Source organism: Ranitomeya imitator, chromosome 3 (genome assembly GCF_032444005.1).
Source record: "Ranitomeya imitator isolate aRanImi1 chromosome 3, aRanImi1.pri, whole genome shotgun sequence".
NCBI classification, from domain to species: domain Eukaryota; kingdom Metazoa; phylum Chordata; class Amphibia; order Anura; family Dendrobatidae; genus Ranitomeya; species Ranitomeya imitator.
In genome coordinates this window covers 55,861,875-55,933,963 of record NC_091284.1, presented here as the reverse complement: position 1 = coordinate 55,933,963, position 72,089 = coordinate 55,861,875, and positions in this window count along the sequence as shown.

The following is a 72,089-nucleotide window of genomic DNA, read 5'->3' as shown; positions in this document are numbered from 1 at the left end:
AGTGTGAACAGGTGCTGAACCCAGAGTCGCCAACTCGTATATAGTTAAATAAATAGGGCAGCACACTGCAGCGCCAAAACATGCAAACTTGAAAAAACGAAATTTGAACTGGATTACTGCACTAGAAATATGAAAAATGAGAGCTTTTAGCGCACAAAAATGGCCAATTTTATGTGTACCTCGTAGCCACGTTAAGGCATCTCTCTTATACGAGGTCCTACGTTTGACCTACCTCACTGAGAATAAACGTCTCCATCTGAATGGGTACATGTAAAAACCTCTTCTTGGACTCAAATTCTCTCTCTATGTGGAGGGGTATTGGACCTACTATAATTAAAACACCTGAAGCTAGGAGGCGGGGAGTGCACGATCAGAAGGCTAGAGAATACATTTCAAAAAACCTGATCTGCACATCCAAACATAGACTGAGTGTGAACAGGTGCTGAACCCAGAGTCGCCAACTCGTATATAGTTAAATAAATAGGGCAGCACACTGCAGCGCCAAAACATGCAAACTTGAAAAAACGAAATTTGAACTGCATTACTGCACTAGAAATATGAAAAATGAGAGCTTTTAGCGCACAAAAATGGCCAATTTTATGTGTACCTCGTAGCCACGTTAAGGCATCTCTCTTATACGAGGTCCTACGTTTGACCTACCTCACTGAGAATAAACGTCTCCATCTGAATGGGTACATGTAAAAACCTCTTCTTGGACTCAAATTCTCTCTCTATGTGGAGGGGTATTGGACCTACTATAATTAAAACACCTGAAGCTAGGAGGCGGGGAGTTCACGATCAGAAGGCTAGAGAATACATTTCAAAAAACCTGATCTGCACATCCAAACATAGACTGAGTGTGAACAGGTGCTGAACCCAGAGTCGCCAACTCGTATATAGTTAAATAAATAGGGCAGCACACTGCAGCGCCAAAACATGCAAACTTGAAAAAACGAAATTTGAACTGGATTACTGCACTAGAAATATGAAAAATGAGAGCTTTTAGCGCACAAAAATGGCCAATTTTATGTGTACCTCGTAGCCACGTTAAGGCATCTCTCTTATACGAGGTCCTACGTTTGACCTACCTCACTGAGAATAAACGTCTCCATCTGAATGGGTACATGTAAAAACCTCTTCTTGGACTCAAATTCTCTCTCTATGTGGAGGGGTATTGGACCTACTATAATTAAAACACCTGAAGCTAGGAGGCGGGGAGTGCACGATCAGAAGGCTAGAGAATACATTTCAAAAAACCTGATCTGCACATCCAAACATAGACTGAGTGTGAACAGGTGCTGAACCCAGAGTCGCCAACTCGTATATAGTTAAATAAATAGGGCAGCACACTGCAGCGCCAAAACATGCAAACTTGAAAAAACGAAATTTGAACTGCATTACTGCACTAGAAATATGAAAAATGAGAGCTTTTAGCGCACAAAAATGGCCAATTTTATGTGTACCTCGTAGCCACGTTAAGGCATCTCTCTTATACGAGGTCCTACGTTTGACCTACCTCACTGAGAATAAACGTCTCCATCTGAATGGGTACATGTAAAAACCTCTTCTTGGACTCAAATTCTCTCTCTATGTGGAGGGGTATTGGACCTACTATAATTAAAACACCTGAAGCTAGGAGGCGGGGAGTTCACGATCAGAAGGCTAGAGAATACATTTCAAAAAACCTGATCTGCACATCCAAACATAGACTGAGTGTGAACAGGTGCTGAACCCAGAGTCGCCAACTCGTATATAGTTAAATAAATAGGGCAGCACACTGCAGCGCCAAAACATGCAAACTTGAAAAAACGAAATTTGAACTGCATTACTGCACTAGAAATATGAAAAATGAGAGCTTTTAGCGCACAAAAATGGCCAATTTTATGTGTACCTCGTAGCCACGTTAAGGCATCTCTCTTATACGAGGTCCTACGTTTGACCTACCTCACTGAGAATAAACGTCTCCATCTGAATGGGTACATGTAAAAACCTCTTCTTGGACTCAAATTCTCTCTCTATGTGGAGGGGTATTGGACCTACTATAATTAAAACACCTGAAGCTAGGAGGCGGGGAGTGCACGATCAGAAGGCTAGAGAATACATTTAAAAAAACCTGATCTGCACATCCAAACATAGACTGAGTGTGAACAGGTGCTGAACCCAGAGTCGCCAACTCGTATATAGTTAAATAAATAGGGCAGCACACTGCAGCGCCAAAACATGCAAACTTGAAAAAACGAAATTTGAACTGCATTACTGCACTAGAAATATGAAAAATGAGAGCTTTTAGCGCACAAAAATGGCCAATTTTATGTGTACCTCGTAGCCACGTTAAGGCATCTCTGCTATACGAGGTCCTACGTTTGACCTACCTCACTGAGAATAAACGTCTCCATCTGAATGGGTACATGTAAAAACCTCTTCTTGGACTCAAATTCTCTCTCTATGTGGAGGGGTATTGGACCTACTATAATTAAAACACCTGAAGCTAGGAGGCGGGGAGTGCACGATCAGAAGGCTAGAGAATACATTTCAAAAAACCTGATCTGCACATCCAAACATAGACTGAGTGTGAACAGGTGCTGAACCCAGAGTCGCCAACTCGTATATAGTTAAATAAATAGGGCAGCAGAGATGCCTTAACGTGGCTACGAGGTACACATAAAATTGGCCATTTTTGTGCGCTAAAAGCTCTCATTTTTCATATTTCTAGTGCAGTAATGCAGTTCAAATTTCGTTTTTTCAAGTTTGCATGTTTTGGCGCTGCAGTGTGCTGCCCTATTTATTTAACTATATACGAGTTGGCGACTCTGGGTTCAGCACCTGTTCACACTCAGTCTATGTTTGGATGTGCAGATCAGGTTTTTTGAAATGTATTCTCTAGCCTTCTGATCGTGCACTCCCCGCCTCCTAGCTTCAGGTGTTTTAATTATAGTAGGTCCAATACCCCTCCACATAGAGAGAGAATTTGAGTCCAAGAAGAGGTTTTTACATGTACCCATTCAGATGGAGACGTTTATTCTCAGTGAGGTAGGTCAAACGTAGGACCTCGTATAAGAGAGATGCCTTAACGTGGCTACGAGGTACACATAAAATTGGCCATTTTTGTGCGCTAAAAGCTCTCATTTTTCATATTTCTAGTGCAGTAATGCAGTTCAAATTTCGTTTTTTCAAGTTTGCATGTTTTGGCGCTGCAGTGTGCTGCCCTATTTATTTAACTATATACGAGTTGGCGACTCTGGGTTCAGCACCTGTTCACACTCAGTCTATGTTTGGATGTGCAGATCAGGTTTTTTGAAATGTATTCTCTAGCCTTCTGATCGTGCACTCCCCGCCTCCTAGCTTCAGGTGTTTTAATTATAGTAGGTCCAATACCCCTCCACATAGAGAGAGAATTTGAGTCCAAGAAGAGGTTTTTACATGTACCCATTCAGATGGAGACGTTTATTCTCAGTGAGGTAGGTCAAACGTAGGACCTCGTATAAGAGAGATGCCTTAACGTGGCTACGAGGTACACATAAAATTGGCCATTTTTGTGCGCTAAAAGCTCTCATTTTTCATATTTCTAGTGCAGTAATGCAGTTCAAATTTCGTTTTTTCAAGTTTGCATGTTTTGGCGCTGCAGTGTGCTGCCCTATTTATTTAACTATATACGAGTTGGCGACTCTGGGTTCAGCACCTGTTCACACTCAGTCTATGTTTGGATGTGCAGATCAGGTTTTTTGAAATGTATTCTCTAGCCTTCTGATCGTGCACTCCCCGCCTCCTAGCTTCAGGTGTTTTAATTATAGTAGGTCCAATACCCCTCCACATAGAGAGAGAATTTGAGTCCAAGAAGAGGTTTTTACATGTACCCATTCAGATGGAGACGTTTATTCTCAGTGAGGTAGGTCAAACGTAGGACCTCGTATAAGAGAGATGCCTTAACGTGGCTACGAGGTACACATAAAATTGGCCATTTTTGTGCGCTAATAGCTCTCATTTTTCATATTTCTAGTGCAGTAATGCAGTTCAAATTTCGTTTTTTCAAGTTTGCATGTTTTGGCGCTGCAGTGTGCTGCCCTATTTATTTAACTATATACGAGTTGGCGACTCTGGGTTCAGCACCTGTTCACACTCAGTCTATGTTTGGATGTGCAGATCAGGTTTTTTGAAATGTATTCTCTAGCCTTCTGATCGTGCACTCCCCGCCTCCTAGCTTCAGGTGTTTTAATTATAGTAGGTCCAATACCCCTCCACATAGAGAGAGAATTTGAGTCCAAGAAGAGGTTTTTACATGTACCCATTCAGATGGAGACGTTTATTCTCAGTGAGGTAGGTCAAACGTAGGACCTCGTATAAGAGAGATGCCTTAACGTGGCTACGAGGTACACATAAAATTGGCCATTTTTGTGCGCTAAAAGCTCTCATTTTTCATATTTCTAGTGCAGTAATGCAGTTCAAATTTCGTTTTTTCAAGTTTGCATGTTTTGGCGCTGCAGTGTGCTGCCCTATTTATTCACTGCTTACTCATGGCCTAAGTGTATTATTTGCATAGTTGCTTTCTCAAGGGGAAGTACATACAATGAATACCGGAGGTAGGGTGGAGTCAGGTTTTATTAGGGTGTGGATGTGATCTAAGCCAACAGATTGCATCGGATGACAAAATAGATGTTGTCAGTGTTTTTCATATGTAAAATAAATTATTTTGCATACGCTTGTCTTACCCCAGATTTACTATGGTGATATTATAGATAAACTTGGCACACACGAGGTAAGATGCAAATGAGAATTTAATAGGAGAGTACATACGGTATTGACGTTTCGGTCACAGATTAGACCTTCATCAATGTACCTCTCATAAAGCATTTCATAGTTATTTGGATCAACAGGGGATTAATCCCACTTCAGGCCAGGGTCAGTTCAAGAAAAAGGCCATATATGGCGCAAGTGCAGCGATTGTCGGACACGGTATCCACCGCTCGTCCTGACGGTGGATACCGCGTCCGATAATCGCTGCACTTGCGCCTTTTATGGCCTTTTTCTTGAACTGACCCTGACCTGAAGTGGGATTAATCCCCTGTTGACCCAAATAACTATGAAATGCTTTATGAGAGGTACATTGATGAAGGTCTAATCTGTGACCGAAATGTCAATACTGTATGTACTCTCCTTCTATTAAATTATCATTTGCATCTTACCACGTGTGTGCCAAGTTTATCTATAATATCACCATAGTAAGTCTGGGGTAAGACAAGCGTATGCAAAATAATTTATTTTACATATGAAAAACACTGACAACATCTATTTTGTCATCCGATGCAATCTGTTGGCTTAGATCACATCCACACCCTAATAAAACCTGACTCCACCCTACCTCCGGTATTCATTGTATGTACTTCCCCTTGAGAAAGCAACTATGCAAATAATACACTTAGGCCATGAGTAAGCAGTGAATAAATAGGGCAGCACACTGCAGCGCCAAAACATGCAAACTTGAAAAAACGAAATTTGAACTGCATTACTGCACTAGAAATATGAAAAATGAGAGCTTTTAGCGCACAAAAATGGCCAATTTTATGTGTACCTCGTAGCCACGTTAAGGCATCTCTCTTATACGAGGTCCTACGTTTGACCTACCTCACTGAGAATAAACGTCTCCATCTGAATGGGTACATGTAAAAACCTCTTCTTGGACTCAAATTCTCTCTCTATGTGGAGGGGTATTGGACCTACTATAATTAAAACACCTGAAGCTAGGAGGCGGGGAGTGCACGATCAGAAGGCTAGAGAATACATTTCAAAAAACCTGATCTGCACATCCAAACATAGACTGAGTGTGAACAGGTGCTGAACCCAGAGTCGCCAACTCGTATATAGTTAAATAAATAGGGCAGCACACTGCAGCGCCAAAACATGCAAACTTGAAAAAACGAAATTTGAACTGCATTACTGCACTAGAAATATGAAAAATGAGAGCTATTAGCGCACAAAAATGGCCAATTTTATGTGTACCTCGTAGCCACGTTAAGGCATCTCTCTTATACGAGGTCCTACGTTTGACCTACCTCACTGAGAATAAACGTCTCCATCTGAATGGGTACATGTAAAAACCTCTTCTTGGACTCAAATTCTCTCTCTATGTGGAGGGGTATTGGACCTACTATAATTAAAACACCTGAAGCTAGGAGGCGGGGAGTGCACGATCAGAAGGCTAGAGAATACATTTCAAAAAACCTGATCTGCACATCCAAACATAGACTGAGTGTGAACAGGTGCTGAACCCAGAGTCGCCAACTCGTATATAGTTAAATAAATAGGGCAGCACACTGCAGCGCCAAAACATGCAAACTTGAAAAAACGAAATTTGAACTGCATTACTGCACTAGAAATATGAAAAATGAGAGCTTTTAGCGCACAAAAATGGCCAATTTTATGTGTACCTCGTAGCCACGTTAAGGCATCTCTCTTATACGAGGTCCTACGTTTGACCTACCTCACTGAGAATAAACGTCTCCATCTGAATGGGTACATGTAAAAACCTCTTCTTGGACTCAAATTCTCTCTCTATGTGGAGGGGTATTGGACCTACTATAATTAAAACACCTGAAGCTAGGAGGCGGGGAGTGCACGATCAGAAGGCTAGAGAATACATTTCAAAAAACCTGATCTGCACATCCAAACATAGACTGAGTGTGAACAGGTGCTGAACCCAGAGTCGCCAACTCGTATATAGTTAAATAAATAGGGCAGCACACTGCAGCGCCAAAACATGCAAACTTGAAAAAACAAAATTTGAACTGCATTACTGCACTAGAAATATGAAAAATGAGAGCTTTTAGCGCACAAAAATGGCCAATTTTATGTGTACCTCGTAGCCACGTTAAGGCATCTCTCTTATACGAGGTCCTACGTTTGACCTACCTCACTGAGAATAAACGTCTCCATCTGAATGGGTACATGTAAAAACCTCTTCTTGGACTCAAATTCTCTCTCTATGTGGAGGGGTATTGGACCTACTATAATTAAAACACCTGAAGCTAGGAGGCGGGGAGTGCACGATCAGAAGGCTAGAGAATACATTTCAAAAACCTGACCTGCACATCCAAACATAGACTGAGTGTGAACAGGTGCTGAACCCAGAGTCGCCAACTCGTATATAGTTAAATAAATAGGGCAGCACACTGCAGCGCCAAAACATGCAAACTTGAAAAAACGAAATTTGAACTGCATTACTGCACTAGAAATATGAAAAATAAGAGCTTTTAGCGCACAAAAATGGCCAATTTTATGTGTACCTCGTAGCCACGTTAAGGCATCTCTCTTATACGAGGTCCTACGTTTGACCTACCTCACTGAGAATAAACGTCTCCATCTGAATGGGTACATGTAAAAACCTCTTCTTGGACTCAAATTCTCTCTCTATGTGGAGGGGTATTGGACCTACTATAATTAAAACACCTGAAGCTAGGAGGCGGGGAGTGCACGATCAGAAGGCTAGAGAATACATTTCAAAAAACCTGATCTGCACATCCAAACATAGACTGAGTGTGAACAGGTGCTGAACCCAGAGTCGCCAACTCGTATATAGTTAAATAAATAGGGCAGCACACTGCAGCGCCAAAACATGCAAACTTGAAAAAACGAAATTTGAACTGCATTACTGCACTAGAAATATGAAAAATGAGAGCTTTTAGCGCACAAAAATGGCCAATTTTATGTGTACCTCGTAGCCACGTTAAGGCATCTCTCTTATACGAGGTCCTACGTTTGACCTACCTCACTGAGAATAAACGTCTCCATCTGAATGGGTACATGTAAAAACCTCTTCTTGGACTCAAATTCTCTCTCTATGTGGAGGGGTATTGGACCTACTATAATTAAAACACCTGAAGCTAGGAGGCGGGGAGTGCACGATCAGAAGGCTAGAGAATACATTTCAAAAAACCTGATCTGCACATCCAAACATAGACTGAGTGTGAACAGGTGCTGAACCCAGAGTCGCCAACTCGTATATAGTTAAATAAATAGGGCAGCAGAGATGCCTTAACGTGGCTACGAGGTACACTTAAAATTGACCATTTTTGTGCGCTAAAAGCTCTCATTTTTCATATTTCTAGTGCAGTAATGCAGTTCAAATTTCGTTTTTTCAAGTTTGCATGTTTTGGCGCTGCAGTGTGCTGCCCTATTTATTTAACTATATACGAGTTGGCGACTCTGGGTTCAGCACCTGTTCACACTCAGTCTATGTTTGGATGTGCAGATCAGGTTTTTTGAAATGTATTCTCTAGCCTTCTGATCGTGCACTCCCCGCCTCCTAGCTTCAGGTGTTTTAATTATAGTAGGTCCAATACCCCTCCACATAGAGAGAGAATTTGAGTCCAAGAAGAGGTTTTTACATGTACTCATTCAGATGGAGACGTTTATTCTCAGTGAGGTAGGTCAAACGTAGGACCTCGTATAAGAGAGATGCCTTAACGTGGCTACGAGGTACACATAAAATTGGCCATTTTTGTGCGCTAAAAGCTCTCATTTTTCATATTTCTAGTGCAGTAATGCAGTTCAAATTTCGTTTTTTCAAGTTTGCATGTTTTGGCGCTGCAGTGTGCTGCCCTATTTATTTAACTATATACGAGTTGGCGACTCTGGGTTCAGCACCTGTTCACACTCAGTCTATGTTTGGATGTGCAGATCAGGTTTTTTGAAATGAGTAAGCAGTGCACTTGGCATTAACTTATACATCTTCCTCTGTTATGTGTACATATAAACATTTATATGTGATATTATTTTCTACATGTCCTATTGGATTTCTGGTATTTGTTGACCATATAATTCTAAAGAGAATTCCATGTAATCATGCTTTATCTGTGTGTGTTATAGGACATTGACGCTCTTCCATCACTTTTTTCTCTTTATTAGACTACTATATTTTACAAGTATTATAACCATGTTTCGTAAAATGCATTTTCAATATTTTAGGTGGTTTGTGGCTACTCCAGCAGTGGTGTCTGTGGGGTAAACGATCCTTTGTGGTAGAATGCCCAATCACCTTCTGGTGCTAAATAAATTGTTACAATCTTTTTTTCTGTATACATATTTGTTTTACTTTGGTTAATAATATCTGTGTCTCCATATACATTCTTTATTCTTAAGATTAAACAATGGTTGACCTTGGCCGGGTGGAGGACTTTAGTTGTACTAAACCTCCCTTTTCTAAGAATTTATGGGAAAGTGCATGAGTTCTCAATTTCAGCTAAGGACAAACTGTTTAAAGGTGATTTTTTAGATATTCCAGGTGTCTTAATGGTGCATCAATTATAACCCATCATATCAAAAGTCATTATCTCGCCAAATAATTGTTTTCACCAATATTTCTGAAAAACATGCCTGTAACAATTGGGAAATGCTTTAGATAATCAGAGCTTCTGCATAAAAGATTGCCTCATCGAATAATAAATTAGATTTTGAGAAAGGCAACCCTGGTGTGTAACTTACTGTCTACTCTTCAACAAGCTTTGGTAGCTAGGCCTATCTATTCTACTTGAGAGTGAGAACATCCCATCTTTGACACTGAAAGTTTGAGAAAAGTATATGGTTGCAGTGGTCATCTTCCAGTGGATGGAGTAATTTTAATTAGTATAGAATCCCAGTGTCAAATGCCTGAAGATGTCAGGTTGGAGACTAGATATCAATCTTAAGGTACTGTCACACTAGACGATATCGCTAGCGATCCGTGACATTGCAGCGTCCTCGCTAGCGATATCGTCCAGTGTGACAGGCAGCAGCGATCAGGCCCCTGCTGGGAGATCGCTGGTCGGGGAAGAAAGTCCAGAACTTTATTTCGTCGCTGGACTCCCCGTAGACATCGCTGAATCGGCGTGTGTGACACCGATTCAGCGATGTCTTCGCTGGTAACCAGGGTAAACATCGGGTAACTAAGCGCAGGGCCGCGCTTAGTAACCCGATGTTTACCCTGGTTACCATCCTAAAAGTAAAAAAACAAACACTACATACTTACCTACCGCTGTCTGTCCTCCAGCGCTGTGCTCTGCTCTCCTCCTGCTCTGGCTGTGAGCGTCGGTCAGCCGGAAAGCAGAGCGGTGACGTCACCGCTCTGCTTTCTGGCTGCCCGGCGCTCACAGCCAGACCAGAGAAGCAGAGCGCCGAGGACAGACAGCGGTAGGTAAGTATGTAGCGTTTGTTTTTTTACTTTTTAGGATGGTAACCAGGGTAAACATCGGGTTACTAAGCGCGGCCCTGCGCTTAGTTACCCGATGTTTACCCTGATTACCGGGGACCTCGGGATCGTTGGTCGCTGGAGAGCTGTCTGTGTGACAGCTCTCCAGCGACCAAACAGCGACGCTGCAGCGATCCGGATCGTTGTCGGTATCGCTGCAGCGTCGCTATGTGTGACGGTACCTTTAGGAACAATGATTTGTAATCCAAACACAACGGGGGATGTGTGCGTGCAGATGTACTTTCCAAGAGGCAAGAGACAGGATGTTCATCTCACATGTAGGTGCACTCTCTATTCTATCAACAGAACAAGGGGAAATATACCTTATATGATGACAAGGGAGCATTCTCTGCATCCGAAGGAGAGAAGGTTTTTCACCAACATAGTAGAGGGATTCTTTACTGTTAGGGCAATGGGAGGCATCACACATGGACCAGATGATAAGGGGACAGGATAGTTCCATGGTCATGTATGGCAAAATCGATACTCTGGTGGGCGAACCGAGGGAATAAGCCGGTGACCCAGATGAGTATAAATAGATTTTTGATACATATGATCTGGTATGACCACCGTATGAACGTATGCCGATAAGCACAGTTCTAATGAGCAGCATAGATGCATTCAATGAAACATACTGTAAGATTATATATATTAAGGGACCTAATTATTAGATTCCTTCTTTTTGATCAGCCTTTTGTTGTTGTATTTCATATACATATGTTCGGAGGTCAGGAATTTGATCTGGTTTATATACAGGACAATGTTATAAGGACGAACTAGTACCCTCGTGCAGGACAAATGAGGATATTTGTAGACAATAAGGTTTTAAGGGATATTATGCTTGCTTATTAATGATGCAGCAAGCATCCTCTCTATACCTACGGTGATAATTCAGATACATATAACCTATAAAAATATTTCCGTGGCCAAAACGGAATTTGACCACTTAGGCCAATCATATGTACCAAAAAGTGCTCAAAGAAAGCAAAACTAATTTGGGTCCATGTAATAATTATACTGTACAGTGGAAATAGTAAGCCCTGTAATATAAGACGTCTATACCAAGGATCCCAAGAAGACAGCCCATTGGAAATATGGGAGCCATGGAGCAGGTTTGAGTAAAACCCGAACATTGTATATACTGGGGTAAAAGGATCATCTCTGATTGAGAGAATATTGTATGACCTGACCCCGATACTTCTTGGCGTACATATTTCTTCTTTTCTATTGGTTTGTTAGCACAAGCACATTTTATGCACATATGTTTTTGAACCTGTATATGTATTTTAAAGAGGTCTGCAGTAAAAGTTAAGTTTTAATTCAAGATTTCCAAGCTGCTGTTAGAGTGTTTGATTAGGCTTTGTATTTACACCCTTGCTTAAATATTAAGTTATAAAAATGTCTTAAAACATTCTCTCTCCCTTTCATTATTCTGGCATTTGACAAATATTAATAATTATGGTAATCCAAATTTACCTAAAATGGGAAAGGTTTATTATGATTTCATGTCAGATATTGAGAGAAACATGCATATATGTATTTTTATATAGTGTATGGAAACTTCTGGTTTCAACTGTAGGTCTTTGACATTATCCAGGGTTTATGAATCCAATTTTGAGATCAGTGGTTCCTAAGATGCATACAATGTCCATTTTGGTTTCCAAGACCATTCGTGTGTCCATTTTTTGTATCTATAGGCAATCCATATGTACATAAAGGTCATATGTAATAAAGGTTCAATGCAGTTTTTATCGTTATAATTATAATGTATCACGTTATCTGTATGTGCTCCATTTTTGACTTATAATTGGCAAGTCTGATCCGGAATATGGATCAAAGTAGTGCATTCCATGATTTATTACACACAGACTATCAGTCTATGTGTAAATACGCTCACATTGACTAGCATTAGTCATTGTGCTGCCCATATGCTATAAGTTTTGCATAAGGATAGCACATTAAAGAGTATAGCTCTTAGTGAGACACAGGTGCTCAGGTGACCGTTTCGCTGCCATCACCTATACTCTAAATGAGTATATTCTGATATAAATTCAACCAGAAGCAGACAAATGGGGAAAAGCAGAGGTTCGGAAGCCACTTACATTTTATATTTTTCTTTTTTTACAGGAATGAAGTAAAATCCCCTAATAAAAAGATATGCAAAAGTTTCACAAAATTCCATGCTGAAAACAAAATGTTACTCTTGAAGAATTTCATAATTATGCATAATTTTATTCTCTATTTTTGGTTTTGATTTTTTCAATCTATAGCAGTTTTTTATTTCTTTTAGTCTGAACTGCAAAGTATGGCAATCTGTACTTTTTCAATCTATAGCAGTTTTTTATTTCTTTTAGTCTGAACTGCAAAGTATGGCAATCTGTACTGGAGAAATAATGTAGGATTTACTTTTTTATTCAGTTTTGATGAGAACCTGTCTGCATGATTTTATAATGTAAAGTACAGACATGGCTGATTAAATGAATAACTTTGGTGAAGGATTACACTTTGTGGTTATTTTTTAATCATCAGTTCAATCATTGTGCTAGTTAGCGTTTGGTGCACAGGGGATGGACTGTCACAGGGCCTTCTACTCCCTTTCGGGGATTCCCTAGCCCCTCTGCTGCCTCCGGTCTGTGAATGACAGGTCACTGATGAAAGTTAAAACAAAGGAGGCAGATCACTAAAAGACTGGAGGCAGGTGGATGGGCTGAAATTCACAGACAAGGATGCGAAGACCCAGTGCACAGTCCGGCCCCTGTGCACCAAAATCTAATAAGCAGAACATTTCAAATGGTGATTAATGAAGAACAACAAAGTGGATTCTTTTACCAAAGTTATCAATGCAATAAGTATTACGGTGCCAATACAGTCATGTGTTTACTGCATATTACAAAACCATTCTGACTGGTCCTCTTTAAGAGCGAATAGGTTTGTAGATTTTTTATTTGTCACATTCAGAATGTAGTTAAATAAAAATATATGCAGTTATATTGATAGACAAATATTGTATTGATTACTTTATCATTATTCCTACAAGAATTTTCATTAAAAAAAAGAAGTATAGAAAGCAGAAAAATTTTTTTTATCATTGAAACGATTTGCTTTCACTTGATAAAAAATGACAATAGTAGAGCAAATGATTTATTATAATTTGTGCTGTATGAAACATAAGATAAAGATAAAAAGCACTTTCAGGATAAAATCTGCACTTAAAGAAGAAAGTAATATATTCAAAAGCTTTGAAAACTTTTATTGAATAAAAATTATTTGTATCTACGTCTGGCAAGAAAATAAATGCGAAAAAAACAATAAAGCAAACAAATTCAACAAATATGTTTCAGTTTTTTTGCTTCCGCCAATTTAGAGTTTTTTTTTTCCAGAATTGCTTTTTTCTTTTTTTTATCTGCAAATATATTTTTCTATATTTCTTATCTTAGATTTGCTTCAGTTGGTTGCATTTTATTGTCTTAGTAATTTGTAACATATAGCGTACTGATGAGCTCTAACAACTAGGGTGAGCCTTTTAGTTTGATAAGTTTTGTTCTTCACTCCGATATTCTCCTGGAAATTTTCTTGATGTAGAGTTATGTTTTATCAATACAATATTTTCCATGATCTATTAAAATTTGTTTGCATTTCACAATAGGACAGTGACTCCTATTTGGCATGTTTCACATTTTGGGAAGAACTCATTGACTGTTCTGACTGATCTGAAGAGATCAGTGTCATGTGGACACATGGAAAGATGTTGGCACTATAAGGCCCTTTGCGCTCTCTGTCACAATGGATGGATCAATCCTTTCTCCTCACAGCTTATTCACATGTTCAACCTTTACTCTTACCTACATGTGATGCAGAAGGTCGATTATTTTGTGAGTCTTATTGAAAAATGTCTGCAAGGAGTCAGTGCCCTGAGGTGAGAGGAGAATAACACTGACAGTGATATCAAGAAAATGAGATGCAAAAGCATCATTATCAGTGATGGACAAACCCGAACCATAAATTTTGGTTTCCATACCAAACACCTAGTGTCCATGCATGGACACCGCACATGGACTTCTTGGACTCTACAGCTCAGGTTCAGCACCCCGAACATCAGCTGTTTACCGCACTGTCATATGTAGGGTTGAGCAAAAAGGGTCGGCCATTTTCAGAAGTTGCCGACTTTTGGCAAGGTCGGGTTTCAGGGCGCGTCCGAGGGTGAGTATATTCTTATTAGGTATATACTCACCCTCGGACGCGCCCTGCTTCTTTCCGGCAGCCTTCCTTCCTAAGAATCAGCGCTTGAAGGACCTTCGGTGACGTCGTGGCTTGTGATTGGTCGCGTGAGCGGTCACATGGGCGGTCGCGCGACCAATCAGAAGCCACGACGTCACCGAAGTTCCTTCAAGCGCTGATTCTAAGGAAGGAAGACTGCCGGTTAGTACCAGGGTGCGTCAGAGGGTGAGTATAGCACTATTTTTTATTTTAATTCTTTCTTTTACACTTAAATATGGATCCCAGGGCCTGAAGGAGAGTTTCCTCTCTTTCAGACCTTGGGAACCATAGTAACCTATTGCAATGCATTGGGTTTCGATTTCGGCCGACCTTGACTTTTTAATAGGATCGGCCGATTTCACTCGACCCGACTTTTGAGAAAGTGAAACCCGACCCGATCCTATAAAAGTAAAGGTCGCTCAACCCTAGTCATATGTATCACATATGGCGGCTCTGATAGGTGGTAAGTTAGCAAAAATGTTACTTCCGATCACTCTCATCAGTTTAGACTTTCTGTTGCTGATAGCAGTGAGAGTAAGTGAGGCTGATGAGAGTATTCATCAACTGGCACCTGTGCCATAAATTTAAAAAAAAATGATGGTGGATCTCTTCTATTCTTGGTACCCAGTGCAGGCAATCCCCAGCTGTCAGCTTTATTTTGGCTGTTTATCAAGTATAGCGGGGTTCCACTCTTTTTTTAAATGCTTTAATTAAATAATTTTTTAAAATTTTGTGGGGTCCCCCCTATTTTTGACAACCAGCCAAGCTAAAGAAGACAGCTGGGGGCTGGTATTTTGAGACTGGGAAAGGGGATATGGATATTGGTCCTGCCCAGCCTAAATATAGCAGCCCACAGCTGCCCCAGAAAAGGTGCATATATCAGATGTACCAATTCTGGTGCTTTTCCAGCTCTTTTCACTTGTCCTGGTGCAGTGACAAGTGGACTAATAGGTTTAGGGTTAATATTAGCTGCTTTCTGTCCACTGACACCAAGCCAGGGGTTATTAATGGAAAGGCATCTATAAGACACCCTTATTACTAACCCCATTGAAATATTGTAAAAAAAAAACAACCCAGCAACAATAATAAAGTCTTTGATTAAAATAAAGACCCTGACTCCTTTATTTGAAAAAACAAAAAACAAAGCTATACTCACTTTTAGGCCTAATCCACTGATGCCCAAGTAATCCACTGAAGCCCATATCCTCTGAAAAATACAGAATATAATAAATAATAATATGATACCATTATTAAGACGTGTATTGTGCTGTTATGTGCCAGATGTACATTCCGTGGAACACATTTTGGTGATGCCTTCTTTTAAAAAGGTTAAATAAAAGCTATATTTTACTACAAAGGTCGCAGTTCCTTTGCTGGATCCACCCTCATTTTCTCCTGTTCCTACTCCGGCTGCTCAGCATAAATCCATGTGAGCCTTGGACCTCAGGGATCATTCAATTACCAAGGTGTATTGACTTTTTTTTACCTTTTTCTGCCAGAAAATAATAAACAACCATATTCCTTACCTGTCTGATGTGAAGATAATCCTCTGATGTCAATGTCCCCTGTAAAAGGCAAAAAATAATAAACAAGCATATTACTAATGTTTACGACAAGAAGTTTATCCAGTTATCCTGCGATAAGTCTAGCTATGCTACATCAACATGCCATGCTGAATGTTGGCATGATGCGAGCGTTCAGCCTGGTAGCCAGTAGAGACACTGAGCTGAGTGTCTTGCGGTGATGTAAATAAGGTGAGCGGAGTTCATAGCTGATGAACTCCATTTAAATCGCTGACATGTCGCTAGCGTGAGAAAGTTTGTATGCCCTAGTGGTGACGTGACTGAGGTGAACGGAGTTCATGGTCTTTGAACTAATTTTGTGTAAAATTATGTCAAATTTGCCTTTTATTCTCAGTTTTTTTGTTCTTTCAATACACATAAAAGAAATAAACATATGTATAACAAAATATGTGTAATTGCAATAATATTCTGGGAAAAATACTTCATTTTCTGAAGCAATTTCAGGGGTGCGAACAATTTAGTCCATGACTGTAAATATTTCTATCCATTCATTAAATGCTGTAGGATTTAGAAAATGCATTTCTCGAAAAAAAACATAAATAGGAAATTAAATAACGCAATATATACAGTATACGGTATTTTTTCAGAGAGTAGACAATTAATATGTAGAATACAGTTGTATAAAATCTTTATTCTAAACGCAATTTTTGTAAGTATTAGACTTCAGAATTGTAGCTTCAAAATGAACCGTCAAGTGTGGATGAACTAGTGCATTAAAAGGAATGAGGAGCAGTGTTGAGAGAGTGATGCCTTTTGGAAAAAAAATCAATTTGCATTTTGGTTCTATTAGAAACATTCCAGTTTGCTAATTGCAGATTGAGCTAAAAATGTGTTGTATAGTTTATTATGAGTTTGAATCTTTTCTTACACTCCTTTGTGCTGATTTATGAAAAAGTTGGTCTAAACTGTTTGTTCATGACTGAGTTGATGCTCAGATAAAAACAAATACAAGAGTCATAAAGTCTCCAACGGAAGAGCCAAAAGTCTGATTCTTAATTTCCATACTCAAAAACAAGAATAAAAAATTGTCCCAAAGGTTTCCATATCCATAAGGCATCATGAATAAGTGCAAACAAGCAAAATTCCAAGGGAATAAAACTGGCACATCTATCCTTGAAATGTAACTAAAGGTTTTTGAGTTGATGGAAAGACATGCTGTTTTTCCTTTGGTCTTTTGCTTGTTATGTACCGTGCTTCAATGGATGGATTTGGCACTCTTCCTTCAAGAATGCAGTGCATCCTTTGCAATAAGCCTAAAAATAGCAGCCCACAGCCACCCCAGAAAAGGGGAATCTATTAGATTTGCCAATCTTGGTGCTTTGACTGGCTATTCCCACTTTCCTAGGTGTGGGTTGCAAGTGGGTTAACAGTTTTGGGGTTGATGTCAGCTGTTTTAAGGCCGCCGACTTCAAGCCCACAGGTTAGTAATGGAGAGGTTTCTATAAGACGCTTCCATTACTAACCCCATAGTTATATTGTACAAAAAGACACATACTCCATTATTTGAAATAAAAATAAAAAGACCAGTTATGCTCACCTTATGCCTATTCCATTGAAGCCCATGTCACCTATAAAAAACGCTCACCTTACGCCTTATTCGCCAATGATTATGTTCCTTATTAAAAAGAAAGTTAATAAACAAATACATCCCTCACCTGTCTAACGTGAAGATAATCCACACCGTTACAATACGATCTGGATAATTTGGATTGCGGTCACATCAATGATGCGACCGCTATCCCTACCAGCCGAAACACACTGATAGAAGCATAAACATTTCTGCTGTGTCAAGTGCTGAGCTGCTATGAGAAAGCTTATCGGAGTTCAAACCTGATGAACCCCAGTAACCTCACTTTAGGCAGTGGTAGGGTCCTTACCAGCAAAGGCTAAACAGACAACTGTGGACTGATATTGCTAGGGCACTTCTCCTATGCTAGGAAAATCAACGCTCAGCCGCCCAAGAAATGGCACATCAATAAGATGTGCCAAATCTAGCGCTTAGCCTCGCTCTTCCCACTTGCCCTGTGATTGTGACAAGTGGGGTAATATTTGTGGGGTTGATGTCAGCTTTTTCAGTTGACATCAAATGCAGAAGTATGTAATTGAGAGGCATCTATTAGACACCCCCATTACTAACCCCATAGTAAGTTTGGAAATAAACACAGCATGAAAAAAATCATTTATTTAAAACAAAAATCACATCCTGTTTTATATATTATTTAAAAATAAAAACAAAGTTATCCTCACCTTACACCTATTCCTTTGAAGCCCTTGTTCCATGTAAAAGACAGAAAATAATAAGCATCCATTATACTCACCTTATGCCTAATCGATTGACACATGTAAAAAAACAAAAATAATATATGCTCCAATACAAGCAAAGGAAATAAACATGTGTATAGCAAAACACGTGTAACTGCAATAATTTTCTGACATAAATATTTCATTTTCTTGAATATTTTCAAGTGTGTCGACACTTTTGTCCATGACTGTTTATCATTTTGATTAAAAAATTAGGTAAGTTTTGTTTATACATTGTTAATTGTCAAATAAAGATGAGCGGATACGTTGACATTCAAATTCACAGGCTTTGCCAAATTTTCCAAAACAATTTGATTTGTGGTAACTTGATTTGTACAAATCACAAAATAAAAAACAAAAAATTTTTTTTTACTTGCCTGGAAAATGTGTGAGCATTGTGGAGTCTTGGAGTCAATTGAACACAGCATTTTTAATTTCCAAATAACTTCAACCTTTTTAGAAAGGGCAAAATGGAAGTTAATCCAGTGGTAACCAACTTTGTTATTAGATACTGCAGAGATACCTTCTTTAGAAATTACAATATGCAGTTTTCAGCAAATATTTCTCAAAAATGTATTTTGTGATGAAAAGTTTGCTTGAATTTCAATTACAGGGAGAGAGAACCCTGCTGGCCATAAGAGCTTACATTATAAAGGAAAGAGAGGACCCCGCAGGCCATATTAGCTTACACTTTACAGAATAAAGAATCTTATCTAATGACTCTGAAGATGCAGAATTACTTTTCCATACAAACTGTGCTCCCTTGGGAACTGCTGATTTTTGATGGCAAAGGTAGTGAATACCATTGTACAAGTTATGATAATCCACTAGATGTCATAGCTGCAAGGTATTATGGGATGCCACCACATAAAATAAAAAATGAGATATGTGAAACTTCGAATTTCAGAAAATTTTAATTGAACTCCAAGAGTTGATCAGCTCATCTCTAGTATCAAAATGGAAAGAAATCCCAACACTCACATGTAGAATAATTGCTTATTTAATCCATTAAACTTTATTAAATAAGAAATTATTTTATATGTGAATGTCATGATTTCTTTTAATTTTGCTGTTTGTCTTCACGTGCACCATGATCACACGGAGTGCCTACCAGCTTCTCAATATTTTAATTTCTAGTATCAGATGTTGTAGGATACTTAACCCCTTCAAGTTGCGGCCCTTTTTCGTTTTTGCGTTTTCATTTTTTACTTCCCTCCTTCCCAGAGCCATAACTTTTTTATTTTTCCGTCAATATGGTCATGTGAGGGCTTTTTTTTTTTTTTGCGAGACGAGTTGTACTTTTGAACGACACCATTGGTTTTACCATGTCTTTTACTAGAAAACGGAAAAAAATTCCAAGTGCAGTGAAATTGCAAAAAAGTGCAATACCACTCTTGTTTTTTGTTTGGCTTTTTTCCTAGGTTCATTAACCCCTTAGTGACAGAGCCAATTTGGTACTTAATGACCGAGCCAATTTTTGCAATTCTGACCACTGTCACTTTATGAGGTTATAACTCTGGAACGCTTTAACGGATCCTGCTGATTCTGAGATTGTTTTTTTGTGACATATTGTACTTCATGACAGTGGTAACATTTCTTCGATATTACTTGCGATTATCTATGAAAAAAAAACAGAAATATGGCGAAAATTTTTAAAATTTTGCAATTTTCAAATTTTGTATTTATATGCCCTTAAATCAGAGAGATATGTCACAAAAAATAGTTAATAAATAACATTTCCCACATGTCTACTTTACATCAGAACAATTTTGGAAACAACATTTTTTTTGTTAGGGAGTTATAAGGGTTAAAAGTTGACCAGCAATTTCTCATTTTTACAACACCTTTTTTTTAGGGACCACATCACATTTTGAGGGGTCTATATGATAGAAAATAACAAAGTGTGACACCATTCTAAAAACTACACCCCTCAAGGTTCTCAAAACCACATTCAAGAAGTTTATTAACCCTTTACGTGCTTCACAGGAATTGAAACGATGTGGAAGGAAAAAATAAACATTTAACTTTTTTTTTTGCAAACATTTTAATTCAGAACCATTTTTTTTATTTTTACAAGTGTAAAAACAGAAATGTAACCATAAATTTTGTTATGCAATTTCTCCTGAATATGCCAATACCCAATATGTAGGGGTAAACCACTGTTTGGGCGCACCGCAGAGCTTGGAAGTGAAGGAGCAGCGTTTGACTTTTTCAATGCAGAATTGGCTGGAATTGAGATCGGACGCCATGTCACGTTTAGAGAGCCCCTGATGTGCCTAAACAGTGAAAAACCCCCACAAGTGACACGATTTTGTAAACTAGACCCCTTAAGAAACTTATCTAGATGTGTGGTGAGCACTTTGAACCCCCAAGAGCTTCACAGAAGTTTATAACGTAGAGCCGTGAAAATAAAAAATTGCATTTGTTTACACAAAAATTATATTTTCGCCCACAAATTCTTATTTTCACAAGGGTAACAGGAGAAATTAGACCACAAAATTTGTTGTGTGATTTCTCCTGAATACGTCAATACCCCATATGTGAGGGTAAACCACTGTTTGGGTGCACCGCAGAGCTTGGAAGTGAAGGAGCGCCGTTTTACTTTTTCAATGTAGAATTGGCAGGAATTGAGATTGGACACCATGTCGCGTTTGGAGAGCCTAAACAGTGGAAACCCCCCACAAGTGACACCATTTTGGAAACTTGACCCCTTAAGGAACTTATCTAGATGTGTGGTGAGCACTTTGAACCCCCATGTGCTTCACAGAAGTTTATAACGTTGAGCCGTGAAAATAAAAAATCGCATTTTTTCTACAAAAATGATCTTTTTGCCCCAAAATTTTTATTTTCACAAGGGTAACAGGAGAAATTAGACCACAAAATTTGTAGTGCAATTTCTCCTGAGTACGTCGATACCCAATATGTGGGGGTAAACCACTGTTTGGGCGCACGGCAGAGCTCGGAAGGGAAGGAGCGCTGTTTTGGAATGCAGACTTTGATAGAATGGTCTGTGGGCGTTATGTTGCAATTGCAGAGACCCTGATGTACCTAAACAGTAGTAACCCCCCACAAGTGACCCCATTTTGGAAACTAGACCCCCCAAGGAACTTATCTAGATGTGTGGTGAGAACTTTGAATGCCCAAGTGCTTCACAGAAGTTTAGAATGCAGAGTGGTGAATATAAAAAATATTTTTTTTTCCATGAAAAAGATATTGTAGCCCCCAAGTTTTTATTTTCACAAGGGTAACAGGAGAAATTGGACCACAATAGTTGTTGTCCAATTTATCCCAAGTACACTGATGTGCCATATGTGGGGTAAACCACTGTTTGGGCGCACGGCAGAGCTCGGAAGGGAAGGAGCGCTGTTTTGGAATGCAGACTTTGATAGAATGGTCTGTGGGCATTATGTTGCGGTTGCAGAGCCCCTGATGTACCTAAACAGTAGTAACCCCGCACAAGTGACCCCATTTTGGAAACTAGACCCCCAAAGGAACTTATCTAGATGTGTGGTGAGAACTTTGAATGCCCAAGTGCTTCACAGAAGTTTAGAATGCAGAGTTGTGAAAATAAAAAAATATTTTTTTTCCACAAAAAAGATTTTGTAGCCCCCAAGTTTTTATTTTCACAAGGGTAACAGGAGAAAATGTACCCCAAAAGTTGTTGTCCAATTGATCCCGAGTATGCTGATGCCCCATATGTGGGGGTAAACCACCGATTGGGCGCACGGCAGAGCTCAGAAGGGAGAGAGCACCATTTGACTTTTTGAGCGCAAAATTGGCTGTCGTGTTTGGAGACCCTCTGATGTAACTAAACAGTGGAAACCCCCCGATTCTAGCTCCAACCCTAACCCCAACACACCCCTAACCCTAAACCTAACCCGATCCATAATCGTAATCACTAACCCTAACGATAATCACAACCCTTACCCCAAAACAACCCTAATGTCAACCCTAACCATAACCCTAATCAAAACCCTAAATCTAACACACCCCTAATCCTAATCTCAACCCTAACCTCAAACCTAACCCTAATCCCAATACACCCCTAATCACAACCCTAATATCAAACCTAACCCTAATCCCAAGCGTAACCCTAATGCCAACCCTAACCCTAATACAACCCTAATCCAAACCCTAACCCCAAATCTAACCCTAACTTTAGCCCCAACCCTAGCCATAAATTTAGCCCCGACCTTAACCCTAGCCCTAAGGCTACTTTCACACTTGCGTCGTTTGGCATCCGTCGCAATCCATCGTTTTGGACAAAAAACGGATCCTCCAAATGTGCCCGCAGGATGCATTTTTTTGCCCATAGACTTGTATTGCAGATGGATCGTGACGGATGGACACACGTCGCGTCCGCCGTGCACTGGATCAGTTGTGTTTTGGCGGACCGTCGGCACAAAAAACGTTCAATGTAACGTTTTTTTGTCCGTCGCGTCCGCCATTTCTGACAGCGCATGCGTGGCCGTAACTCCGCCCCCTCCTCCCCAGGACATAGATCGGGCAGCGGATGGATTGAAAAACTACATCGGCTGCCCATGTTGTGCACAATTTTCACAACGTCCGTGGGTATGTCGGGCCGACGCATTGCGACGGCCCCGTACCGACGTAAGTGTGAAAGAACCCTAACCCTGAATTTAGCCCCAACCCTAACCATAAATTTAGCCCCAACCCTAACCCTAGCCCTAACTCTAGCCCTAACCCTAACCCTAGCCCTAACCCTAACTCTAGCCCTAACCCTAACCCTAGCCCTAACCCTAGCCCTAACCCTAGCCCTAACCCTAACCCTAACCCTAACCCTAGCCCTAACCCTAGCCCTAACCCTAACCCTAGCCCTAACCCTAGCCCTAACCCTAGCCCTAACCCTAACCCTAGCCCTAGCCCTAACCCTAACCCTAGCCCTAACCCTAGCCCTAACCCTAACCCTAGCCCTAACCCTAGCCCTAACCCTAACCCTAATTTTAGCCCCAACTGCTCTTCTCCTGTCGGCCGGCAGATGGCGATAGATGGCGGGCGAACTGTGCATGCGTCCGTCATTTTCTTTTCCCCGGCAGCCAGGAGGAGCAGCAGGAGGATCCAGGGACGCCGGTAAGTATAATAGGGTCCCCGAATCCCCCTATTTCTCTGTCCTCTGTGCGATCACATCAGAGGACAGAGAATTACACTTTGATTTTTTTTTTTTTTTGCGGTCGCCGGTAAACAGTTAATTACCGGCGATCGCAAAACAGGGGTCGGTAAAACTGACCCCGATCATGTTCTTTGGGGTCTCGGCTACCCCCAGCAGCCGAGACCCCAAAGATACTCCTAGTGCTGGCCGGCGGGTGCACTGCGCATGTGCCCGCCATTTTGAAGATGGCGGCGCCCACCGGAAGCCACGAGGAGCACCGGGGGAGATAGGTGAGTATGGGGGGGCTATCTGGGACCCCTTTTCTCTGTCCTCTGATGTGCGATCACATCGGAGGACAGAGAAATTTAAAAGAGATCGCCTTTTTTTTGCGATCGCCGGTAAACGGTTAATTACCGGCGATCGCAAATGCTGGGTCGGTTAAAAACCCCTCGAATCATGTTCTCTGGGGTCTCGGCTACCCCCGGCAGCCGAGACCCCGGAGAAAATCTGACTCTGGGGGGCGCTATTTACTTTTTCCACAGCGCCGTTAATTAACGGCGCTGTGGTTTAAGTACCCTTAGCGGCCGCCGTTAAAAGGCATATCGGCAGTCGCATTTTCCGATACCTGAAGCGTCTCCATTTTTCGTGATCTGGGGTCGGCTGAGGGCTTATTTTTTGCATGCCGAGCTGACTTTTTTAATGATACCATTTTGGTGCAGATACTTTTGTTTGATCGCCCGTTATTGCATTTTAATGTAATGTCACGGCGACCAAAAAAACGTAATTCTGGCGTTTTGGATTTTTTTCTCGCTTTGCTGTTTAACGATCAGGTTAATGCTTTTTTTTATTGATAGATCCGGCGATTCTGAACGTGGCGATACCAAATACGTGTAGGGTTTTTTTAAAATTGTTTTATTTAGGATGGGGCGAAAGGGGGATGATTTAAACTTTTATATATTTTTTTTTTTTCATATTTTTAAAAACATTTTTTTTTTACTTGTGCCATGCTTCAATAGCCTCCATGGGAGGCTAGAAGCTGGCATAGCCTGATCGGCTCTGCTACATAGCAGCGATCATCAGATCGCTGCTATGTAGCTGAAATGCAGGTGTGCTGTGAGCGCCGACCACAGGGGGGCGCTCACAGCAGGCTGGCATCAGTAACCATAGAGGTCTCAAGGACCTCTATGGTTACCTTCCTGATGCATCGCTGACCCCCGATCATGTGACGGGGGTCGGCGATGACGTCATTTCTGGCCGCCCGGCCGGAAGCGCCGGTTAAATGCCGCTGTCTGCGTTTGACAGCGGCATTTAACAGGTTAATAGCAGCGGGTGAATAGCGATTTCCCCCGCCGCTATTGCGTGCACATGTCAGCTGTACAAAACAGCTGACATGTCGCGACTTTGATGTGGGCTCACCGCCGGAGCCCACATCAAAGGGGGTGACACGGCATGCGCAGTAATAGTAAGGCGCATGTTGTGAAAGGGTTAACTCTAAACAGTATAAACAATATAAACTGTCTAAAAATTATCTTTTTTGGGGAACAGATACATGCAATGCTGTTGTGTATAGGTAGAGGGTGCAAATGGAAGAAGACATAGTATTTTCACACAGTTGGGTGTAACAATTATCCCTATTCAGAGAGCATATAGAGCTTTGAAGTGAAAAAGTTAAATTTTGTCATAAGTCTTCCGAAATGTATCTCTTTCAATTAGGAATATATGAGGAAGAAATGACCTCTCAACTAGAATTTAAAAAAAGACCCTCTTTTTGGGGGTCTGCAGCTGCTTTTCTAATCATAAACTGATTAGGAAATTACAAAGATTTTTTTTTCCAAGCTGTCCAAAAATTGTCCTCCTGTTTCTGTAGACAAAACTGTAGGACTGTTTTGAACCTAAAGACGTTTTGGCTTGTTGTCATCAATCCTTCACAAAAATTTGCCCCATCTTCTGAGCTGTTTCTTGAGGGTTCCAAATCATGAAACTATGTTTCCCTGTATTAGTAGTGCTGCCAATCACTATAAAACACAGAAATAGAAAACATGTCAGTTCCACACCATACAAGAAATGCAGGAAATATGCGAAACACAGTGTCTTCAGACTGCTTCATCGAGTGATAGCAAGATATAAAAGGGTACTGTAATAGTGCGATAAGTGATTTTCAGGTCTAGGCAAGTGATCTCACACATACAATTAAGGCCAGGGGTTATACACATACAATTATTGCTAAGATTTTTCAATGCTCAATGAAGAATAACACTGGTCAACAGCATTTTTGGTGCCAAAGATATTTCATCGAATTTAGGGTATTTTTGGGGTGCTGATTCTGAATATGTCATCAGTTTTGCCAGATTGGCTCAAGTTTTTGAGATTTTTGGTATCTTATTTATAGCACTTGTTGGTAAATGCGACGCATCATCTCATTAATTTCTTTGGATTAGTACTTGAACTGAGCAGTTCTCAATATAGTTTTGTGTTAATTAGTGTTCTAAAAGTTTGTTCATAGCTTGATTTTTGCACTAACTTTATGTTGTTGTCTGTTTTCCAGTGAAAAGCATGAACTCATCAAGAAGTTGTCTTAACGATCCAGACTCATTCTGTTACATTTGTGGTGAATACACACTGCCAAAACATAGAAGAAACATAACAGACTTACCTATTTTGGGGTTATGCTTGGGGACCAAGACAAGTTTTGGGCACCACACATAGTGTGCAAAGCATGTATCGAATTATTACGAAAATGGAGCAAAGGACAAAGAAAAAGCTTCAAATTTGGTGTTCCAATGGTGTGGAGAGAGCAAAAAAATCATCATGATGACTGTTATTTCTGTGCAGTGCAAGTGCAAGGATTCAATAAGCATAAGAAACGAAAATGGGAGTATCCTAACATGGAATCTGCAAGAAGGCCTGTCCCTCATTGTGAAGATGTGCCTGTACCTGTGGTTACCATGTTACCTGACCTTCCCCCACCTGATGATGATGAAGTGTGTATTGGCAGGGTGTATTCACCACAAATGTAACAGAATGAGTCTGGATCGTTAAGACAACTTCTTCTTGATGAGTTCATGCTTTTCACTGGAAAACAGACAACAAAATAAAGTTAGTGCAAAAATCAAGCTATGAACAAACTTTTAGAACACTAATTAACACAAAACTATATTGAGAACTGCTCAGTTCAAGTACTAATCCAAAGAAATTAATGAGATGATGCGTCGCATTTACCAACAAGTGCTATAAATAAGATACCAAAAATCTCAAAAACTTGAGCCAATCTGGCAAAACTGATAGCATATTCAGAATCAGCACCCCAAAAATACCCCAAATTCATTAAAATATTTTGGACACCAGAAAAAAATTTTTTTTTGTTGACCTGTGTAATAGACGGGAGTTATTCAGAGTTATTGAAACCAGGAATTATAGAAGATCTGACTGATGTTAAACCTAATATCATTTTTAATAATGAATTGAACAATATCCATTGCATTATGTTAAATAATTTAAATATTCATTTAAGTGAAAGTAGGCTTGATAGGTTCATTATTGATTATTTTGGAGTAGTGACATGATGAGCAGGAAACTTTAAGCATTTTTTGTCCTTTAACCATTTTTGACAATCAACTATTACTAACAAGAAAAGTAATTATTGGCAGGGGCAGCCTCATTCTCCTGTGGCAATTGTATAGTGTTTTCATCACTGTTTTCTACAGATGAGCGCATCCTTTGAAATTCAAATTTGATGGCATTGCTGAATTTTCCCCAAAAAATTAGATTTGTGGCAAATATATTTGAATTAATCTCAAATCGCAAAGTGTTCAACTGCGAATTTCAGAAATTTGGCTCAAATTTGATCCTTCTCTGATCAATTCACTCATCTTCGGTTGTTTCACTCCAAATTCTTGATATTTCCAAACTCCTTACATGAGTTGGGACATCAGGCTATATCAATTACAGAACCCGTAATGTCATCTACACTCTTGCCTCTAACTGTCTCAAAATCTATGTGGATAAAACTACACAGGAATTTTGCAGAAGAATCTAACAGCATCTAGCCAATATAGCCAATAAAGTAAAAAACAAGGAATGGTTTAAAAGTAAAAATACTTAACTTGCTAGCTTACCATTTTTACATATGCATAATGGTAAGTCCATTGGTTTAAATGTGATAGGACTGGAGACTGGCCAAATCAATATTAGGGGAGGCAATGTGATTCCTAAGATTCCAAAGCTTTTAAAGCATAAATCCAAATGGATATGCATCTTAGATTATCTTAAAGGGAACCTGTCATATAAAATAATGTTATTAACTTGCAGATATTGGGTTAATCTGCAGGTTGATATCGTTCTGAAGGCGCCCAACACCCTCACTGAGAACTTTCAGTCAAGGAGTGCAGCCGGCGTGGCTTTAGCCATTGTTTAATGCATAGTGAGTGGCGGCTGTAACCACGCACCCCTCACTTACTGACAGCTGACCCTATTGCTGAATAAAGTCAATTTCCTCCAGGCAGTGGGTCTCTCAGTTTTGCACCGGGCAGTTTCAGAACCCCATATCTGTATGGTTAATATCAGTTTCTGTTTACATGATAAGTTCCCTTAAATGTGCTAAATGAAGATATTTAAATACAGGTTTTCATAAACATTGGTAAGTAGTCTTTCATTAATCTTTTTCTTTCCTTTTAAAGTTCTTTATCAGGTACTGACTTGTTGACGCTGTTTCCTGTTCATGGTTAACTCTGACTATTTGAGATTCCACATCATCATAGTTCATATTCATTATTTGCACTATTTTATTGCACACATCGATTTATATAGTTGTATCTCAGTTCTTAAATTTATTTAACTGCCACATGATCACTCTTTTTTATATTCTTTCAATCTCTGAAAGAGAATCAAAACAAAATAATTAAACAAGAATATTTGGATATTTTTTCTTCAAACGAAAAAAGATAGTCTATGTCGCCTGCCGATAAGTGGAAAAAGATGAAATCAGTCTTGTATTTTAGTCAGTGAGGTGATAATCAGGTGTGAGAGGGCAATTTTTGCATTTAACCCATTATCTACGAAAGGCCTTTTTTTGGGACGCCTAATCTTTTGCTTCTAGCAACTAAGATTTTATAATTTTTATAATTAGGTCCAATTTTTTGTGTTGTGTTTGTAAAATGAATGTTTTCAAAATAGGAAATCATGTCATTGTCATTTTCAATTGAATATTGGGAAGCCCTTTTCTGAAAAATCCGTAAAAATGAAAATTTCTAATTTGGCAGGTAATGGGTTAAAGAACATGGATCTATCAAAATCTAATTTTTAATTCTAAAGAAATATTTCGGAAGGACCTTAAGAGAGGAATTCATAGGAGAAAACCAACCAACATTTGTAGGGGGAATGCGCTAAAATTTCTCTAAGCCAATGTACATAGTTAATTAATTACCAAAAATGTTTAAATGTAGTTAATGCAGCACAACGGTGAGACACAAGATACAGAAAGCAGAGGTCCACATTTTTTGCTACTCCTAGACATGTGATATTGTATCATTTTCCTCAGTTTTTTCAATTTGTTTTCTGTATCTACTTTTACAACTTGTGTGAAAATCTGATGCAGTTTATGGTCAAATTTATACATAATAATTTAAATATTTGAAGGGTTCATAAACTTTTTAATACCACTGGACACCAAACTTTTACTAGATCTTTCTACATTCCAATTCCTAAATAAGTGCTAAGCCTTTTTAACTATGCCAAGAGTGGTTTAAAACCACAAGTCGCATGTTGTGTAAAATCAACATGCAATATTGTGTAGAAACAGAAGCAAATTGCTTGACATCTCTGAGACATAGATGTCAGCTACAATATATGCCCCTATATAATGTATGACATTATGGTAAACTTGTAGAATAGTGATTGGTCACAGCCCCTTTTCTTTGATGCACTGTATAGAGATTCATGGTAGTAGACAAGAGGCAAAAAAAAACTAAACCAAATAAAAGTACCGTATATACTCGAGTATAAGCCGAGCCGAGTATAAGCCGAGGTCCCTAATTTTGCCACAAAAAGCTGGGAAAACTTATTGACTCGAGTATAAGCCTAGGGTTGGGAAATGCAGCAGCTACTGATAAATTTAAAAAGTAAAAATAGATATCAATAAAAGTAAAATTAATTGAGACATCAGTAGGTTAAATGTTTTTGAATATTCATATTGAATTAGGACCCCAATAAGATGCTCCATACAAAATACACCCCATATAATGCTCCATAAAGTTCATGATGGGCCCCTTAAGATGCTCCATGCAAAAATATGCCCCATATAATGCTGCATAAAAGGTTAATGACGGCCCCATAAGATTGTTCATACAAAAATATGCCCCACATAATGCTCCATAAAGGTTAATTATGACCCCATAAGATGCTCCATAGAAAAATATGCCCCATATAATGCTGCACAAAGAATAATGATGCCCCATAAGACGCTCCATACAAAAATATGCCCTATATAATGCTGCATAAATGATAATGATGGCCCCATAAGATGTTCCATATTAAAATATGCCTCATATAATGCTGCACAAAGGATAATTATGGCCGCATAAGATGCTCCACACAAAAATATGCCCCATACAATGTTGCACAAAGGATAATGATGGCACCATAAGATGCTCCATATTAAAATATACCCCAAATAGTGCTGCATTAAGGTTAATGATGGCCTCATAAGATGCTCCATATTAAAATATACGACACATAATGCTGCTGCTGCGGTTAAAAAAAAAATTTGACATACTCACCTCTCGTTGCTGCCCACTGTTTCTCAACATTGCCGGCTCTCTGCAGTGACTGTTCAGGCAGAGGGCACACACTAACTGCGTCATCGTGCCCTCTGACCTGTACATCACAGCCAGAGGACCCGGAAGGCACAGCACGGTGGTGGAACTGGGAAAGGTGAATATCGCATGGCTCGCCCTCCCCCAATCCTACTCACCCTGTGCTGGTGCTGAGCGGTGAGTGATACCACTCATAAAAGTAATGAATATGCGCTCCATGCCTATGCTAGTGGAGACACGTACACATTTATTACTTTAATGAGCGGTACCACGTGACCACTCAGCACAGGAAGGAAGACAGGAAGAGAGATGCCGGCGCCTGAGATGCAGGGACTGATATGCAGCGATGACACCAGAAGGGTGAGTATGATATCTTCTGCTCCCCACCTTCCCTCCCCCACTAGAAATAACTCGTGTATAAGCCGAGATGACAAAAAATGTGTGGAAAATCTCTGATTATACACGAGTATATATACGGTAAATCTGTAAAAGAGAATAACTGAGAGACTTACTAATCAAAAAAGGATTCTGAATTAATTTTTTTTTAAATATTTGGATTACATGCCATGCACCAAATGTATTTATTGCTTTAAACAATTTCTATGACTAAGGGCGTACACAGAGCCAGAAACGTGTTACAGTGTTTTTTCTATCACCAGCATGTGAATTTTAATTGTTTGATACATCTGGAATAAAATGTGAAGATTTTATCTATTTTTTGGATGTGCTGATCAACTTTACTTTTTTTTTTTACTAATTTCCTGATGGTCAGCAAAATTTGAAATGGCACCCATTGTATACAAAGGACAAATTTGGACATTCACTGTAAGGTGAGAGATTTACTCATTACTTTTTTAAGTATTGCCTTAGACATTTGTCACTCCCCACCAGTTAATTTAGAGATATGTCTACAAAAGGGTCATTGATAGGGATGAGCGGACCCGTGGATGTTCAGGTTCATCAGCTTTGGCCAAACTTTAGAAAAAAGTTTGGCTCGGGTAACAGAGTGGTACACAAACTTGATCCTGAGTCCCATACAAATCAATGGGGGCCTAAACAGGCGGCGGTTCCCATTCGGTCCTCTATGTCACAGCATGGGAAACAGAGTTTCTGACAGGCAGTAAGCTTACTGAAGTCACCGCCGGTTACACATGCTGGGTTGCGGATTGCTGCTTTATCACACACTGTCACACAGAGGACAGCATGGGAACTAGCGACTGTGACTGGTGGTGATTAGGGTTGAGCGACTTTTACTTTTTTGGGGTCGAGTCGGGTTTCGCGAAACCCGATTTTTTCAAAAGTCGGGTCGGGTGAAATCGTCTGATTATCACGAAAAGTCGGGGATCGACCGAAACACGAAACTCAATGCAAAGTCAATGAGAAATCTCTCTCTCTCTCTCCTCCGTCCCTGCACAGAAAAGCTGGTGTTAGACATTGCAAATCGCTACAGCGCACAAGTGAGAAGATGGCGATAGTATAAGTTTTGATTTAATAATGTAGGTCACAGAAATTCAAAAATTGACTTTCTGTTTGCACATAACAGAATGTACTGGACTGGAGATCACATAACCCAACTTCATATAAAGAAGAGGGAAAAATGTATAGATGTAATTGAGCTGTCATGAAACAATTTGTATAGTTATTGGTGATGAGTTAGAATTGCATGTGAAAAAAAAATATGGCACTGTTTTTTTTATTTGAAATGCATAGGAAGCAATATACATATAAAAAATAAAATAATAATAATAATAATAAGTCAACGCCACAGTTTTTTTGCTAGGGTCATCGATTGATGAGCTATCAGGTGAAAAACAGGACCTAGAAAGTTGAATCCTGAGAAAGAAGTGAATCACAGTAAAAACAGTTTTTGACAATAGGTTCTCCAACATCAAAGGCCTGATTAACTTCTTTTATCCTCTAATGTTTTTGCATAATTTTTTATGAAATCCTGTAAAAATAAAATTATTATTTTTTTAATTTAAAAATAAAGAATGCATTTTATTTCAGTGATAGTTTTCTGCAAACTGCCCTATAAGATTAAAGAGAACTTGTCACCAGGTTTGGCGAATACGAGTTATGGCCACCGCCTTTCAGGGCTTATATACTGTACATCAATCTATATTGCTGTATATAAACCCCCAACCAAACCTGTAAGAGAAGAAAAATTATTTTCATTATACTCAAATGCGGTCCGGTCCAGTCTGGGAGGTGTTGCTCTTCTTGGTCAAGCGCCTCCCATCTTCTTGTGATGCCGACCTCCTGCTTGCTTCATGTGTATAATGCATCCTTGCATCACCCACGCAGTCTGCTTGGCATTGTGCTCTTGCACAGGTGTACCTATCTATCCTGTTGAAGGCAGGGCAAAATCCTGCAGTGCGCAGGCGCTGGGCCTCTCTTACCTTTCCTGGCGCCTGCGCGCTCAATGCAGAACTTTGCTATGCCTTCAACAGGACAGAGAAGTATGCCTGTGCAGGAGTGCAATGCCATGCAGACTGTGTGGATGATTCAGGGACACGTCATCCACATGAAGCAAGCAGGAGGACGGCATCACAAGAAGATGGGAGGCACCGGTAGCAGGTGAGTACAATAAAAGTTATTTTTCTTTTCTTACAGGTCGGGATGGAGGCAAATATGCAGCATTATAGAATGATGTATATAAGCCCTGAAAGGGGGTGACAATAACTTGTATCGGCCAAACCTGGTGACAGGTTCCCTTTAACCTGTTGAGAGTGGAGACATGCCTTTAGTTTTGCGTTGAATTCATATGCAACTTGACAAATTTTCATATGAAGTAATATTTAGGCATGATGAAATGTTGTTGAATTATTTAACATTTTCATCATGTAAATGACATCTTCACTTGGCCTCTAGTCAAATTCTAATAAGTAAAGATTTAATAACATTTATCACTCCAATTATGATTTCATTCTTGCTAAAGAAAAAAACAAGACAGAATGTTCCTTCCTATGATAATAAAGGCTGGAATTTACCAAAATGAGAATTTTCTAGCAACAGATATCACTTGCACGCGAAAAAAGTATCGAGGTTTAAGTGGAGCACTTATTAAAAGCACATACTAAGAATTGTCGGAAAAAAACTGAAGTATATATTCCAACTATTATACCTGGTTAATGGAGCATTCACATAGCCCTTTTACAGCTAATATATTTCTTAGACACATCATAAATCAGAAGGTGACAAATGACCTTACCTGTCTCTCAGAGAAAGTTTAATTGCAAAAGGTGCTGTTAACCATCTTTTGCTGCTGTGGAGTTTTCCAGTGTTTAGAATACTTTTGGATCAGTATAAAGTAAAAGGGTTGTTCAGGATTAGAATTTTTTCCTCACTAGAATGTCTCTAGTTTTCATAGTCATCTTTTATACCCTTAATGTGAGATTGTTGCAATACCTTTATCGACCAAAGAACAAGAGAGGAGCACTGTTGGGAAATAACAACATGTGACATATGTAACAGATAAAACACCCCATGTGGAGGAGTTGACTTTTTTGGTGCTGCCTTTCTTTGCCTCAAAATTATTTTCACTGAATGAATATGTCAATGAAAAATATATTACTTTGTGTTTCAATAACCTTACCTCGGCTTAGTGGGCCCACCATCTAAGCCAGAGGTGAGGAATCTTTTTTTCTCCCAAGGGTCATTTGGATATTTATACCATCCTTCGGGGGCCATATAAACTCCGCTCACAAAGTGCATCCTGACTCTGGCACTGGTGTCAGGACGTAATCTTCCATTGCATGCCCTACAGTGATCAGAAGTGTACACTGTGTGTGTGCTAACAGAGCATGAAGAAATTAATGAGCTGGTGGCAATCAAAATACAGGTGCCTGCCCAAGAATGCAGTCCCTGAGAATCTGCCCGGGGTCTGATAAAATGTCATCAAGGGCCGCAAGTGGCCGGGCGCCTGAGGTTCCTCACCCCTGTTCTAAGCAAGGTAGCTGTCATGGACACACACAATACATCTTATAAGAGCCTAGAAGAAAACAATGCAGGAATTCAACACCCAATGAAAAATCAGGACAGCAAAGCTCCTCCCATGAAGAGAACAAATCTTTTGAAAATTGAATTCGCCGAAGTTTGATTTGCGTGAATAAATTTGCATGAATCTCAATAATGATATTTTCACTTCAGACGATGAGTGGTGCTATATCTTTTTCATAATGACTATTTTGCTTTATATTTGATGGACTTAGTAGCTGAGCACCACTATTAGAATTACGCTTCACACCCTGGTTTAATAGATGGTGGCGCATATACTTATAAAGTTGGTAAAATAAGTACTAAACACATCACAATTTTGCTGTGAAATACCGTAAGAATGTAGTCTATTCAGATGAGATCAAAATTGAACTCTTTTTACACTCTATGTTTGTAGACCAAAGGGCGCTGCACATCACCCCAAAAACAACATGCCAAAAGGGAAGTTCGAGGTGGAAAAATCATGGTGTGGCTCTTTTTCAGCATACAGTAGAGACCAAAGTTTGGACACACCTTCTCATTTAAAGATTTTTCTGTATTTTCATGACTATGAAACTTGTACATTCACACTGAAGACATCCAAACTATGAATTAACGCATGTGGAATTATATACTTAACAAATAAAGTGTGAAATAACTGAAATTATGTCTAATATTCTAGGTTCTTCAAAGTAGCCACCTTTTGCTTTGATGACTGCTTTGCACACTCTTGGCATTCTCTTGAAGAGCTTCAAGAGGTAGTCACCAGGAATGGTCTTCCAACAATCTTGAAGGAGTTCCCAGAGATACTTAGCACTTGTTGGCCTTTTGCCTTCACTCTGCGGTCCAGCTCACCCCAAACCATCTCGATTGGGTTCAGGTCTGGTGACTATGGAGGCCAGGTCATCTGCCGTAGCACGCATCACTCTCCTTCTTGGTCAAATAGCCCTTTCACAGTCTGGAGGTGTGTTTGGGGTCATTGTCCTGTTGAAAAATAAATGATGGTCCAACTAAACACAGACCAGATGGAATAGCATGCCGCTGCAAGATGCTGTGGTAGCCATGCTGGTTCAGTATGCCTTCAATTTTGAATAAATCCCCAACATTGACACTAGCAGAGCACCCCCACACCATCACACCTCCTCCTCCTTGCTTCACGGTGGGAACCAGGCATGTAGAGTCCATCAGTTCACCTTTTCTGCGTCGCACAAAGACACGGTTGTTGGAACCAAAGATCTCAAATTTTGACTCATCAGACTAAAGCACAGATTTACACTGGTCTAATGTCCATTCCTTGTGTTCTTTAGCCCACACAAGTCTCTTCTGCTTGTTGCCTGTCCTTAGCAGTGGTTTCCTAGCAGCTATTTTACCATGAAGGCCTGCTGCACAAAGTCTCCTCTTAACAGTTGTTGTAGAGATGTGTCTGCTGCTAGAACTCTGTGTGGCATTGACCTGGTCTCTAATCTGAGCTGCTGTCAACCTGCGATTTCTGAGGCTGGTGACTCAGATAAACTTATCCTCAGAAGCAGAGGTGACTCTTGGTCTTCCTTTCTAGGGGCGGTCCTCGTGTGAGCCAGTTTCTTTGTAGCGCTTGATGGTTTTTACCACTGCACTTGCGGACACTTTCAAAGTTTTCCCAATTTTTCGGACTGACTGACCTTCATTTCTTAAAATAATGATGGCCACTCGTTTTTCTTTACTTAGCTGCTTTTTCTTGCCATAATACAAATTCTAACAGCCTATTCAGTAGGACTATCAGCTGTGTATCCACCAGACTTCTTTACAACACAACTGATGGTCCCAACCCCATTTGTAAGGCAAGAAATCCCAGTTATTAAACCTGACAGGGCACACCTGTCAAGTGAGAACCATTTTCAGTGACTACCTCTTGAAGCTCATCAAGAGAATGCCAAGAATGTGAAAAGCAGTCATCAAAGCAAAAGGTGGCTATTTTGAACAACCTAGAATATAAGACATAATTTCAGTTGTTTTTCACTTTTTTGTTAAGTATATAATTCCACATGTGTTAATTCATAGTTTTGATGCCTTCAGTGTGAATGTACAATTTTCTTAGTCATGAAAATACAGAAAAATCTTTAAATGAGAAGATGTGTCCAAACTTTTGGTCTGTACTGTATGTCACTGCCAAACTTCATGTGGTTGAAGGAATAGTGAATGGACAAATATTTCAAGACTTCTTTATAAAAAAGTCCGCTGCACTCTACCAGGATGATGAAGATGAAATGTGGGTGGACATCTCAGCAAGATAAGGATCCCAAACACACAGCCAAAGAAACACTCAGTTGGTTTTAGCCCCTTCCTCCCGAAGCCTGTTTTCATCTTCCTCACCAGGCCAATTTTTACAATTCTGACCACTGGTCCTTTTTATGAGCTCATAACTCTTGAATGCTACAATGAATACCACTGATTCTGAGAATGTTTTCTCGTGAAATATTGTACTTCTTGATAGTGGTAAAATATATTTAAAGTTGCTATTAAGGTCATGTTGTCGATACCATCATCACCAATAATGAAAGTTGTGCTTTCTGAACTTCCTGTTGAATTAATATTTAATATCAAATTATAGTTAAGGACTGATTGCCATATCAAGTTAAAGTAAACCATATAAGTGGCTTGTCCTAGCTGGCCATGTGAGCGGATGCTGAGGAAAGAGCTCCCGCTGCCACCAGCAAGATAATCCTGAGCAGACACAGAGTCTGCCTCAATTTGTACCGTACCTGCGGGCTGAAGCCCCCCAGGGGTGGAGGGGAGTCACGGAAGCCGCCCGGTGAGAGAAGAAATGACGAGGAGGAGGCAGAAGGATGCTGGCTCAGGAGAGGCTGGTGGGATCCAAGATGGCGCCGCGGCCAGACCAAAAGCCACATGTCAGAAGCAACTGGAGGCTGCAGCAAAGCTAAAACGTTTGCCTGGATGGATAGTGGGGAAAAGGCACAGGAAATATCTGAAGGGAGATCTGAAGGAGAGAAGGAGGTGGAGGAGAGACTTGATAAAGGAATGCGGTGGGGGGGGCACAGAAGGGGGAGGAAGATAGTGGCATGGCTGCAGAGGGGGAGGCTGAAAAGGCAGTGGAATTGAGTGATGAAATTACCATAAAGGATGTTTTTATCCTCTTATATTTTCGTAACCATTCTGTAAATGACTTAACCCTTCAGATGAAGGAGGTTAAAGGGGAGATTATACAAATAAAGGCTGTGGTACAGAAAATGGACAAACGCATGGGAGAAGTAGAAGAAAGGATGAGTACAGTGGAGGATGATATTGTAAAACTGCAAAAGGCAAAGAAAAAGTTTGTTCAACAGATAACGGAATTGGCGGCAAAAAATGAGGATCTAGAAAATAGATCCAGAAGAAATAACATCCGGATAGTGGGTTTGCCGGAAAAAACAAAGGGGAGAAATCCCACTGAGTTTATTGAAAGCTGGCTGAAGGAGTAGGTTGGTGATGAAGTTCTGACAAAGGTCTTTGCTGGTAAAAGAGCGCACATTATTCTTAGGAAGGCCAGAGAAATGGAGGACTTCACTGTTGGAGGACAGAGGATTGCCATTTATCCGGACTACTCTGCTACGGTTCAGAAACAGAATGCAGTTTACTGGCATCAAAAGGCGATTGAGAGAACTGGGGGTGCAATACTCCATGTTTTTCCCTGCAAGGCTGAGAGTGGTCGCCTTCAATAAAGTACATTTCTTCATGACGCCAGAGGACGCTATTCAGTGGATCGATATTAATGCCAAGAATTTGCAGGCAGCAGGAGACTGACTTTCTGTGGCAACATGTGTTGTTATTGCTTCACTTTTGGCAGAAGAGAATCGGGTTTCTTTCTATGTTTACTTACTGCCTATATCTCTTTCAAGTTTTGGAAGAGTAGAGTATGGCCAGGTTGATTAATGAGCCAGACAGAGGTTGAGTTGGATAATGCGGAGGGGGATGGGGGATGCTAACAGGGTGTTCTGCAAATATTGTTGTTGTAATCTCTTTATTTTATTGTATGTTTTGATATGTTATTAATTAATGTAAGGCATTGTGGTGCTGTTGGTGGTGGGAGCCAGAGGGTGGTGATAACTTAGGTGAGAGTGCCTCAGATGGGCCTAGGAGCCCCACTCTCGATGAGAGGAAAATATGATATTTGGGGGGGTGATTGGGATGGGAGGGGAAAGTTCAAGGGGTGGGGGAGGGGGTTAGACAGCTCAGGTTAGGGAGTAAGGATTCTTGGATCACTATTCTACGACATGAAGGGGGAACGCATTAAAATACTAATTTGGAATGTTAGAGGCCTATCAGACAAGACCAGAAGAGCAGAAGTTCTTCAATATGCTCGTGATCAAAGGGCCACCTTAATATGTCTGTTAGAAACGCAGTTGGTACGTGAGAGGGTCAATGTTTTGAGTAGGTGATGGCTGTAGAGGTCATATCACTCCACCTTCTCTATGTACGCAAGAGGAGTATCGGTGCTGGTCCCAGCAGGAGTGCGTTATGAAGAGGTGAAGAGGTATGTTGATGTGGAAGGGCAACATGTGATAGTGAAATGTAGACTGCTTCTAGTTTTGATGAATGTGGCGGCTATGTATATTCCTCCCCCCTATTCTAGCAAAAAAATTAGAGAAGTTTTGGACTTGATTGGACGGGGAGATCCCTTGCCGCTTTTAATTGTAGGAGACCTCAATAACATATGCGATGACTTTTGGGATAGAAATAAAAACATACAGCATAGGACGGAAAGTCATACTACGGCATTTGGAACATATGTGCGAGAGATCGGTATGATTGATCTGTGGAGGGTACGACATGTGGGGGAGAGGGGATATTCTTGCTACTCACCGGCTCATGATGCACTATCTAGAATAGACATAGCGCTCAGGAGTAACATGTTTGACACTTTGGTGGGGGAAGTAAGGTATTTGCCGTGGGTGTTCTCGGATCATAATCCATTGGAGGTGTAGTAGAGGCCGGTGGGAGCATTTGCACGATGAAGGGGAGAGTGGAAAATTCATCCTAACTGGTCGCATAGTGTGAGCTTGGAGACCATACAGCAAGAGGTAGAGGAGTTATTTGAGATTATTGAGGGTAGTGCGGATATACTTACCATTTGGGAGACTATGAAGGCATTTTTGAGAGGGCTGCTGTTTAGGGATATCAGCAGATGTAAACGTCGGTCAAAACAGGCAGAGAATGACACGAGGGAAAGGCTGAGAATTGCTGAAGATGATTTGATTACACTGGGTACTCCTGAGGCTGGGAAACGGCTAAAGAAGCCCAGAATAATATGGATAAAATTCTATTGGAAAGGGCAGAGAGGAAGAGAGAGTTCCACTGTTTGGCGTTTTACCAAGAGGGGGAGGTAGTTGGACATATGTTGTCATTAGTGGCTTCTGCTCAGAGGAGTACATCATTCCTACATTCATTGGAACTTGACAATGGTATGAAAGTATCGGAGAACTCTGAGATCTTAAGGGTCTTTACGGATTTCTACGCAGATCTGTACTCCTCTGGTGTGGTCCCATCAGTGGGAGACAATATGGCATTTTTAGAGGGCATCATTTTGCCTAGTTTGAGTAAGGAGGATAGGGAAAGTTTGGAGGGCCCTATTACTGATGAAGAACTAAGCCGCGCCTTAAGGGCAATGGTAAGAGGTAAGGTGCCAGGAGTAGATGGGCTACCAGATAAAATACATAAAGAGATGGAAGAGGTGTTACTACCCAGATTAAGAGCGGTATTGGAGGAGGCCAAGCTTAGGGGAACCTAGTCAGCTTCCATGAGGGAAGCCATAATAGTAGTAATTCCAAAGAAAGATAAAGATCTGCGATGGCCTGAATCGTATCTCCCGATCTCTTTACTTACTACAGATGTTAAACTTCTGGCTGGGGTGTTAGCAGCCCAATTAACGGGTGCTATTTTTAAATTAATCCACCCAGATCAGTCTGGCTTTATGCCTGATAGGTCTACGGCGGTGAATCTAAGAAGGCTCTTTTTGAATTTACAACTGGGGGCCGATAACGGTGGGCATAGAGTTATTGCTTCCTTAGATGCCCATAAGGCATTTGATAGTGTGTAATGGGGGTACTTGTCGCAGTTATTGCATTGTTTTGGCTTTCTCACACGATATAGAGGAATGAGACAGGGGTGTCCGCTCTCCCCTCTTTTGTTTGCTTTGGCAGTGGAACCGTTGGCTGCCAAAATTTGTCAGTCCACCAAAGTTTCAGGGTTTAAATATGGGTTGATAGAAGAGAAGATAGCGCTTTACGTGTACGATATACTGTTGTTTCTGGGAGACCAGCATAACTCATTGAGCAATGCTATGCGGCCCATCGAGGGATTTGGTTCTCTATCAGGACTGAAAATAATCTGGAATTTATCAATTCTATTCATGGTGGATGATGTGGGGGGTGAGCTGGGTGATTCTACGGATGGGGATAGACTTAAGATAGCTCACCAATTCAAATATATGGGGTTACTAATCTCTTTGCCCATTACAAATTACTTGCATAAGAATCTGACACCGGTACTGAAAACTCTTAAGGCAAAGGTCTAAGCTGCATTTGTCTGTTGTAGGTTGAGTTATTCTTATCAAAATGATTCTGATGCCTAATATACTGTATGTTCTTCATGACTCATCTATCTGGATACCACGTGGTAAATTCAAACTGATCAACTTATTATTTAGAAGATTGGTATGGGGGAGGCAACATCCACGAATTAGGTTGGAGACGCTTCAGCGACATAAAGACGCAGGGGGTTTGGCCTTGCCTAATCCGGAGATATACTTCCTTGCGGCCCAATGTCAACATTTAAAGGGTTGGGAACAGGTGATGTCTGCCAATGGGGTACAACTCTTAATAGAAAAGGTTACCAAAAGAAGTCCGGCAGTACAGTGTTTAGAGGATGGTTCCCTTGGGATGCTTGGGAAAATATATCCAACATTGCTTTTGATATATAAAATATTAGGGAGAGTCAAATACAGGTCCTTCTCAAAAAATTAGCAAATAGTGTTAAATTTCATTATTTACCATAATGTAATGATTACAATTAAACTTTCATATATTATAGATTCATTATCCACCAACTGAAATTTGTCAGGTCTTTTATTGTTTTAATACTGATGATTTTGGCATACAACTCCTGATAACCCAAAAAACCTGTCTCAATAAATTAGCATATCAAGAAAAGGTTCTCTAAACGACCTATTACCCTAATCTTCTAAATCAACTAATTAACTCTAAACACATGCAAAAGATACCTGAGGCTTTTATAAACTCCCTGCCTGGTTCATTACTCAAAACCCCCATCATGGGTAAGACTAGCGACCTGACAGATGTCAAGAAGGCCATCATTGACACCCTCAAGCAAGAGGGTAAGACCCAGAAAGAAATTTCTCAACAAATAGGCTGTTCCCAGAGTGCTGTATCAAGGCACCTCAATGGTAAGTCTGTTGGAAGGAAACAATGTGGCAGAAAACGCTGTACAACGAGAAGAGGAGACCGGACCCTGAGGAAGATTGTGGAGAAGGACCGATTCCAGACCTTGGGGAACCTGAGGAAGCAGTGGACTGAGTCTGGTGTGGAAACATCCAGAGCCACCGTGCACAGGCGTGTGCAGGAAATGGGCTACAGGTGCCGCATTCCCCAGGTAAAGCCACTTTTGAGCTACAGAGAAGCAGCACTGGACTGTTGCTAAGTGGTCCCAAGTACTTTTTTCTGATGAAAGCAAATTTTGCATGTCATTTGGAAATCAAGGTGCCAGAGTCTGGAGGAAGACTGGGGAGAAGGAAATGCCAAAATGCCTGAAGTCCAGTGTCAAGTACCCACAGTCAGTGATGGTGTGGGGTGCCATGTCAGCTGCTGGTGTTGGTCCACTGTGTTTCATCAAGGGCAGGGTCAATGCAGCTAGCTATCAGGAGATTTTGGAGCACTTCATGCTTTCATCGGCTGAAATGCTTTATGGAGATGAAGATTTAATTTTTCAGCACGACCTGGCACAGTGCCAAAACCACTGGTAAATGGTTTACTGACCATGGTATTACTGTGCTCAATTGGCCTGCCAACTCTCCTGACCTGAACCCCATAGAGAATCTGTGGGATATTGTGAAGAGAAAGTTGAGAGACGCAAGACCCAACACTCTGGATGAGCTTAAGGCCGCTATTGAAGCATCCTGGGCCTCCATAACATCTCAGCAGTGTCACAGGCTGATTGCCTCCATGCCACGCCGCATTGAAGCAGTCATTTCTTCAAAGGATTCCCGACCAAGTATTGAGTGCATAACTGAACATTATTATTTGATGGTTTTTTTGTTTGTTATTAAAAAACACTTTTATTTGATTGGATGGGTGAAATATGCTAATTTATTGAGACAGGTTTTTTGGGTTATCAGGAGTTGTATTCCAAAATCATCAGTATTAAAACAATAAAAGACCTGACAAATTTCAGTTGGTGGATAATGAATCTATAATATATGAAAGTTTAATTGTAATCATTACATTATGGTAAATAATGAAATTTAACACTATATGCTAATTTTTTGAGAAGGACCTGTATATTCGTGGGGTTACTTGTCTTACCAGGTTTTCTCCAGTATGGTCTAATAATAATTTTCCAGAATTTTTGGCAAAGGGATGTATATCAGGATGGCAGGCTAAAGGGATTTGATATATCGGATTTTAGAGCGGCGGGAGTTGAAGTCCTTTTCCCAGCTGCTGTCTGAGTTTGGCATTGAGACATCCGGGGGTTATCAATGTGCACAAGTTAGACATGCCTTCGTTGCTCAGAATAAGGGGGATGGCCTCAAAATTCAAATTGACCTAGTATTGGAATATATCTGCGGAGCGGGGACATCGAGGGGTGTTATCTCTTCCCTATATAAGGACTTACTCCATACTTATTTATTGGAATATCTGTTTGTGGTGAGGGCTAATTGGGAAAGAGAGTTGGGTCGCTTGGACGATGAAACGTGGGAATCTGTTTTAGAATGGGTGCCGAAGCTATCAATCAATGAGCCATATAGACTTTCTCAGCTTTATGTTATACATAGAGTATAAAGGTCTCCGGATGTCCTATACAGAGCTGGGTTGAGATCCGATTCGGAATGCCTTAGGTTTAGGAATGATAATGCTGGAATGTTTCACATGCTCTGGTCGTGTTCGAGGTCGACTGTTTTTGGTTAGTGGTTCTCAGCCGGATAGAAGGGGCGTACAGATGAGTAATTACAAGGGAACCAGTGGTGGGCATGCTGGGATATGTGGATGAGATTATTGTAGATAACAAGTTGAAAATAGCAATCGCTAGACTGCTATACATGGCTGGGAAGGTCATAGCAACAAATTGGATGAAAGAGGAGCCTCCCTCGAGGGGAGAATACATCAAGTATGTGGGGAAGGTCATAGCCTTAGAAAAGGGAGTATATCAGAAAAGAGGGGAAATGGTCTTGTATGACACATTGTGGACACTTTGGTTGGAATTGGGTTAGAAGGAGATTAATGGAAAATAGGCCTGAGGAGGTCTCACCTATAAAATAGTGGTCTATAGATTCATAGTAAAGGACATTATATTATACTAAAGTATATACTGCTATAAGACATGTTAAAAGAAGAACATGAGCTGTCTAAGTGGGAAAGGGGGGAGAAATGGGGATGAAGAGGGGAGGGATGTGTAAAGGGGGGGTAATGTTGGGGGGAATTAAAAAACACATGTATTATTGTCAAATCTTTATTGCATCTTATAATCATTAAAAACTATTTTATTTAAATAAAGTAAACCATAGAAGTTACATATGGGGAATGATATTACTGGACTGGAAAGCTAAAACAACAGCAGATTGACTAGCATTTTCTTTACACTAATAATTATAAGTTCAGGACTTTTTCAGGTTGATTGGTATTTTTCAGCGGCATTATTTTAAGGCTTATAGCTCTAAATTTGTGTGCTTATAATTAGCTTTTGGTGAGTTTGTTATGCTGCATATTTTCGCAGCTTCAAAGGCTATGTTCACAAGTTCAGCATTTGGTCAATATTTTACATCTGTATTTTTAAGACAAAACCAGGAGTGGGTGATAAACAGAGAAGTGGTAATGTGTTTCTAATATAGTTTCATTCTAAGGCCGGAGTCAGACTTGCGAGTTCAATGCGTGAAACTCACGTGAGTATCTCACATCAATACTCACGGCTAAGCATATGCTACCAAGATGAAGCTTTGGTGAGTTTTTGATGTTGCTGATTTTCTACATCTATTACAAAAATTAGATTACTTGTTATTTTTCATTGCATTTTAACCCCTTAATCCTGGCCCATTTTCCATTTTTGCGTTTTTTGTTGTTTGCTCCCCTTCTTCTCAGAGCCATAACTTTTATATTTTTCAGTTAAAATGGCCATGTAAGGGCTTGTTTCTTGCAGAACGAGTTGTACTTTTGAAAGACTCCATTGGTTTTAACATCTCTTGTACTTGAAAACGGGAAAAAAATTCCAAGTGCGGAGAAATTGCAAAAAAAGTGCGAGTCCAGTTTTTTTACCATGTTCACTAAATGCTAGAACTGACCTGCCGTTATGATTCTCCAGGTCATTATGAGTTCATAGACACCAAACACACCCAGTTTCTTCTTCATTTAAGTGGTGAAATAAATCTAAACTTTGGTAAAAAAAAAAAAATTGCGCCATTTTCCGAGACCTGTAGCATCTCCATTTTTTGTGATTTGGTGCTGGGTGAGGGCTTAATTTTTTCCACGTCAAGCTGATGTTTTTACTGATACCATTTTGGTGTACATACAATCTTTTGATTGGCCATTATTGCATTATATTGCAATGTAGCTGCAACCAAAAAAACGTAATTTTGGCATTTTTCCTTTTTTTCTCATTACGCCGTTTAGCAATGAGGTTTATTTTTTAAATATTTTTAAAAACTTTTTTTTTTACTTTTTGCATGCTTCAAAAGTTTCCATGGGAGACGAAAAGCTGCACTTGTCCGATAGGCTCTGCTGCATATAAGCGATGATCAGATTGCTTGTCTGCAGCAGAAATGCTCACAGACTACCATCGGGCGGGATTTCCAACACACTTGCTGGAAGCGCGAGTTAAATGCCGCTGTCAGAGATTGTCAGCAGCATTTAACGAGTTAACAGCCACAGGTGGATCACGATGCCACCCGTGCCTGTTAGAGGCACATGTCAACTGTTAAAAACAGCTGACATCTGCTGGGAATATGTTGTCTCAGTGGCAGAGCCCATATCAAATGGAGGGAGTCCGACATGGGCGTATTATTACACCAAACGTCGGAAAGGGGTTAATTGCATTTTTGATGCTGCTTTTTTTGTCTAACATTTGCTTTTGATACTTTATGATATTTCGCTTTGACATAACCTTATTGAGAATCTCAGGTACAGATTACATGCATTTTCCATGCGTTTCAATCTCAGAAATGCACTAAAAATGCATATGCGTTTTTCACCTGCGGATTTAACACATTGTGGATTTAAAATCTGCACCACAGGTCAGTTTAAGCTAAGTAATAAGAAGCACAGTGGGAATGAGATTTGTACATCTTCAAAATTGTCAGAAACTGGTAACTTCATAAAATATCACATTTTTATTTTAAATTCATAAAAAATCAACATAGAAGAGGTAAATGAATGCTAATAAAGTGGTCTTAATAGCAAGTCTAAGATTCCTAATCCAATCCACTTTGATTAAACTGTAAGATGCTGCATTTTTGACGCAGTAAAAATATGCACTTCTAAAAACTCATCTAAAACTTAACATGGGCACATGGCCTAATTAAAGGGAACCCGTCACCCCCAAAATCGAAGTTGAGCAAAGCCGCACAGCATCAGGGGCTTATCTACAGCATTCTGTAATGCTTTAGATAAGCCCCCGATGTATCCTGAAAGATGAGAAAAAGAGGTAGATTATACTCACCCAGGGGCGGTCCCGCTGCGGTCTGGGTCCGATGGGCGTCGCAGTCCGGTTCGGGCCTCCATTCTTCATACGATGACGTCCTCTTCTTGTCTTCACGCTGCGGCTACGGCGCAGGCATACTTTGCCTGCCCTATTGAGGGCAGAGCAAAGTACTGCAGTGCGCAGGCACCGGGCCTCTCTGACCTTTCTCGGTGCCTGCGCACTGCAGTACTTTGCTCTGCCCTCAACAGGGCAGATAAAGTACATCTGCGCCGGAGCCACAGTATATTAGGCTAAAGAATCGTTCCGGTTAAGTTAATTACAGTCTGATCAAACTGTGCATAGAGTTTAATCAGAGTGTGATCACAGTGTTATGCCATTTTCTAGGATAAGATGGACCAAAAAAAGTCTCCATCTTCTCCATTCTGTCAGTCCATGGAAATCTCAGGGGGGATTGCTAAGTCTGTAGTCTTATCAATTTGCACTGGACAACCCATTTAATCCTGAACCCTGAAACAATGAAAGGACTAGTGAAATGTTTTTTAAGGATCAATACTCAGCATAAAAATTGCAATTTGGAATAGTTGTTAAATATTTGTATATACTAAAATGGACAAATAAAACAAATAAATAAAAGAGAAAATTAAAAATGTAATTGAGACAAAAATCCTTTTGATGATTCATTCAAAAGTGTCAGAACTAGGTGATTGCCTAGGAAAGATGTTTAAGAAAAATGGAAAGGTTATTATACAAACATAAAAAAAAAATAAACTGTCAGGTCAGATAGATGCCTCTTGGTATTTTTATGATGTCCTTTAGTGTTTAGATGTTGGATTATTACTAAAAAGTTACTTTGCCCGAAATATTTATTTTTGTTTTTTGAAATGTCAGATTTCAATAGATTATAGAACCATGGACATATTAAGTGGACACAATGACATTTAAATTGTCCCTCCAGGTACTTGACTTACATTTTTTGAAATGGCATATGTTCTATTATGTCCCTCAAATGTTTATTAAAGTAAATAAAGTATTATAATGCAAATACAATTTTTTTTATGTCAAATAGGATGATGAAAGTTAAACTTAAAAGTAAAAGTGTAAGAGCTTTTATAACATTTATTAACCCCTTCCCAACAATGGTAATACTTGTATGTCCTATTTTCTAAAGATTTCCTGCAAATGGACAAACTGTTATGTCCAGACGATCTTGTTGGAAAACAGATTTATGCACTTAAATGGAACATGTCATGTCCCCAGTGTCCCCAAAACCACCTGCAGTTGTGTCTACATATCTAAGTACCCTGCCTAGCACAGTCACTTTTTACATTAAACAGATAAGCAGATCTTTAGAAAAAGTACTTCTAAAGTCTGTTAATGATATGCAAATTAAACCTATAACTAGTTGGTAGGGCATTAGTGTCCCCAGACTAGTCATCCCACTTATCATGACTTACAAGTGCCGGCGTTGTCACCAGCGCTATCCAAATCTTGCGCATGTTCAAGGCTTAATTGTTGTGAATTCCGCTCTTGGGCTCCCTCCGGTGGTTGTAAGTGGCACTTTTAAGAGTTCTGCTCTTGGGCTCCCTCTTGTGGTTTCTAGTGGTATGGCTGCTCCTTGGAGTTAGCTGTCATCAGCTGCCTCCACTTATCGTCCGCTATTTAAGTCTGGCTCTTTCTTCAGCCTGTGCCACTTGTCAATGTTTCCTGGCTGGATTCACATCTCTGCTTGGATTCTCCTGGTTTCCTGACCAGTTCTGCAAAGTTAAGTTCTGGCTTTGCTCATTTCAGTCCACATGTTGTGGACTTATTGTTCTGTGCATTCTATATTTGTCCAGCTTGTCAGTATGGATTTTTTCTCTTAGCTGGAAGCTCTGGGAAGCATATTTACCCTCCACACCTTTAGTCAGGTGTGGAGATTTTGTAAACTCTGTGTGGATTGTTTTGTAGTTTTTATACTGACCGCACAGTATCCTTTCCTGTCCTATCTATCAAGCTAGACTGGCCTCCTATGCTAAAATCTGATTTCATTTCTGTGTATGTTATTTTCCCCTCCTCTCACCGTCAATATTTGTGGGGGCCTATCTTTCCTTTGGGGATTTTCTCTGAGGCAAGATAGGTTTCCTGTTTCCATTTTAGGGGAAGTTAGATCTTAGGCTGTGCCGAGGGGTCTAGGGAGCGTCAGGTACCCCCCACGGCTATTTTTAGTTGCGCTGCTAGGTTCAGGGTTTGCGGTCAGTACAGATACCACCTCCTTCAGAGCTAGTCTCATGTTGTTCCCAAACCACCAGATCATAACAGTACAAGTGGCCAAAAATGAATTAAATGTATCTCAAAAGAAGGAAAAGAAAGTTCTGAACCATTTTTTTTTCTGTGCTTTGGTTTGTCTTTTTTTTTCCCTCTTGATATCTGGGTGGTTCATGATATATGTTTTGGCATGGATGTTTAGGGTTTGTTTTCTCGTGTGGATCAACTTGCTGCAAGAGTACAGAATATCCAGGACAATGTTGTCCAGACTCCGGCTTTAGAGCCCAGAATTCCTACTCCTGATTTGTTTTTTGGGGACAGATCCAAGTTTTTGAACTTTAAAAATAACTGCAAATTGTTTTTTGCTTTGAAACACCGTTCTTCTGGTGATCCCATTCAGCAGGTGAAAATCATCATATCCTTGCTGCGTGGTGATCCTCAAGACTGGGCTTTTTCTCTTGAAACAGGGGATCCGGCATTATTGAATGTAGATGCATTTTTTCAGGCGCTCGGATTATTGTATGACGAACCTAATTCTGTGGATCATGCTGAAAAAACCCTGTTGGCCTTGTGTCAAGGTCAGGAAGCGGCAGAGTTATACTGCCAGAAATTTAGAAAATGGTCTGTGCTCACTAAATGGAATGAAGAGGCTCTGGCTGCTATTTTCAGAAAAGGTCTTTCTGAAACCCTTAAAGATGTTATGGTGGGCTTTCCTACACCTGCCGGTTTGAGCGAATCTATGTCTCTAGCCATTCAGATTGATCGGCGTCTGCGCGAGTGCAAAGCTGTGCACCATATGGCAGTATCCTCTGAGCATAGTCCTGAACCTATGCAATGTGATAGGATTTTGACTAGAACAGAACGGCAGGAATTCAGACGTGAGAATAGGCTGTGTTTTTACTGTGGTGATTCGGCTCATGCTATCTCTGATTGCCCTAAGCGTACTAAGAGAGTCGCTAGGTCTGTTACCATTAGTACTATACAGCCTAAATTTCTCTTATCTGTGACCCTGATTTGCTCATTGTCATCCTTTTCTGTCATGGCATTTGTGGATTCAGGCGCTGCCCTGAACTTAATGGACTTAGAATTCGCCAGGCGCTGTGGTTTTTCCTTGCAGCCTTTGCAGAGCCCTATTCCTTTGAGGGGCATTGATGCTACACCCTTGGCCAAGGATAAACCTCAGTACTGGACACAGATGACTATGTACATGGCTCCTGCACATCAGGAAGATTGCCATTTTCTGGTGTTGCATAACCTGCATGATGTTGTTGTGCTGGGATTTTCATGGTTACAGGAACATAATCCGGTGCTGAATTGGAAAACTATGTCGGTGACTAGTTGGGGTTGTCGAGGGGTACATAGTGACGTTCCTTTGATGTCAATTTCCTCTTCCCCCTCTTCTGAGGTCCCTGAGTTTTTGTCGGATTTCCAGGATGTATTTGATGAGCCCAAGTCCAGTTCCCTTCCTCCACATAGGGACTGTGATTGTGCTATTAACTTGATTCCTGGTTGTAAGTTCCCTAAGGGCCGACTTTTCAATCTGTCTGTGCCAGAGCATGCCGCCATGCGGAGCTATGTTAAGGAATCTTTGGAGAAAGGGCATATTCGGCCCTCTTCGTCACCATTGGGAGCGGGTTTCTTTTTTGTTGCTAAGAAGGATGGCTCCTTGAGACCCTGTATTGATTATCGTCTTCTTAATAAGATCACGGTCGAATTCCAATACCCCTTGCCTTTGCTTACTGATTTGTTTGCTCAGATTAAGGGGGCTAGTTGTTTTACTAAGATTGACCTCCGAGGGGCATATAATCTTGTTTGTATTAAACAGGATTGTCCTCGTGACTTCTGCTTACTTTTAAACCAAATTTTTTTATATGCACCTTCTCTTTTTTGGATAACCCAGTTTTCCACTATTTCTTTTCCACCAATTCTCACTCATAATAAATAAGTGCAACTTAAATAAAAAAGCATTTACCGTAATACCAAAGAAGAGATGGAAAACTGCATTTAATACGCCCGAAGGCCATTTTGAATACCTTGTGATGCCATTTGGGCTCTCTAATGCTCCATCTGTGTTCCAGTCTTTCATGCATGATATTTTCCGCAATTATCTTGATAAATTCATGGTCGTATATTTGGATGATATTTTGATTTTTTCCAATGATTGGGAGTCTCATGTGAAGCAGGTCAGGATGGTGTTCCAGATCCTTCATGATAATGCTTTATTTGTGTAGGGGTCTAAGTGCCTATTCGGAGTTCAGAAGGTCTCTTTTTTGGGTTTTATTTTTTCTCCCTCGTCTATAGAAATGGATCCTGTTAAGGTCCAAGCTATTCATGACTGGATCCAACCCACATCTGTGAAGGGACTTCAAAAATTTTTGGGCTTTGCTAATTTCTATCGCCGTTTCATTGCCAACTTTTCCAGTGTGGTTAAGCCCCTTACTGATTTGACGAAGAAAGGCGCTGATGTGACGAATTGGTCCTCTGAGGCTGTTGAGGCCTTTCAGGAGCCTAAACGCCGATTTACTTCTGCCCCTGTGTTGCGTCAACCGGATGTTTCTCTTCCTTTTCAGGTTGAGGTCGACGCTTCTGAGATTGGGGCAGGGGCCGTTTTTGTCTCAAAGGGAGTCTGATGGTTCTTTGATGAAACCGTGTGCTTTTTTTTCCAGAAAGTTTTCGCCTGCGGAACGCAATTATGATGTCGGCAATCGGGAGTTGTTGGCTATGAAGTGGGCGTTTGATGAGTGGCGACATTGGCTTGAGTGAGCTAAACACCGTGTTGTGGTCCTGACCGATCATAAGAATCTGATTTACCTTGAGTCGGCCAAGAGGCTGAATCCTAGACAGGCTCGATGGTCCCTGTTTTTCTCCCGTTTTGATTTTGTGGTCTCGTATCTTCCGGGATCTAAGAATGTTAAGGCTGATGCCCTCTCTAGGAGTTTTTCGCCTGATTCTCCTGGAGTCCTGGAGCCGGTTGGCATTCTTGAGGAGGGAGTGATTCTTTCTGCTATCTCCCCTGATTTGCGGCGGGTGCTTCAGGAATTTCAGGCTGATAGGCCAGACCGCTGTCCAGTGGGGAAGCTGTTTGTTCCTGATAGATGGACAAGTAAGGTAATTTCTGAGGTTCATTGTTCAGTGTTGGCTGGTCATCCTGGGATTTTTGGTACCAGAGATTTGGTTGCTAGGTCCTTTTGGTGGCCTTCCTTGTCTCGCGATGTGCGTGCTTTTGTGCAGTCCTGTGGGACTTGCGCCCGGGCCAAGCCTTGCTGTTCCCGCGCTAGTGGGTTGCTTTGGCCTTTGCCTGTCCCTGTGAGGCCCTGGACGCATATTTCCATGGATTTTATTTTGGATCTTCCTGTTTCCCAGAAGATGTCTGTTATCTTAGGTGTTTGTGACCGGTTCTCTAAAATGGTCCATCTGGTACCTTTGCCTAAGTTGCCTTCCTCCTCAGATCTGGTTCCATTGTTTTTTCAGCATGTGGTTCGTTTGCATGGCATTCCGGAGAATATTGTGTCTGACAGAGGTTCTCAGTTTGTCTCTAGATTTTGGCGGGCCTTTTGTGCTAGGATGGGCATTGATTTATCTTTTTCTTCGGCGTTTCATCCTCAGACTAATGGTCAAACTGAGCAAACTAATCAGACCTTGGAGACCTATTTGAGATGCTTAGTGTCTGCTGATCAGGATGATTGAGTGTCTTTCTTGCCGTTGGCCGAGTTTGCCCTTAATAATCGGGCTAGTTCGGCTACTTTGGTTTCACCTTTCTTTTGTAATTTTGGTTTTCATCCTCGTTTTTCTTCTGGGCAGGTTGAGCCTTCTGATTGTCCTGGTGTTAATTCTGTGGTGGACAGGCTGCAGCAGATTTGGACTCATGTGGTGGACAATTTGACTTTGTCCCAGGAAAGGGCTCAACGTTTTGCTAACCGCCGTCGGCGTGTTGGTCCCCGGCTTCGTGTGGGGGATTTGGTTTGGTTGTCTTCTCGTCATGTTCCTATGAAGGTTTCTTCTCCTAAGTTTAAGCCTCGGTTTATTGGTCCTTATAAAATTTCTGAAATTATTAATCCGGTGTCTTTTCGTTTGGCTCTTCCTGCCTCTTTTGCCATTCATGATGTTTTCCATAGATCTTTGTTGCGGAGATATGTGGTGCCCGTTGTTCCCTCGGTTGACCCTCCTGCCCCGGTGTTGGTTGAGGGAGAGTTGGAATATGAGGTTGAGAAGATTTTCGATTCTCGTTTTTCGAGGCGGAGGCTTCAGTATCTTGTCAAGTGGAAGGGTTATGGCCAGGAGGAAAATTCTTGGGTTGTTGCCTCCGATGTCCATGCTACTGATTTGGTTTGTGCTTTTCACTTGGCTCGTCCTGATCGGCCTGGGGGCTCTGGTGAGGGTTCGGTGACCCCTCCTCAAGGGGGGGGTACTGTTGTGAATTCCGCTCTTGGGCTCCCTCCGGTGGTTGTAAGTGGCACTTTTGTGAGTTCTGCTCTTGGGCTCCCTCTTGTGGTTTCAGGAACACATGGGCTACTTGCACAGATTGGTAGAGCAGCTTAGTATACATTTTTTGCAAAAAACGTATCAACCAAATACCCTGTTTTTTATATCTTTTACTAGCACTTGCGGATTACTGCAACATTTTTTCAAACTGAGTGTTTTTGGTTTTACTATTCTCTTTTGTGTCTTCAGGTTTCTTGGTGGTGTGTGAACATGATCATACAGACTTGTTCACTGTGCAAGTAGCCCATGTGTTCCTGTTTCCATAATTGTTCTCTTGTGTCTACAAGACTGGGGAGTTCCACCACTCCTCTTGGGCTATCTGCACAAAAGCTGTTCTACCCTGTATGCACACATGGATTTTTCCTCTCTGAACCCTGTTCACACAGGTTATATACAGATGATCAGGTTTTTAAATACATCAGATAGGGATTGCATACATCAGTTAGGACTGCTCTGATAAGGGTATACCGTGAAGATTGGTAGAGCAGCTTAGTATACATTTTTTGCAAAAAACGTATCAACCAAATACCCTGTTTTTTACATCTTTTACTAGCACTTGCGGATTACTGCAACATTTTTTCAAACTGAGTGTTTTTGGTTTTACTATTCTCTTTTGTGTCTTCAGGTTTCTTGGTGGTGTGTGAACATGATCATACAGACTTGTTCACTGTGCAAGTAGCCCATGTGTTCCTGTTTCCATAATTGTTCTCTTGTGTCTACAAGACTGGGGAGTTCCACCACTCCTCTTGGGCTATCTGCACAAAAGCTGTTCTACCCTGTATGCACACATGGATTTTTCCTCTCTGAACCCTGTTCACACAGGTTATATACAGATGATCAGGTTTTTAAATACATCAGATAGGGATTGCATACATCAGTTAGGACTGCTCTGATAAGGGTATACCGTGAAGATTGGTAGAGCAGCTTAGTATACATTTTTTGCAAAAAACGTATCAACCAAATACCCTGTTTTTTACATCTTTTACTAGCACTTGCGGATTACTGCAACATTTTTTCAAACTGAGTGTTTTTGGTTTTACTATTCTCTTTTGTGTCTTCAGGTTTCTTGGTGGTGTGTGAACATGATCATACAGACTTGTTCACTGTGCAAGTAGCCCATGTGTTCCTGTTTCCATAATTGTTCTCTTGTGTCTACAAGACTGGGGAGATCCACCACTCCTCTTGGGCTATCTGCACAATAGCTGTTCTACCCTGTATGCACACATGGATTTTTCCTCTCTGAACCCTGTTCACACAGGTTATATACAGATGATCAGGTTTTTAAATACATCAGATAGGGATTGCATACATCAGTTAGGACTGCTCTGATAAGGGTATACCGTGAAGATTGGTAGAGCAGCTTAGTATACATTTTTTGCAAAAAACGTATCAACCAAATACCCTGTTTTTTACATCTTTTACTAGCACTTGCGGATTACTGCAACATTTTTTCAAACTGAGTGTTTTTGGTTTTACTATTCTCTTTTGTGTCCTCTTGTGGTTTCTAGTGGTATGGCTGCTCCTTGGAGTTAGCTGTCATCAGCTGCCTCCACTTATCGTCCGCTATTTAAGTCTGGCTCTTTCTTCAGCCTGTGCCACTTGTCAATGTTTCCTGGCTGGATTCACATCTCTGCTTGGATTCTCCTGGTTTCCTGACCAGTTCTGCAAAGTTAAGTTCTGGCTTTGCTCATTTCAGTCCACATGTTGTGGACTTATTGTTCTGTGCATTCTATTTTTGTCCATCTTGTCAGTATGGATTTTTTCTCTTAGCTGGAAGCTCTGGGAAGCAGATTTACCCTCCACACCTTTAGTCAGGTGTGGAGATTTTGTAAACTCTGTGTGGATTGTTTTGTAGTTTTTATACTGACCGCACAGTATCCTTTCCTGTCCTATCTATCAAGCTAGACTGGCCTCCTATGCTAAAATCTGATTTCATTTCTGTGTATGTTATTTTCCCCTCCTCTCACCGTCAATATTTGTGGGGGGCTATCTTTCCTTTGGGGATTTTCTCTGAGACAAGATAGGTTTCCTGTTTCCATCTTTAGGGGAAGTTAGATCTTAGGCTGTGCCGAGGGGTCTAGGGAGCGTCAGGTACCCCCCACGGCTATTTTTAGCTGCGCTGCTAGGTTCAGGGTTTTCGGTCAGTACAGATACCACCTCCTTCAGAGCTAGTCTCATGTTGTTCCTAAACCACCAGATCATAACATTGATTCGTTCACTGCACTGAGCCTCTGAAGCCAGGTGTACTCATCACGACTTCAGAGAGGGGCACTTCACATGTTTGGAAATGCAGAAGACTCTGTTTTGACAGAGTCCCTTAAACCAACACCTGGGACTATTTTTTTTTACAGTGGCGGAGGAATACAGTGCGGAAGGATACCTTCCTGTCGTCATCGTGTTCCTGACCCCTGGAGAGCGGTTGCAACCTCTGGTGCTGCTGCTCTCCATGGGAGATCGCCGTGGGACACTCATGGATTTCTGCGGACAGGGAGTATATTGGTTGTTTGTTATTTTCATATTTTTTTTACAGACGACACTGGCTTTGGGGAACAAAGTGACAAGTAATGGTGAGTATGAAGTCTATGTTTAATGTACTGTATGTCTTTTTGTATGTATTGTATGTAATGTATGAATGTATTGTATGTAGTATGTATGTAGTATGCATGTATGTATTTAGTATGTATGTAGTATGTGTGTAGTATGTTATATGTATGTATGTAGTATGTATGTAGTACTAATACTATCTAATAGACCTGACAGAATAACAAATCTGCAGGTGGTCGGGCATCTAGGAAATAGCGACCACAATATTGTAGAGTTTCACCTGTCTTTCACTAGGGGGACTTGTCAGGGAGTCACAAAAACACTGAACTTTAGGAAGGCAAAGTTTGACCAGCTTAGAGATGCCCTTAATCTGGTAGACTGGAACAATATCCTCAGAATTAAGAATACAGATAATAAATGGAAAATGTATAAGAACATCCTAAATAGGCACTGTAAGCAGTTTATACCTTGTGGGAATAAAAGGACTAGAAATAGGAAAAACCCAATGTGGCTAAACAAAGAAGTAAGACAGGCAATTAACAGTAAAAAGAAAGCATTTGCACTACTAAAATTGAAGCTCTAAAAAACTATAGGGAGAAAAATACTTTATCTAAAAAACTAATTAAAGCTGCCAAAAAGGAAACAGAGAAGCACATTGCTAAGGAGAGTAAAACTAATCCCAAACTGTTCTTCAACTATATCAATAGTAAAAGAATAAAAACTGAAAATGTAGGCCCCTTAAAAATAGTGAGGAAAGAATGGTTGTAGATGACGAGGAAAAAGCTAACATATTAAACACCTTCATCTTCATCGTGTATTCACGGTGGAAAATGAAATGCTAGGTGAAATCCCAAGAAACAATTAAAACCCTGTATTAAGGGTCACCAATTTAACCCAAGAAGAGGTGCGAAACCGGCTAAATAAGATTAAAATAGATAAATCTCCAGGTCCGGATGGCATACACCCACGAGTACTAAGAGAACTAAGTAATGTAATAGATAAACCATTATTTCTTATTTTTAGGGACTCTATAGCGACGGGGTCTGTTCCACAGGACTGGCGCATAGCAAATGTGGTGCCAATATTCAAAAAGGGCTCTAAAAGTGAACCTGGAAATTATAGGCCAGTAAGTCTAACCTCTATTGTTGGTAAAATATTTGAAGGGTTTCTGAGGGATGTTATTCTGGATTATCTCAATGAGAATAACTGTTTAACTCCATATCAGCATGGGTTTATGAGAAATCGCTCCTGTCAAACCAATCTAATCAGTTTTTATGAAGAGGTAAGCTATAGGCTGGACCACGGTGAGTCATTGGACGTGGTATATCTCGATTTTTCCAAAGCGTTTGATACCGTGCTGCACAAGAGGTTGGTACACAAAATGAGAATGCTTGGTCTGGGGGAAAATGTGTGTAAATAGGTTAGTAACTGGCTTAGTAATAGAAAGCAGAGGGTGGTTATAAATGGTATAGTCTCTAACTGGGTCGCTGTGACCAGTGGGGTACTGCAGGGGTCGGTATTGGGACCTGTTCTCTTCAACATATTCATTAATGATCTGGTAGAAGGTTTACACAGTAAAATATCGATATTTGCAGAGGATACAAAACTATGTAAAGCAGTTAATACAAGAGGAGATAGAATTCTACATAGTAACATAGTAACATAGTAACATAGTTAGTAAGGCCGAAAAAAGACATTTGTCCATCCAGTTCAGCCTATATTCCATCATAATAAATACCCAGATCTACGTTCTTCTACAGAACCTAATAATTGTATGATACAATATTGTTCTGCTCCAGGAAGACATCCAGGCCTCTCTTGAACCCCTCGACTGAGTTCGCCATCACCACCTCCTCAGGCAAGCAATTCCAGATTCTCACTGCCCTAACAGTAAAGAATCCTCTTCTATGTTGGTGGAAAAACCTTCTCTCCTCCAGACGCAAAGAATGCCCCCTTGTGCCCGTCACCTTCCTTGGTATAAACAGATCCTCAGCGAGATATTTGTATTGTCCCCTTATATACTTATACATGGTTATTAGATCGCCCCTCAGTCGTCTTTTTTCTAGACTAAATAATCCTAATTTCGCTAATCTATCTGGGTATTGTAGTTCTCCCATCCCCTTTATTAATTTTGTTGCCCTCCTTTGTACTCTCTCTAGTTCCATTATATCCTTCCTGAGCACCGGTGCCCAAAACTGGACACAGTACTCCATGTGCGGTCTACCTAGGGATTTGTACAGAGGCAGTATAATGCTCTCATCCTGTGTATCCAGACCTCTTTTAATGCACCCCATGATCCTGTTTGCCTTGGCAGCTGCTGCCTGGCACTGGCTGCTCCAGGTAAGTTTATCATTAACTAGGATCCCCAAGTCCTTCTCCCTGTCAGATTTACCCAGTGGTTTCCCGTTCAGTGTGTAATGGTGATATTGATTTTCTCTTCCCATGTGTATAACCTTACATTTATCATTGTTAAACCTCATCTGCCACCTTTCAGCCCAAGTTTCCAACTTATCCAGATCCATCTGTAGCAGAATACTATCTTCTCTTGTATTAACTGCTTTACATAGTTTTGTATCATCTACAAATATCGATATTTTACTGTGTAAACCTTCTACCAGATCATTAATGAATATGTTGAAGAGAACAGGTCCCAATACTGACCCCTGCGGTACCCCACTGGTCACAGCAACCCAGTTAGAGACTATACCATTTATAACCACCCTCTGCTTTCTATCACTAAGCCAGTTACTAACCCATTTACACACAATTTCCCCCAGACCAAGCATTCTCATTTTGTGTACAAACCTCTTGTGCGGCACGGTATCAAACGCTTTGGAAAAATCGAGATATACCACGTCCAATGACTCACCGTGGTCCAGCCTATAGCTTACCTCTTCATAAAAACTGATTAGATTGGTTTGACAGGAGCGATTTCTCATAAACCCATGCTGATATGGAGTTAAACAGTTATTCTCATTGAGATAATCCAGAATAACATCCCTCAGAAACCCTTCAAATATTTTACCAACAATAGAGGTTAGACTTACTGGCCTATAATTTCCAGGTTCACTTTTAGAGCCCTTTTTGAATATTGGCACCACATTTGCTATGCGCCAGTCCTGCGGAACAGACCCTGTCGCTATAGAGTCACTAAAAATAAGAAATAATGGTTTATCTATTACATTACTTAGTTCTCTTAGTACTCGTGGGTGTATGCCATCCGGACCCGGAGATTTATCTATTTTAATCTTATTTAGCCGGTTTCGCACCTCTTCTTGGGTTAAATTGGTGACCCTTAATATAGGGTTTTCATTGTTTCTTGGGATTTCACCTAGCATTTCATTTTCCACCGTGAATACCGTGGAGAAGAAGGTGTTTAATATGTTAGCTTTTTCCTCGTCATCTACAACCATTCTTTCCTCACTATTTTTTAAGGGGCCTACATTTTCAGTTTTTATTCTTTTACTATTGATATAGTTGAAGAACAGTTTGGGATTAGTTTTACTCTCCTTAGCAATGTGCTTCTCTGTTTCCTTTTTGGCAGCTTTAATTAGTTTTTTAGATAAAGTATTTTTCTCCCTATAGTTTTTTAGAGCTTCAATGGTGCCATCCTGCTTTAGTAGTGCAAATGCTTTCTTTTTACTGTTAATTGCCTGTCTTACTTCTTTGTTTAGCCACATTGGGTTTTTCCTATTTCTAGTCCTTTTATTCCCACAAGGTATAAACCGCTTACACTGCCTATTTAGGATGTTCTTAAACATTTCCCATTTATTATCTGTATTCTTATTTCTGAGGATATTGTCCCAGTCTACCAGATTAAGGGCATCTCTAAGCTGTTCAAACTTTGCCTTCCCAAAGTTCAATGTTTTTGTGACTCCCTGACAAGTCCCCCTAGTGAAAGACAGGTGAAACTGCACAATATTGTGGTCGCTATTTCCTAAATGCCCGACCACCTGCAGATTTGTTATTCTGTCAGGTCTATTAGATAGTATTAGGTCTAAAAGTGCTGCTCCTCTGGTTGGATTCTGCACCAATTGTGAAAGATAATTTTTCTTGGTTATTAGCAGAAACCTGTTGCCTTTATGGGTTTCACAGGTTTCTGTTTCCCAGTTAATATCCGGGTAGTTAAAGTCCCCCATAACCAGGACCTCATTATGGGTTGCAGCTTCATCTATCTGCTTTAGAAGTAGACTTTCCATGCTTTCTGTTATATTTGGGGGTTTGTAACAGACCCCAATGAGAATTTTGTTACCATTTTTCCCTCCATGAATTTCAACCCATATGGACTCGACATCCTCATTCCCTTCGCTAATATCCTCCCTTAAAGTGGACTTTAGACAAGACTTTACATAGAGACAAACCCCTCCTCCTCTCCGATTTTTACGATCCTTTCTAAACAGACTGTAACCCTGTAAGTTAACTGCCCAGTCATAGCTTTCATCTAACCATGTCTCGGTTATTCCCACTATGTCAAAGTTACCTGTAGATATTTCTGCTTCTAGTTCTTCCATCTTGTTTGTCAGGCTTCTGGCGTTTGCGAGCATGCAGTTTAGAGGATTTTGTTTTGTTCCAATCTCCTCACTGTGGATTGTTTTAGAAATGTTCTTACCTCCCTTCAGAGTATGTTTTCCTGGGTCGTCTTTGTTCGAGTCTAATGTTTTTCTTCCCGTCCCCTCTTCTTCTAGTTTAACGCCCTCCTGATGAGTGTAGCGAGTCTTCTGGCGAATGTGTGTTTCCCAGGTTTGTTGAGGTGTAGTCCGTCTCTGGCGAGGAGTCCATCATACCAGTAATTCACACCGTGGTCCAGGAATCCAAATCCTTGTTGTCTGCACCATCGTCTTAGCCAGTTGTTTGCATCAAGGATCCTGTTCCATCTCCTGGTGCCATGCCCGTCTACTGGAAGGATAGAAGAAAAAACTACCTGTGCATCCAGTTCCTTTACTTTCTTCCCCAACTCTTCAAAGTCCTTGCAGATTGTCGGTAGGTCCTTCCTTGCCGTGTCATTGGTGCCAACATGTATCAGAAGAAATGGGTGGACGTCCTTGGAGCTGAAGAGCTTTGGTATCCTATCGGTCACATCCTTGATCATCGCACCTGGAAGGCAGCATACTTCTCTTGCAGTTATGTCCGGTCTGCAGATGGCTGCTTCTGTGCCTCTCAGTAGTGAGTCTCCCACCACCACCACTCTTCGTTGCTTCTTGGCTGTACTTTTTGCTGTCACTTGTTGCTGTGTGCCCTATTCTTTTTTGCTTGCTGGTATTGCTTCATTCTTAGGTGTGCCATCTTCATCCTCTACAAAGATTTGATATCGGTTCTTCAGTTGTGTGGTTGGTGATTTCTCCATGGTCTTCTTGCTTCTTTTGGTCACATGCTTCCACTCATCTGCTTTTGGAGGTTCTCTGACACTTTTTTCACCATCTGTGACCAGTAGAGATGCTTCTGTTCTGTCTAGAAAGTCTTCATTCTCTTTGATGAGTTTCAAAGTTGCTATTCTTTCTTCCAGACCCCGCACCTTTTCTTCTAAAAGGGCCACTAGTCTACACTTCTGACAGGTGAAATTGGATTCTTCTTCTGGTCGATCTGTGAACATGTAGCACATGCTGCAGCTCACCATGTAGGTTGTCACATCTGCCATGTTGCTCCTAGATCCTGCTGACTTGCTGTGTGTTTTCCTTCTTGTGTAATCTACTCAGCCAAGCTCTCTTGCAATAATGTCCTACAGGCAAAAATTTGCGCGCCTTAAGGCGCGCGGTTTGGTGATGCTTTCGAAGTAACTGGTCCCGGCTGTACCCAACGATCTTCTAGCTTAGGGAGACTTCGCTTCTCCCAGAAGGCACCTGGAATATGCAAATTAGCCTCCTGAAGCTTGAATCTGCTACAGATGGATCTGGATAAGTTGGAAACTTGGGCTGAAAGGTGGCAGATAAGGTTTAACAATGATAAATGTAAGGTTATACACATGGGAAGAAGGAATCAATATCACCATTACACACTGAACAGGAAACCACTGGGTAAATCTGACAGGGAGAAGGACTTGGGGATCCTAGTTAATGATAAACTTACCTGGAGCAGCCAGTGCCAGGCAGCAGCTGCCAAGGCAAACAGGATCATGGGGTGCATTAAAAGAGGTCTGGATACACATGATGAGAGCATTATACTGCCTCTGTACAAATCCCTAGTAACGTGACGGGCACAAGGGGGCATTCTTTGCGTCTGGAGGAGAGAAGGTTTTTCCACCAACATAGAAGAGGATTCTTTACTGTTAGGGCAGTGAGAATCTGGAATTGCTTGCCTGAGGAGGTGGTGATGGCAAACTCAGTCGAGGGGTTCAAGAGAGGCCTGGATGTCTTCCTGGAGCAGAACAATATTGTATAATACTATTATTAGGTTCTGTAGAAGGACGTAGATCTGGGGATTTATTGTGATCCAATATAGGCTGAACTGGATGGACAAATGTCTTTTTTCGGCCTTACTAACTATGTTACTATGTTACTAGTATGTATGGAGTATGTTGTATGTATGTATGTAGTATGTATATCATACGTTGTATGTATGTAGTATGCTGTGTGTATGTAGCATGTACAGAAACAAAGAGAAAAAAGAGGCCACCAAAACATATTCGCACACCACCAATAATACATATCAAAAAGGAACAACTTTATTGGAAGTATAATTAAAAACAGTTAAAATCAGTACAAACAACAGCTGCCTCCACCCACATATAAAGCCTGAACAATGCTGCAAATACTGCAGAAATGGCGCCAAAGTGATAGAGAATAGTTATACACAATATATATATATTAGGAATACAATACACAAGATCAAAGCCTGCTACTGGGCAAGGGTACATCCACAAATAGGGAGCATCAGAATATGATAGACATAATAGATAAATGGTCCTTCATAACCCTATTTGACCAGGAAGTAGGCACATATAGGGGTCAAAACATAATAAAGTTGAAGCCGCCCATGCCACCTCTACATAGAGGCGAAAGCCCAGAGCAATACCATAAGGAAAAATATCCCAGACAAGGCAGAGTGTAGCCCAGACACCCAATAGTCACCTGAAATAGAGAGGGTTAAAACGGCAACCAAACAATGTCACAGGCTCGGGAGGCAGCTGAGCCCAACGCGTATCGCGGTAGAAAAGAGCCGCTTCGTCAGGGGAAATGCTTACCTCCATAAGTGCACTCCTTTTATAGTAAACTGCAGTTGTCCCCAGACGCCGGCGTGTGCAACGCCGCAGACCGGAAACCAGAAGACCGGAAATGACACATACAAGCGCAGGGCAGTACGCAGCTGCGCAGTCGACCTAGCATGCATGAAGTGGGCAGACGTCTCTGCCCACATGGATCGAATGCGCACGCGCCGGCACGAAAGCCAGCGGTCCACATCAGAAGGAGTGCACTTATGGAGATAAGCATTTCCCCTGACGAAGCGGCTCTTTTCTGCCGCGATACGCGTTGGGCTCAGCTGCCTCCCGGGCCTGTGACATTGTTTGGTTGCCGTTTTAACCCTCTCTATTTCAGGTGACTATTGGGTGTCTGGGCTACACTCTGCCTTGTCTGGGATATTTTTCCTTATGGTATTGCTCTGGGCTTTCGCCTCTATGTAGAGGTGGCATGGGCGGCTTCAACTTTATTATGTTTTGACCCCTATATGTGCCTACTTCCTGGTCAAATAGGGTTATGAAGGACCATTTATCTATTATGTCTATCATATTCTGATGCTCCCTATTTGTGGATGTACCCTTGCCCAGTAGCAGGCTTTGATCTTGTGTATTGTATTCCTAATATATATATATTGTGTATAACTATTCTCTATCACTTTGGCGCCATTTCTGCAGTGTTTGCAGCATTGTTCAGGCTTTATATGTGGGTGGAGGCAGCTGTTGTTTGTACTGATTTTAACTGTTTTTAATTATACTTCCAATAAAGTTGTTCCTTTTTGATATGTATTATTGGTGGTGTGCGAATATGTTTTGGTGGCCTCTTTTTTCTCTTTGTTTCTATGCTATTTCAGCCACCTTGGTTCGCACCCCCATCCTTCATATCAGTATGTGGTATTAGAGTGCGTCAGCTCTTTTCTTGTTTCAGATTTCAGCATGTACAGTTAGGGCCAGAAATATTTGGACAGTGACACAAGTTTTGTTATTTTAGCAGTTTACAAAAACATGTTCAGAAATACAATTATATATATAATATGGGCTGAAAGTGCACACTCCCAGCTGCAATATGATAGTTTCCACATCCAAATCGGAGAAAGGGTTTAGGAATCATAGCTCTGTAATGCATAGCGTCCTCTTTTTCAAGGGACCAAAAGTAATTGGACAATGGACTCTAAGGGCTGCAATTAACTCTGAAGGTGTCTCCCTCGTTAACCTGTAATCAATGAAGTAGTTAAAAGGTCAGGGGTGGATTCCGGTGTGTGGTTTTGCATTTGGAAGCTGTTGCTGTGAGCAGACAACATGCGGTCAAAGGAACTCTCAATTGAGGTGAAGCAGAACATCCTGAGGCTGAAAAAAAAGAAAAAATCCATCAGAGAGATAGCAGACATGCTTGGAGTAGCAAAATCAACAGTTGGGTACATTCTGAGAAAAAAGGAATTGACTGGTGAGCTTGGGAACTCAAAAAGGCCTGGGCGTCCACGGATGACAACAGTGGTGGATGATCGCCGCATACTTAATTTGGTGAAGAAGAACCCGTTCACAACATCAACTGAAGTCCAGAACACTCTCAGTGAAGTAGGTGTATCTGTCTCTAAGTCAACAGTAAAGAGAAGACTCCATGACAGTAAATACAAAGGGTTCACATCTAGATGCAAACCATTCATCAATACCAAAAATAGACAGGCCAGAGTTAAATTTGCAGAAAAACACCTCAAGAAGCCAGCTCAGTTCTGGAAAAGTATTCTATGGACAGATGAGACAAAGATCAACCTGTACCAGAATGATGGGAAGAAAAAAGTTTGGAGAAGAAAGGGAACGGCACATGATCCAAGGCACACCACATCCTCTGTAAAACATGGTGGAGGCAACGTGATGGCATGGGCATGCATGGCTTTCAATGGCACTGGGTCACTTGTGTTTATTGATGACATAAGAGCAGACAAGAGTAGCCGGATGAATTCTGAAGTGTACCGGGATATACTTTCAGCCCAGATTCAGCCAAATGCTGCAAAGTTGATTGGACGGCGCTTCATAGTACAGATGGACAATGACCCCAAGCATACATCCAAAGCTACCCAGGAGTTCATGAGTGCCAAAAAGTGGAACATTCTGCAATGGCCAAGTCAATCTCCAGATCTAAACCCAATTGAGCATGCATTTCACTTGCTCAAATCCAGACTTAAGACGGAAAGACCCACAAACAAGCAAGACCTGAAGGCTGCGGCTGTAAAGGCCTGGCAAAGCATTAAGAAGGAGGAAACCCAGCGTTTGGTGATGTCCATGGGTTCCAGACTTAAGGCAGTGATTGCCTCCAAAGGATTTGCAACAAAATATTGAAAATAAAAATATTTTGTTTGGGTTATGTTTATTTGTCCAATTACATTTGACCTCCTAAAATGTGGAGTGTTTGTAAAGAAATGTGTACAATTCCTACATTTTCTATCAGATATTTTTGTTCAACCCTTCAAATTAAACGTTACAATCTGCACTTGAATTCTGTTGTAGAGGTTTCATTTCAAATCCAATGTGGTGGCATGCAGAGCCCAACTCGCGAAAATTGTGTCACTGTCCAAATATTTCTGGCCCTAACTGTATGTAGCATGTATGTAGTATGTTGCATGTATCATGTATGTATCATGCATGTAACATGTTGTATTTATGTATGTAGTATGTAGGTATGTAGCATGTATGTGATATGTTGTATGTTGCATGTATGTAGCATGTTGTATGTATATATGTATGTAGTATGTAGCATGTATGTAATATGTATGTAGTATGTATGTAGCATGTATGTAGTATGTATGTAGCATGTATGTAGTATGTATGTAGCATGTATGTAGTATTTATGTAGTATGTTGTACGTAGTATGTATGTTTTTTTTTTCATTCAACACATTAGCCGGATGATGGCACTACAACAGTCCTATCATTGGCTAATGTGTCAATCACTGTCACTGTGGTAGGCATCGTCCGATGGGACTCGTAGTCCCACAATATTGTACAGTTTCACCTGTCTTTCACTAGGGGGACTTGTCAGGGAGTCACAAAAACACTGAACTTTAGGAAGGCAAAGTTTGACCAGCTTAGAGATGCCCTTAATCTGGTAGACTGGGACAATATCCTCAGAAATAAGAATACAGATAATAAATGGGAAATGTTTAAGAACATCCTAAATAGGCAGTGTAAGCGGTTTATACCTTGTGGGAATAAAAGGACTAGAAATAGGAAAAACCCAATGTGGCTAAACAAAGAAGTAAGACAGGCAATTAACAGTAAAAAGAAAGCATTTGCACTACTAAAGCAGGATGGCACCATTGAAGCTCTAAAAAACTATAGGGAGAAAAATACTTTATCTAAAAAACTAATTAAAGCTGCCAAAAAGGAAACAGAGAAGCACATTGCTAAGGAGAGTAAAACTAATCCCAAACTGTTCTTCAACTATATCAATAGTAAAAGAATAAAAACTGAAAATGTAGGCCCCTTAAAAAACAGTGAGGAAAGAATGGTTGTAGATGACGAGGAAAAAGCTAACATATTAAACACCTTCTTCTCCACGGTATTCACGGTGGAAAATGAAATGCTAGGTGAAATCCCAAGAAACAATGAAAACCCTATATTAACCCCTTCACCCCAAAGCCTGTTTTCACGTAAGTGACAGGGCCAATTTTTACAATTCTGACCACTGTCACTTTATGAGGTTATAACTCTGAAACGCTTCAACGGATCCTGGTGATTCTGACACTGTTTTCTCGTGACATATTGTACTTCATGATAGTGGTAAAACTTCTTCGATATGACTTGCATTTATTTGTGAAAAAAACAAAAATTTGTCGGAAATTATGAAAATTTAGCAATTTTCAAACTCTTAGTTTTTATGCCCTTAAATTAGAGAGTTATATCACATAATATAGTTAATAAACAACATTTCCCACATGTCTGCTTTACATCAGCACAATTTTGGAAACATAATTTTTTTTTGTTAGGACGTTATAAGGGTTAAAAGTTGACCAGCGATTTCTCATTTTTGCAACAAAATTTGCAAAACCATTTTTTTACGGACCACCTCACACTTGAAGTGACTTTGAGGGGTCTATATGACAGAAAATGCCCAAAAGTGACACCATTCTAAAAACTGCACCCCTCACGGTACTCAAAACCACATTCAAAAAGTTTATTAACCCTTCAGGTGCTTCACAGGAATTTTTTGAATGTTTAAAAAAATTGAACATTTAACTTTTTTTTCACAAAATTTTAACTTCAGGTCCAATTTGTTTCATTTTACCAAGGGTAACAGGAGAAATTGGACCACAAAAGTTGTTGTACAATTTGTCCTGAGTACGCCGATACCCCATATGTGGGGGTAAACCACTGTTTGGGCACATGGCAGAGCTCGGAAGGGAAGGAGCGCTATTTGACTTTTCAATGCAAGATTTGCTGGAATTGAGATCAGAGCCCATGTCACGATTGGAGAGCCCCTGATGTGCCTAAACAGTGGAAACCCCCACAGGTGACACCATTTTGGAAAGTAGACCCCTTAAGGAACTAATCTAGATGTGTGGTGAGCACTTTGAACCTCCAAGTGCTTCACAGAAGTTTATAATGTAGAGCCGTAAAAAAAATTTTTTTATTAATTTTCACAAAAAATGATCTTTTTGCCCCAAATTTTTTATTTTCCCAAGGGTAAAAGGATAAATTGTACCCCAAAAGTTGTTGTGCAATTTGCCCTGAGTACGTCGATACTTCATATATGGGGATAAACCACTGTTTGAGCGCATGGCAGAGCTCGGAAGGGAAGGAGTGCCATTTGACTTTTCACTGCAAAATTGGCTGGAATTGAGATCGGACGCCATGTAGCATTTGGAGAGCCCCTGACGTGCCTTAACAGTGGAAACCCCCCACAAGTGACCCCATTTTGGAAAGAAGACCCCCTAAGGAACTTATCTAGATGTGTGGTGAGCACTTTTAACCCCCAATTGTTTCACTAAAGTTTAGAATGTAGTATTGTGAAAATTAAAAAATCATTTTTTCTTTCCACAAAATGATGTTTTAGCCCGCAATTTTTTTTTCCCAAGGGTAGCAGGAGAAATTGGACCACAAATGTTATTGTCCAATTTGTCCTGAGTACGCTGATACCCCACATGTGGGGGGGAACCACCGTTTGAGTGCATGGCAGAGCTCGGAAGGGAAGGAGCACCGTTTGAAATGCAGACTTAGATGGAATGGACTGCAGGTGTCATGTTGCATTTGCAGAGCCCCTGATGTACCTAAACAGTAGAAACCCACCACAAGTGACCCCATATTGGAAACTAGACCCCCCAAGGAACTTATCTAGATGTGTTGTGAGAGCTTTGAACCAACAAGTGTTTCACTACAGTTTATAACGCAGAGCCGTGAAAATAAAAATATTTTTTTTTCCACGAAAATGATATTTTATCCCCTATGTTTTTATTTTCCCAAGGGTAACAGGACAAATTGGACCCCAAAAGTTGTTGTCCAACTTGTCCTGAGAACGCTGATACCCCATATGTTGGGGGGAACCACTGTTTGGGTGCACGGCAGAGCTCGGAAGGGAAGGAGCGCCATTTGAAATGCAGACTTAGATGGATTGGTCTGCAGGCGTCATGTTGCATTTGCAGAGCCCCTGATGTACCTAAACAGTAGAAACCCCCCACAAGTGACCCCATATTGGAAACTAGACCCCCAAAGGAACTTATCTAGATGTGTTGTGAGAGCTTTGAACCAACAAGTGTTTCACTACAGTTTATAACGCAGAGCCGTGAAAATAAAAAATATTTTTTTTTTAACGAAAATGATATTTTATCCCCTATGTTTTTATTTTCCCAAGGGTAACAGGACAAATTGGACCCCAAAATTTGTTGTCCAACTTGTCCTGAGAACGCTGATACCCCATATGTTGGGGGGAACCACTGTTTGGGCACACAGGAGAACTCGGAAGGGGAGGAGCCCTGTTTTACTTTTTCAAAGCAGAATTGGCTGGAATTGAGATCGGACGCCATGTCGCGTTTGGAGAGCCCCTGATGTGCCTAAACAGTGGAAACCCCCAATTATAACTGAAACCCTAACCCCAACCCTAACCCTAACCCTAACCCTAGCCCTAGCCCTAACCCTAGCCCTAACCCTAGCCCAAACCCTAGCCCTAACCCTAGCCCTAACCCTAGCACTAATGGGAAAATGGAAATAAATACATTTTTTTACATTTTATTATTTTTCCCTAACTAAGGGGGTGATGAAGGGGGGTTTGATTTACTTTTATAGCGTTTTTTTGGCAGATTTTTATGATTGGCAGCCGTCACACACTAAAAGACGCTTTTTATTGCAAAAAATAGTTTTTGCATCACCACATTTTGAGAGCTATAATTTATCCATATTTTGGCCCACAGAGTCATGTGAGATCTTGTTTTTTGCGGGACGAGTTGACATTTTTATTGGTAACATTTTCGGGCAGATGACATTTTTTGATCGCTTTTTATTCCGATTTTTGGGAGGCGGAATGAACAAAAACCAGCAATTCCTGAATTTCTTTTAGGGGGGGCGTTTATACCGTTCCACGTGTGGTAAAATGGATAAAGCAGTTTTATTCTTCGGGTCAGTACGATTACAGCGATACCTCATTTATGTAATTTTTTTTATGTTTTGGCGCTTTTACACAATAAAAACTATTTTATATAAAAAAATAATTGTTTTTGCATCGCATTATTCTGAGAGCTATAACTTTTTTATTTTTCTGCTGATGATGCTGTATGGCGGCTTTTTTTTTGCGGGACAAGATGACGTTTTCAGCGGTACCATGGTTATTTATATCCGTCGTTTTGATCGCGTGTTATTCCACTTTTTGTTCGCCTGTATGATAATAAAGCGTTGTTTTTTGCCCTGTTTTTTTTTTTTTTTTTTTGCGGTGTTCACTGAAGGGGTTAACTAGTGGGATAGTTTTATAGAGCGGGTCGTTACGGACGCGGCGATACCAAATATGTGTACATTTATTGTTTTTGGGTTTTTTTACATAAATAAATGAATTTATTGGGAAATGTTTTTTTTTTTTTATTTGGGGATTTTTTTTTTTTTTTTTTACACATTCTATTTTTTTTTTTTTTTACTTTCTAACATTGTCCCAGGGTGGGACATCTCTGTATTAGATCAGATCGTTGATCTGACACTGTGCATAGCACACTGTCAGATCAACGATCTGACAGGCAGCTTAGCTGGCTCTCCAGCGCCTGCTCTCAGCAGGCGCCGGCTAGCCAGGTCACTTCATGACCCGGAAGGAGTCCGGTGGCCATCTTGGATCCGGGGACTCCTTCCGGGTCACCGGAGCAACGCGATCTCATTGCGTTGCTCCGGTGGGAGAGCGCAGGGAGCCCCCGTCCCTGCGCGATCCCCCTCTATGCCGCTGTCACTACTGACAGCGGCATCAGAGGGGTTAAATGCCCGCGATCGGCGATAGCGCCGATCGTGGGCATTGCTGCGGGGTGTCAGCTGTCGTATACAGCTGACACCCGCACCCGATCACCGCGGCGCTCAGCGCGAGACCGCGGTGATCGGTGCGCCGTACTAGTACTGCTGCTGGCACTAATGCAGTGCCGGCAGCGCAGTACTAGTACGGCGCGTGTCGCGAAGGGGTTAAGGGTCACCAATCTAACCCAAGAAGAGGTGCGAAACCGGCTAAATAAGATTAAAATAGATAAATCTCCGGGTCCGGATGGCATACACCCACGAGTACTAAGAGAACTAAGTAATGTAATAGATAAACCATTATTTCTTATTTTTAGGGACTCTATAGCGACAGGGTCTGTTCCGCAGGACTGGCGCATAGCGAATGTGGTGCCAATATTCAAAAAAGGGCTCTAAAAGTGAACCTGGAAATTATAGGCCAGTAAGTCTAACCTCTATTGTTGGTAAAATATTTGAAGGGTTTCTGAGGGATGTTATTCTGGATTATCTCAATGAGAATAACTGTTTAACTCCATATCAGCATGGGTTTATGAGAAATCGCTCCTGTCAAACCAATCTAATCAGTTTTTATGAAGAGGTAAGCTATAGGCTGGACCACGGTGAGTCATTGGACGTGGTATATCTCGATTTTTCCAAAGCGTTTGATACCGTGCTGCACAAGAGGTTGGTACACAAAATGAGAATGCTTGGTCTGGGGGAAAATGTGTGTAAATGGGTTAGTAACTGGCTTAGTGATAGAAAGCAGAGGGTGGTTATAAATGGTATAGTCTCTAACTGGGTCGCTGTGACCAGTGGGGTACTGCAGGGGTCGGTATTGGGACCTGTTCTCTTCAACATATTCATTAATGATCTGGTAGAAGGTTTACACAGTAAAATATCGATATTTGCAGATGATACAAAACTATGTAAAGCAGTTAATACAAGAGAAGATAGTATTCTGCTACAGATGGATCTGGATAAGTTGGAAACTTGGGCTGAAAGGTGGCAGATGAGGTTTAACAATGATAAATGTAAGGTTATACACATGGGAAGAAGGAATCAATATCACCATTACACACTGAATGGGAAACCACTGGGTAAATCTGACAGGGAGAAGGACTTGGGGATCCTAGTTAATGATAAACTTACGTGGAGCAGCCAGTGTCAGGCAGCAGCTGCCAAGGCAAACAGGATCATGGGGTGCATTAAAAGAGGTCTGGATACACATGATGAGAGCATTATACTGCCTCTGTACAAATCCCTAGTTAGACCACACATGGAGTACTGTGTCCAGTTTTGGGCACCGGTGCTCAGGAAGGATATAATGGAACTAGAGACAGTACAAAGGAGGGCAACAAAATTAATAAAGGGGATGGGAGAACTACAATACCCAGATAGATTAGCGAAATTAGGATTATTTAGTCTAGAAAAAAGACGACTGAGGGGCGATCTAATAACCATGTATAAGTATATAAGGGGACAATACAAATATCTCGCTGAGGATCTGTTTATACCAAGGAAGGTGACGGGCACAAGGGGGCATTCTTTGCGTCTGGAGGAGAGAAGGTTTTTCCACCAACATAGAAGAGGATTCTTTACTGTTAGGGCAGTGAGAATCTGGAATTGCTTGCCTGAGGAGGTGGTCATGGCGAACTCAGTCGAGGGGTTCAAGAGAGGCCTGGATGTCTTCCTGGAGCAGAACAATATTGTATCATACAATTATTAGGTTCTGTAGAAGGACGTAGATCTGGGGATTTATTATGATGGAATATAGGCTGAACTGGATGGACAAATGTCTATTTTCGGCCTTACTAACTATGTTACTATGTTACTATGTTAGTCCCATCGGACGATGCCTGCACACATGCACAGAGCCCCACATTCCACACAGAGCCCCGGCAGGCCCGCACAGAGCCCCGTTCTAACCTGGTCCTTACCGCCATTCGTACCGAATTCCCCTGTCACGTGGGACGGTCACCTGATCCACTTCGTCACGCAGGTCCTAGACGCGCCACTCGCACTGACCGCACACTACGGCGGTGTCGGCCTTAGACGGT